At 38.3% G+C, this 72,089-nt stretch overlaps 2 protein-coding genes across 8 annotated transcripts; one reads left to right on the forward strand and one right to left on the reverse strand.

Annotated features, from left to right (window-relative positions):
- Positions 1 to 4,474: 4,474 nt before the first annotated feature.
- Positions 4,475 to 37,871, forward strand: map3k4 (mitogen-activated protein kinase kinase kinase 4). Of its 5 annotated transcripts, none has more exons than XM_088610662.1 (27): positions 4,475 to 4,698; positions 15,433 to 15,617; positions 17,192 to 18,588; positions 19,405 to 19,662; positions 20,807 to 20,959; positions 21,409 to 21,566; positions 22,185 to 22,301; positions 22,951 to 23,050; positions 23,501 to 23,584; positions 24,631 to 24,897; positions 26,752 to 26,901; positions 27,289 to 27,450; positions 27,810 to 27,943; positions 28,040 to 28,118; positions 28,279 to 28,357; positions 28,559 to 28,652; positions 30,050 to 30,166; positions 31,015 to 31,115; positions 31,479 to 31,559; positions 32,198 to 32,389; positions 32,607 to 32,677; positions 33,334 to 33,450; positions 33,701 to 33,860; positions 34,202 to 34,324; positions 34,682 to 34,788; positions 35,472 to 35,651; positions 36,622 to 37,871. In XM_088610662.1, the coding sequence occupies exons 1-27, from the start codon at positions 4,667 to 4,669 to the stop codon at positions 36,640 to 36,642; spliced, it is 4,719 nt and encodes a 1,572-aa protein (XP_088466788.1). In that variant the 5' UTR covers positions 4,475 to 4,666; the 3' UTR covers positions 36,643 to 37,871. The 5 variants fall into 5 exon arrangements, with proteins under 5 accessions (XP_088466788.1, XP_088466787.1, XP_088466790.1 ...); XM_088610661.1 differs by lacking the exon at positions 36,622 to 37,871 and adding an exon at positions 36,151 to 36,518; XM_088610665.1 differs by lacking the exons at positions 4,475 to 4,698; positions 36,622 to 37,871 and adding exons at positions 4,838 to 4,997; positions 36,151 to 36,518.
- Positions 37,872 to 38,189: 318 nt separating this feature from the next.
- Positions 38,190 to 55,409, reverse strand: agpat4 (1-acylglycerol-3-phosphate O-acyltransferase 4 (lysophosphatidic acid acyltransferase, delta)). 3 transcript variants are annotated; one of them, XM_088610667.1, is made up of 10 exons: positions 55,157 to 55,407; positions 54,945 to 55,058; positions 48,656 to 48,867; positions 47,251 to 47,420; positions 46,430 to 46,591; positions 45,511 to 45,664; positions 44,556 to 44,658; positions 43,663 to 43,738; positions 42,936 to 43,134; positions 38,190 to 41,127 (listed from the first exon to the last, which is right to left on the reverse strand). In XM_088610667.1, the coding sequence occupies exons 3-10, from the start codon at positions 48,831 to 48,833 to the stop codon at positions 41,036 to 41,038; spliced, it is 1,134 nt and encodes a 377-aa protein (XP_088466793.1). In that variant the 5' UTR covers positions 48,834 to 48,867; positions 54,945 to 55,058; positions 55,157 to 55,407; the 3' UTR covers positions 38,190 to 41,035. The 3 variants fall into 3 exon arrangements, with proteins under 3 accessions (XP_088466793.1, XP_088466792.1, XP_088466795.1); XM_088610666.1 differs by lacking the exon at positions 54,945 to 55,058 and having other exon boundaries at positions 55,157 to 55,406; XM_088610669.1 differs by lacking the exons at positions 48,656 to 48,867; positions 54,945 to 55,058 and having other exon boundaries at positions 55,157 to 55,409.
- Between the last annotated feature and the right edge of the window lie 16,680 nt (positions 55,410 to 72,089).

Genomic DNA, 72,089 nt, shown 5'->3' on the forward strand with positions numbered 1-72,089 from the left:
CCCAAGTTTCTCTCCCTTTCTGTGTGTCTCATGGAGAGCAAATTGAGAATTGAGAAATTGTATATGGCCAATAAAGTGATCTCATATAATAATTGTCTTGTCCATATTATGTATGTATATACAGCCATCAAGGATGTGCTAATACTAAACACACAGCATATCACTGTCCATTTTTTGTTAGCCATTTCTTTCACAGACACACATTAGAAATTCTTAAGGCAGGAACGATGAAACTGATTAGTGTCCCAGTGGAGTGGTGCAAGCCCTCAGTTCATTACAGAACTTTTAACAATCTTCCCCTTGCAGCTGATAATTGGATTAGGGATCAAGGGAAACCTTTTTTTTTTCCCCTACTCAGTATAAATTAAATGACCTTTGGACTAGAATGTCTAGGGGATGGGGAAAGGAAGAACTCAGAAGGCGAGTGTTTCATGTAGAAGGGTTCCACACCTCTTTAATGTCAGCAGTATATTAAACAAACCTTCACACACTGCTAACACACATTTTGAAGCTTAATTTTGTCTTGGTCATTTTTTTTTTGCTGCAGGAGACAGGATTTCTCTCCATAACTTTCCATTTAAAGGGCAGAGCTGTAAGAACTCTGAGAAGGGGTGTGCGGGTTCACAGGTGATGTTCACTGTCTGACTCTATTTTCTGCCTGTGTCCAAGGGAGTGACTCACTCCACTTTGTTATATCCCTGTAGACTGTGCTGCTGAGGCTGAGCATCAGGCAGGGCTTTGCTGAAAGGTCACCCTGTGGGAGTCCTTGACAGACCTGCTGCTCTCCAGGCTCCATGCTGTCAGAGTTCTGTGTCTCAGCGTGCTGCTTTATCACCCATTAGCAAAAAATAGTCTTTCGTATGGATGGCAGCAATTAAATTTATGTGTAGGGCGTCTCATTTCTGTCAGCTCACAATGTCTCCATGCAATAAATGGCTTGTCAGCTTGCATGAGGCAGAATGAATGTGTGTGCATGGGGGCGTGACTATGCATTGTATATGTATATCTAGGTTGGTGTTTGTGTCTCTGTGTGCATGCTCTGTTCCAAATTTATTCTCCTTACTTTTAAAATCAAAACTCTTAGAAAGAATAACCCAAGGAATTTATTGTATCTTTATGAAATGGCTGCAGGAAATATCTTTATTCTGTCTTTTACAACTTTGATCAGTAAAAACCAGTAAAGACTGCAAATTACTTTACAGTCATTTATATACAGGGTTATATTCAGCATAAGTGCTACAGTGCACAGTGTACTGATGGTCGGGGTCCGGTTTTCACTACAATGTTGCTCCTCTGTAAATAAAAATACAATTACAAATGAAGTCATTTACAAATACAGACCTATGGTCCTCATTTTTATAAACAACAATAAAACAGTAAAATACAGTAACAGAACTACACTAGGACTATTGAGCACAATCCTATACACTTTAAAAATTAATCAGCCTTTTTATGTTGTTCAAGAAAACACATTAAAACACATTCAAAAATTGCATCACCTGCTTCAGTTCATTAGGAACTGTCTATTCTCTCCACTGTCTCACACTGTTGGTCTTGGTTACAGTCCTCATTCACATCACTCCTGTTTCTCAAGAAACAAACTTCCCTTTTTGTAGCGATAAACATTGTAATATGTACAGTATATAATTAAGTTACAAATATCACATTAAATAATGCGAATGACATTTACTATAGCCTGTCAACAACTGTGGTCATATTTTTTCGCATATTCTTCCTCCCACATGAACTGTGCAGAAGTGACACCTTGTGGCTCAGATTGTTATTCTGAAGCAGTATCAAAACAGAGAATATTTAAAAATTTAGCCTAGCCCAACTCCATCCTCTGTATATTTATAACATGTTTTTTTATTTTTTAACAAAATAAAACATATGGGAAAAGCAAAATACCTAAAATGCTAAAGTATCTAAAGAACTGTTTTACTTCAGATGTCTGGCTAAGGTGAGGAGTAGGATATTGCAGTAAGAATTCACAATAGTTCCTATTACACTAATCATTGTGATATTTATTCTTTGATTGGCCCTTTATGCATACTGGATGAATTTTTCTTTGCTTCACAAAGATCTTACCGAAAAAATAGGTTTCGTTTCCTCATAATGTTATTCAAGAATAATATACAATCTCACAGTTAAAATGTATTTTTCTATCAGACTTAATCTCCCAAGAGCAATGATTGAATCTACTGTAGGTGCGAGTCATTGCTATTTACTGTTTCCAACTGGAACAATCTGCAGATTGAGCTGAAACTATCCAACTTTATATCTAAGGGTGTTTTCAGTTTCATGGTTAACTCTTTTCTACCTGGCATTTTCTTCTCTAACACTGATTCAATTCCTGTGCAAAAATGGTGCTGTCCTAAGCTTTTTGTCAGGTTGTCATTGCAAATGAAAATTTATGCTCATCTGATTTTACTTTAATGTGATGACTGAACTGTGTGATAGCAGGGTTACCATTCTCTAGCCCGAACCTGTTAAGTCTCAGAAACAAAGTGAGGTTAGTTCTGGTCGGTAATGCAATGGGTGACCACCAAGGAAGACCAAGTTGCTTCTGTCAGTGTAGTTGGTGGTCCAATAGGAGGCACTTTGCCATCTGGACAAGGATATCTATACCAATGTCTCATTGACATCTTTTGGATGAGATTAAAAATGAGATCCTGTGTGCTTGGTCATTAAAGATCCCACTCATCATAAGGGGATTGGTGCCCATTAGGTAGATGGGTGCTGCAATTACGTGATGGATGAATTGGGCCCCCTCATACATTTAGTTCTGGGATCCTTTAGGGTGGTATGTGGTATATAAAAGTAATTAATTAATGGAATAATTTCCCTTAACAGCAGTAGGGCTACTTAAGCTGTTCTTCTTTTCTTCATGTTATGTTAATGAGGAGAATTTGGGAATAAAACTGGAGAACAGTATATAAACTACATGATCAATGCTTAAATATGTAAGAATTCTGTTCATATAGAAACAATCTGAAACACTGTCATCCCACAAGAACCCTCTCTGTCACATTGCGTATACAAGATATTAGGTTTCCCATGGAAATGAAAAACTGTGGACAGAGCTGTCACCATTCTCAGACTGAATACTCATTTACAGTCTCTTAACATTGAATGAAGCATTTGTTCGGTTATTTTTTATTATTTATTTGTGGAAAATGTGCTATCTTTCCAGCTCCAGTATAATGCTGTAATCTGAGACAGGATGAGATTCGATTCCTTGCACAGCAGGCCAGTCGATTAGCAAACCAAAACACAGAAAGCGCTTGGAGCACAAAAACTGTTACTATGGTAAAACAAAACTGATGGATATCGCTGGTCTGTTTTGTTCTGGAGGTTTCTTTTAAAAAGAATATACGGAATACACTGAAATTCAGTTTGGTAATGAACATGGTCATAACAGAAGGCAGGGCAGTGTAACTTGTAGAAATGCATGCACATATCACTTATCAGCGGTAATGCTTTCAATTTCCTGTCTAATGGCACAGCCCCATTTATTCATTTAGAGGATCACAATGAGGAGGAAATTGTTACTGTGCCATTCTCTCTGAGATTTTTTTTGTGTTCTTGCCAAAGCAAAATGATCCATATTAAGGTCTAGTTGTATCAATATAATACACAACTGGGCAATCTCTTTCAGGTTATTTTATGAAAAAAATTAACTTGAGAGTAAAGCAATGCTATGGTTAGGTTAATTGAACTCATAGTAGATAGGAGTACAAACATCACAGAAGGGATTTACTTTTGTGAGAATGTAGAAGTGTCTTAAGGAGCAATAAATAGATTCTTCAAACTTTTATATTATTAGGGTCTTTAAAAACTACCATCAAAACTTTTTGAACATTCAAATTACATTTAAGTTTAATCAAAATCCTAAAAAATGCAACTTATTACTTAAGCATCTTTTGCATTTGTCTATAGCTGTTCAGCCACTACCATCTAAGCACTTAACACACAGAAGATTACTCAATTCCCAGTTTAAAACATCACAAAATGGGGATATTAACAAAAACAATAATTTAAGAACAAAATATTAAAAGTAGACTGAGTTGGTCTGGCCTTACTGACATGATTCATTTAACAACTGTAATTTCTATTGAAAACTCTAATTCCAGGTCCATTTTCTTTTAAGCCAATATATGCTTTAAAAGAATAATACATAATTTAACCTAATGTTAAAGTTGTTGAAAACGTTTGGTACAATAAATATATGTACCATGTATATATGTATAATGTGTATTAAAAATTACAGTAGAAAAAAACATCGTATTCTCCCATGCGAAGCGTATTTCCTGGCCTTGTGCACCGGCAGCTCGATGAGCTGCTCTCTGCGGTTTATTAGTGCACGGTAGTAATTGCTGGGTCAGGGTATAATTAAAGCCTATCACACTAGCTCAGGAGTCGTCACGGTGGCTCTCTGATGTACTGCACGGGTTGCCGTAGAGATGAACTGCCTAGCTCCTTCAGTGATTGCTAGCAAGATGGCCGCTAAGCACAGAGAGAGGTGCCTGGGCTCTGCAGGGGGATAGAGACATTAGTGGGCTAGCGCCGATTTGGTGACTCTTGCGAAAAGTGCAAAACCCAGAAGTCTTCGCTCAGCCATGGCGGCTGTCATGCACATATAGAAAAATCCCACCCTCGCCCCAATATGGAGCCGGCAGAGTCGGGCGAGCGCAGCAGGTAAGCAAATCGCAGAAACTGGTGTGGTTTGAAAAAAATGAACTACACAGCCGGGACTCGGCCCTTGCCACATTGTGATCTTACAGTGAAAACCAAAGGCATTGTTGGATTTGCGCTTGCGCAGCAGCTTCGAATTGCCTTCCTGTCAAAAAGTGATCAGCTTGCAGCTGCATCCTCAAGTGGTATAGTGTATTGAAGTTGAAAAGTTTTTGAAGAAAAATCTACATATATCTGCACGGGATTCCTGGTTCAGACAGAATATCGAGTAACATCATAAAAATGCTCACCGTCTAGAAAAGGTAATTACTTCATTCTAAGGCAGAATGCACGACAACACCGGAGGGACTTGTGTTGCAACACTTGCTTATTGTCTGCAGGATTTTCGAATGCACATTCCCAGTTGAAAACTTTTAAAATTAGATTGCATTGTAAAATGGGGACAAAATGTAGGTGCACTTTCATCTTCTCTTTGAAGATTTGAATGCATTCTGTAGGTGAGTATCATTACCTTACTGAACAGGGATTTTTAAGATTTTCTTTCCGAGATGGTTCCTGTGAAATGTGCATATAACCAGGATTATCGGCTCAAAATGTACAGTATCATTATTGTAGTAACTCTGAGGGACAACTGATGTGAGACTAACGCAATCTGCTTCACTGGATCTCTGTTCAGCTTTGCTCAAATTCCATTTTGCTATAACCGGAATGCGCTCAGTATGGAGATCTTTTCTTAAGACTTATCTGCAATTGGGAACAGTCTTGGCACAGGTAGCAGATTCTCTACAAATCCTGTTGCAGATTGTGGTGCTCAGTTGTATGAATGCTCTTGTGAAAAAGCAATACCAGTGCATCAAAATAATGCACGTACATCGGACAAGATGTTCAGGATTGTCTGGGGACAGTCGTTCATCCAGTAATGGTGTGTAATTTAGCATATCGAGTGTTTTTAAAGCAGCCTTTAGCTTTCGACAGTCCATGTCCTTTTGGATGCTTAGAAGCGGATTTAGAAAAAAGGCAAGACGGTCGTTACTTTCTTTCAAATGTAAAAAAAAATGCATTTGATGTGATTGTAGAGTTTGGGGTCAGTTTTATGTCCCTGCGTGCATTTAAAAAACGTGCGATTGTTTTCTTTGATTTATGAGGATGCATACCGTCTACGTCATTGTGCAGGTTCCCAATGTGCTTTTTTGCCTGCTTCTCTTGTTTGCAATACAGGGAGATACAGGGCAATACAGGTCTTATTAATGAGTGTTTTTCCTGTTTTGCAAATTGTATGCGCCAGTTTCCTACTTCACTGTAAAAGTCGTAATTCCAGGAAACAAGTGTCAAAGAAAGATGACTACTGTAGGAAAAATGCAGATCCAGTTGCTGGAAGGACTAGCTTACAATTCATGCATGAAAGTTTTATTTTCATTTTTGATTCTTGCTGCTTGGTTGTGGGTGTGATAATGGTCATGTTCTGCTTCTGATTCTTTGTTTCCATATTGACTTTGGTTTTGATATCTTGTAAATTAGTCTTTGAGAGAACTTGCTTGTGTATGTTGATGTAGTGGTTTCTTGTATTCATTTGCTCCTGTTTTACAAATACACCTGTACTTTGCAGTCTGTTTTACCTTTACTTTGCGTCAAGATTCCAGATTTTTCTTTTTTGGATGTTAAATTTATTAATGTACACCAATACGCTGAGTGTGAATCCCACATTTCCCCATAGTTTCTATACAAGGGTTGATCAGAAAGTAACATCACCTTTTTTAATTAAAAATGTATTTGGTGCCTGAATTGTAGAGGGTATGATCATTTGGAATATTTCAGAATTCTGCACCAAGAAACAGGAAATTCAAGTCTTCGAGTACCAAAAGTTTCTTTTTCCATGACACATATTATTATTATTATTATTATTATTATTATTATTATTATTATTATTATTTTTTTTTTAATTGTAGGTCATTACTTTCTGTGCATTTTTCTTATTGTTTAAACTTCAGTAGGAATGAAAAACAAAACAATAATTGTGCTGTAAAGTATTAGAAACAAATGTATTTTCTGTAAAAGAGTTATAATACTCAGCTGCTTGTCACAGGGGGAGCAAATTGTAAGTGGAAAGAGAGTAAAAACAGGGTTGTGTCAGCTTGCAGTCCTTGGTTGGTGATGCAGTGTGGAGGGATGCTGTCTGATTCATTGCATTGTTTTATATCATTCAAGGTCAGGAGGACCAACACCCTGTCGCACTGGGTCGAGGACTGAGGGTGTTAGAGGGGATGGTGGTGGGTAGTGGGTCCTGTTGAATTGTACTCCACATCTGTGGAAAGAAGCCAGAAAATCCATTTTATGGGTAGAACTTGTGGGCTTTGTCTAGATCACCAGCCAGGCTTTACATATGAAAGGCATCAGGGGCAGCTTGTTTGTGTTGTTAATTTCTTGGCATTGTTAATCGTAATCTTTTCTAAACATCACGGCATGCCTTTAGGCGTTACACTAGTGTTTTACTGCACCAACAAGGACCTGCAGTTTTGTGTAGTGATATGACGGTAACCCTTTCTAATGGATGAAAGTGTCTATAGGTTTGAGGAATGCCTTTTGCCACACTTATTTGAACCCTTTGCCTGAGGATGTTTCACCTTTTCTTTTAGATAGATAAGACTTTATTGATCCCAAAGGGAAATTGAGGAAATTGAAGTTTTTCGTTTTTTGCATTTGTAAAAAGAAATTGTTATTGCCTGCAAGGCGCTAGTTGTACTGAGCTTTGAGCTATTGCACTGTTAAGTTTCAGACGTCCCTATAGTCCAGAGCGCTCTGGTCTTGCACTCTAGGCATGGGTGCCCTGCAGTGTCCAAGTGCGGTTCTTAACGGCACCTTTCTTTGCAGATTGTCCAGATAGGCATTTATAAACAACCGGCTTCTGAACTGGTCCATTTAAAACATGAATAAACTGGCTTAGATTATTAAGAGCTGCAAACCTGCAAACACGCTACAGGACTAGGGTTAGAAACCTCTTCCGTAGACCTAGAGACCGAGACCAGAACCAAATTACTTCCACTCCACTTTCTTAATGACTTCCTTGATTTCATTATGACTCAATTGTTTTTTAATTGTGTTGAGTGTACATGAGTTTGACTTTCCTATTAAATATGCAGGACATTGGCTCTCAAAACCACGAGTGAGGATATCACTGTTGTAGATCCAGGACTGGGGTTACTCCCTAATGGCTTATGCTGTGTATTGCTGTGGCTGGTGCCATTTCTTCAACTGCGTTTAATGTGAATGTTACTTTTGCATGTGACCTTCAGCCCACACTTAATTTTCATAGTACTAAGGTATGAAGGATGGGTGGTGTTTAAAGTGCACTTTGTCTTGTATTGTTACGACCCTATTAAAGACTGAAATTAAGCAGTTGGAAAATGGATGAATAGATGTTATGTTGCAGCAGTTAATACTTTAATGACCCTCATCCTTGACTTAAATTTTGGATTTCTATTTTTAAGTCTATTTTCGTTTTTTTCTTAGTTGTGTAAATGTTAGGTAACCATTAATAGAAATGTTTTTAAGCTTTAAAGCCAGGAAATTAATTAATTATTCCAGAATTAAACATACCAAAGCATGCATTATATATTCTAGTGCACAGCAGCTCTGCAACTTACATTTTTGCCAATCTGGCTACAAAGATTACAATTATAAACATCTGCTGATACAGCAGTTACTGATTGTTTTAAGTTCAAGAGATGTTTCCTGCAAAATTTGATTTCTAGCCTCTTTTTGCTGTAAACCTAAACCCAAGAGCTTCTGCTCTATTCCGCTCCTAATTAGCAGTTAGACAGGTGTTTGGTATGGAACAGTACAGTATTTGATTCTGAGTAGCTAGTCATGTTTTTTTGAGAATCACAGTGATTAATTCAACATATTTGTAAGAACTCCACATTCACCTTTCCATTGCTAGAAAACCATAGCTTTGTCATAGCAATTGTTAGTCCTAAAATTGCTTTATAGCTGAATTTCTGACTTTGATAACCTTCAACATAAACCTTGTTTTTCTCTTTTCCCACTCAGGCTTCTGGTTTAAATTGCTTTCCAGTTCCATGTGTCTGAAACCCCCCAACCCGATGCTGCTCTAAGAAATGATGCACTCGGCATCTCTCACTCTCTGAGTAAGCAGGCATATTTCTGAACCCACAGTCAGAAATAGCAGGCATTTTGTTTATACCAGCCAATTGGTTCAGTATGAAATGCATTGTGTCCAAGTGTTACCTTCCTATCTTTTCTGGGCATCTGTTATTAACCAGTTCCATGTGTAATACATTTGCATTTTGTACCTTATCTTTAAGTCAACAACACTGTTTTAATTTACTATAATTGAGCAAAGTGCAAAGTCAAAGCTTGCTATATTAATGAAGATTTCCCCTTTGCTTGTTCTGTGTGTCACATCCTGATAAGAGTGAAGTTGTTGTCAGTGTTCCAATTAGGAATGCTGCTGTTTTTCTTTTTTCTTGCTGTTTTAGTGGAGCATTTTACTTGCACTGCTGTCCCTGTTGCTGCTACAACAGGTTAAGATCAGTTGGCTTTATTGGGGTCATTGTTTTTACTGGCTCAGAGGTGAAGCTGGCCTGGGGTTACTTAGGTTCGAAAGTGGAAGTCCAGAGTTACAAGTAGGACTTACTGAAAGTAACTGCTATTGAAAGAATTGTGTGTGCATTCCAAGAGTACTTTTGGCTTCAAGTCTGTAGCGTCAAGGCTGTGCTGTTTCTTTGCTGGGTGGGGTCATTGTGTGTGTTGTCACTGAATTATTTTCACTGACTCAGGCCCTGGTTTGAGATTGTTGTGCAGTGTGTGTTATTTGGAGGATTCTCTTGGAGTGATTTAATTAGGTAGCTGAAATTTGCTTTGTCACTGGAAGCAAGGTGGTGATTTGATCAGCTTACGCTGGACTAACCATCAGCATCAGAAATGCTAATTATAAAAACTTCTAGTATTACGTAACCTGACCCTTGGCGAGGTCTTAGGTGCTTTTACAAAGAGTGACTTTGCGAAAATACTGAAGCACACAACAGGTATCAACAGAGCGGCCAGAGCTTTAAAGGTTCCTGAAAAAAGTATCTGCAACGCGCCACATTTTGGGATTAGTTTCTACAATACAATTTTTTAAAAAAATCTACGCACTTGAGCTTGATTTGTAGATTTCAGGCCTATCAGATTTGTCTGTTATTTTTAAAATTGGAATATTATTAATTTCCTGTAATACACTGGAAGCTTCATGACATATTCATTTCATGCGTGGTTAGGGATGTATAGCTCCCAGCATGGTTTGATGCAACCATAAGGCATACTGTTTTCTGTAGAAAGTCCCATGAGTGTTGAGAGTTGATACTGACTGCAGGGTCCAGTTCTTGCGCCATTAGTTGTTTATGTGCAGCCTGACTGACTCTAGAGCTTCATCAGATTCTTGTATTTGCGTTGTGTATTCTGAGAGTGTGCTAGAGTGACGCTGAAGTGATTAACTCTTTAAAACCGAAGGACTGCTCACACGAATCTGTTCTGATAAACTGTCACTTTGTGCAAATGAAATGAAAGAAATGGATTTGCTTTGGTGAGAGCGGAAAGGAATTCTTCACACATGTGCTCATGTTTTCAAGTTTTTATTTGTTAGTACTAATCAACTGCCAGACTGTTTTAAATTAAATAAGTAAGTGTGTAACCGGAATAGCCTGGCACCAAAGAAAAGAAAACCAGCACCTCAATCTCAGCTGAGCAAAAGTTTTAACATCTCCTACAGCAAACTGAATTTAGAGAAGTTCATGTTATGCTTTCTGGAAAGGAAAAGGATACAAATATAAGAATGTGTCAGTAACTGTTTAAAATAACTTTATAGGCTTTGTTTTGGGTGTAATGCTTTTGCATTCTGTTATAAAAGCGAAGAGTTATGGAATGATAAATGTTTTGACAAATGTAAAAGTGTTATTACTTTTTCTTGTTATACATAATGGAGACCCTGTGAAGACAATTTGTTAGGCTTATATAACTTTTTAGTTAATGTTAATATAATGTATGCCAAATATCTTTGTTAACATGAATTAGACTTAAATGTATTAGATTATGTACTCCATGGACCCCATATTCAAAACACTTTGGTGCTCACATTCTCATTTCTTCCTATGGGATTCGAATATAGCATGGTGTGCGTTTTGCAGTTATTAATTTTAGTTAAGGTGGGTAGCTGCGTCAGCACGCGCAGGCTACAAAGGAACAAGTAATAGGTTTATTCCGTGCTGAAAAGAGAATGAAAACGCAATGTTTCAGCTGTGGCGCCTTCTTTGGGTGTAAGGCTCCCATCCCTTACATCCGAAGAAAGCTCCACAGCCGAAACATTGGTTTCTTTCTTCTTTTTTCAGCTTAGAATAAACGTATTACTATTACGAAATATTAGTTATTTCTCAGTGAGGCATACAGGAACCACATTACAGTAAGAAGTAAGAGCATTTTTACAGGTCCCCTTTTAACAGTGTCGCTGCGTTTGTGAAGTTTTTTTTTTCTTTTTTTTGACACATCCCTCCCTTCCCTTTTTAACAATTGCTTTTCATTTTTGCCTTTTGGGAGTGCTAGGTCACGAACCAGCTGTGAATTGCTTTCCAAGAGAGAGGTTTGCTCACAAGTAGCCCTATAAACCCACTTGCTACGTCATCACAACTGATGAACTCCAGAGTGAACAGTAAAACAGCAGTGAGGTTCTGGAGCTCAATACTTATGTGCTCGATCACATTTGTGGATGTTTTTCCTCATATGAAGAAAACATCAGTCTTCTGATTCTGAGTTACAACAGTCCCAAATGTCTGTATTTTGATATGTGCTAATATAGAGTGAAAACCAACTTTTTCCCCAAAGATACAGTATCTGTACTATCCTTATTTGACGATTTATCAGGCATAGATAGAACCAGGAGTTTCTCAAGAGCAACAGATAATGTACTTTAAAACCTTTCTTAAATGTATTTTTTAAATTGAAATGCTAAAACAAAGATAGTTTGTTTCCTGTTTATTAGATGTATGATGTCTTTCATTTCACTAAAAGTATTTATACATTTTTGCATGGAGCTGCCTTTTGTTTTTAACAAGTAATTTAGCTCTTATTGACTAACTTCTTTTTGTTCTTTTCTCATCAAAACATTGCACAGAGAGCATAACTGGGTTTTGATCTTCTTATTTTCAAACACACTCCACAGCCTTTTGTCACTTAGCAATTCAGCAAACAGCTGGTGTTGTGATGTCATGTTTTTTTTCATCATTCCAAACTGATGTGGTAACCTGTGTTTCCTCAGTAATCTCCATTTAAATATGCAAAAGCAGATCTCTCATCTCATCAAAATGTAAAAATAAAATCACAAACATATTTGTTTTGTTCTAAGGAAATTGCAGTTATTAATTTTGTGGAATTGTGAATTAAATGTCCAGTGGCAAATCCACACTGTGCACGTAATGACATGTGAACTAGCATTGTGTTTAGGCACGAACACAGTTTGTCCTTGAGATCAACAAGATGTATTATTCTCTTTCAACATTGCAGCTGAACATGCTAGACCATGTAGCTTCCAAAAACGTTGGAGTACTCCTGCAGTGCTCCTTAGGACTGCATTTCTTAGGTGTGGTCTGGTTATTTAATTCTGGGCACTTTTGCTTTTCTGGTTTGGTTTTTCTTTGGAGTGAGGCAGATTGTGTGAAAGCCCTGACGCCTCATGCAGAGATTAGAACATTTCCATCAAAGGCAACGCAGGCTGGGAATTTGTTGCAATCAGTTAATTACTGAGCACAGACCATGCATGGCAAGGCACAGCGCCACATGAAATGGATATCGGAGCCCCACGAGCAGTCATCAGCCTCCATTGTTAGATAGGTCAGGCCCTCAAACTCTAATCCTATTAAAAGGTCTTTAGATGTGCTAGAAGACAAAGATCTGCAAGTGTAATCTTATGCTTTCTTTCCCATTATTTCTTTCTGCTAAGGTGGTTTAAGAAAGCAGACTAAATGAAAGCAGTCTCGAGAGCCTGAGAAAAAACAGCTAAGGTTTAGTTGCAGATTAAACAGTGCAATTGGTGTTAAATCACATTCCAAAAATGTGCTACACTTCAATTTGCAATTGAAGAGGACCTATAGTTTTTTAAAAATAAATTACTTCTTTAAGTTTAGTGGAATATTCAGAAGCACAATGATTTGCTTCACTTTTCCGTTCAGTTTGTCATTTGCACAAGTGCAATGAAATGCTTATTTGCATGTATACTCCAATACAAAGACATTAAGGAAACACCAAAAGCATCAACACAGAACAGCAGCAACAATGAGTTAAATAAGATACAATTAAAAAAGACATCAGTGTGAGCCAGTGGTAGGGGTAGGGGCTTTTATCCAGCATAAAACGGCATAAATATGAAGTGATATAAATTTGGGAGTAAACAATCCTGCAGCTGTCAGTGAAGGTGCATTCTTTGTTATACGAAAGAAGCATTTAATTGCACTTGTGCATATGACAAACTGCACTGATACAACGGCAGTATTGAATGTAATGTGCTCCTCAGTTGTTGACAGACTGTAAAATTGAGAAGTGCTTTGATCTTATACAGTGCTCATTGACACCATTCACTGCTTTTTTGGCATGATACCAGTGCAGCTGCTTTGAATGTCTTCTGACACTAAGATGCCGTCAGGGCATGGTGGAGGTCTGTGCATAAAGCAGTGTCTTAAGATGAATGATGTTCCTCTCGGCAGGCTGTATTGAGGAGATAAGCACTTGTGCCATTGCCCTCTGACCTATGACTTCTGCTTAGATGATCCTTTATAAGGGGCTATCCCCAGGGTGCAGGGACCATAGACCTGTCTTAGAATCTGCATTTTGGCATTTTAAGCACATTTCTTTCACAGTTGAATATTTAATTCCTGGTCTGTCTCCCATTGTGTGTGTCCTTCTTTTGGTTGTGAATTGATAGTTGCAACAGTAAATAATGGATAATTGCTAAAAGACCTGCTGTAGTGTTCTCATCAGGACTTTTAAGTGTTCTCAGCAGTAGTCTATAGCTTACACTTATCCTAGAAGCTATTCTGTTTTTTGCACTACAATGAATTTTTAAAAACAGAATTCAGGAAAGGCCTTTATAAAATAGCCTTTTTGGTTAAACAGTTTTGCATGCTGCCAATCACAGGCTGATTTCCTCTGTGTGGGAGAGAATTGTGAATATTATGAGTTGTAAACTACAGACACCATCATTATGTCTTGCTGTGTTTTAACTAGAAGTTGTCTGAGGAGCCAGTGCTGTTTCTCTGTTTGTTTTGATTGTAGTTGACCAAGTGACCTTGGTTGCCCTTATGGGTTAAGAAGCAACTTATTGTTTGAGCTGGAACTCTCATGTGCTGATGGCCTTGTACAGTTAAGAGTCCATTAGGCTTGTGAATATGTGGGCCTTGAGTGCATTAACGTTTTTGTCTCCTTTTTGACTTACAGACAATCTTCTGGTATGCAGAAAAAATGTGTAAAACGTATTCTATTATCAACATAGAACACAAAAAAATTAAGTGTCCCTGTAGACGCAATGTGAGTAATCCCAACAATTTCTAACAAAGTCTATAAATTCTTATAGTACTATTGACTTTGTGACTGGCTTTATGGAATTCATTGTGATATTTAAAATGCTAATCTTTGGAGAATATGTAATCATTTTACAGGTTCAAGGATGGCTTGTGCTCAATAACTTGTTCTGTTCTAAAGTACTGTGCAATACTAGTGTAGATTATAATACCCAAGTCTCTTTAGGACCTAGCAAAAACACAGTGTGCAATATATGGGTCAAAAGTCTTGTTTTGATATTCAAATATTAGAAGCAGATGACTGACAGTTGTTGGTATACAAGTGAATGTGAAACTGCTGGGTTTTGTTAAAGATCAAAGCTTTAAATGGAGTGAAGACTTAATAGTAAATGGGACATTCCAAAATACTTGCCCTTCTTGTCATTCCGATTAAATTTTGTAAAACAGTTCAGTTTTGGAGAAAATGGTAACTAAAGATTCACCTGAGTGCCATCCCATTCAGAAGGTTAAGAACATTAAAGCTTGGGTTGAATTGAAGTATTTGTCAAACAGATAAAGCAGTCTTAACTTCAGTCATAATTATCATGTGCTTTTGTGCCGTTTTAAAGCTTTCAACTCCAATTTGGGTCAAAATGTTTTAAAAGTGAATTTCAAGCACGTTTTAAAACAAGTGCATTGTATAGTTTTCTAATTTGAAGTAAGGTTCAAAGGTTTAAAGGCTGTATTGTTTCTTACATTCAAGCCACTATTCATGTATCTTGGAAAAAATTCTGTGAAGTCAACCAGGATAAACTTCAAAAATGTAACTCCGTCAATAACTTCTCTTCTGTTTCAGTCATACTCCCTGGTTTGTGATTCATTATTGTGGCCATGATATCAACAGGATTATTTCAGATTGATTTAAAAATAATTCTAAAAATCCAAAATCTTTTGTAGTTTTCTTTTTTAAACCTAGATATTGGGGAAATCTTTTTTTCTCTTATCTTATGCTTTATTTCTCCAGATCGGACATTGAATGATCTGGATTTCCAACTTCTTTGTTTCTTTTGACGATACAATTTTAAAGGAGAATGCCTGAGATCAGGGTTGGCTCAAACATTGGCATCCTGGCTCCACCTTGAGCCGGTTATGTGAGCTGTTCTGAAGGTCCAGTGGACTCTCTCTGTTTGTTCTGCAGTCTGGACAGCCCTCTGGAGGATGCCATCTGTGGGAGCTTGGATGCTGAAGACTTCTTCGACGAGCCCTCTGAGGACGCAGCATACAGCACCTCCCCGCCATGCACTCCGCGGCAGATGAAACGGATGTCTGGCAAACACCAGAGGAACAGCCTGGGCAAGGCCACCACCCGAGCCGCTAACAGAGGTAGGCCTGGTTACCTTGGCGATGCTGCACGATGCACCAGCAGCACAGAACACTGGTGGCGAGTGGTCAATGTGCAGCGCTTCATTTAAAATCGTTTTAACTTTTCAAACATGTGTCTGCAGGACATGTAGTTAAAACAGTCAGCAAGTTTTTCTTTTTAATTTCCTGTCTTTACCTGCACCTAACATTTTCTTGAATTGCGGTTAAGAAAATGGTCAGTTGCAGTCAGCCTTAATGTAGCCCCTTTTCTCCTGCAGAATGTAGATGATACACTGTGCTATCCAGAAAGAAGGCTTATTTACCTTTGAAACACAATATGTAAAACTTGTTTCTGCTGTTTGAGTATCTCTAAATTATCATCAGATTATGTTCACATAGAGAGTAAATGCCTAGGTATTGGTTTTTGTGTGGCGAGAGAGACTACTTTCAGCGAAAGTGTTATGGCCTTGGTGAAAGAAGGCCTAGATGGACAATGGCTCTGTCCCTCTCTGATGCAGTGCTAGAGAAAATGCAAATTCGTTTTACAGTGAAATTTACTGACCTCCATATACCCACTAAAGAAATGGCTTCATAAACCGACCATGCAGTGCAGCAAGTAATATGTGGAGAAAACTCTATTAGTCCTGTAACAGTTTTCTGGTGAGTAAAAAAGAAACCGGGTGAAGGGTTAGAATTTACAATGCTCTTTTGTTAAATATCTCCTCTCAACGGAACCTTGTATACAGTGGTTTATAAGAGGTTCAGTTTGCCAGACTGGAATTATTGTAGAAGACTTGGCTCTTACCTGGCATTTACTTTCAGCTTTTTAAATAAAAATAAAAGGTGAGCAATTGAACAGCATGGTTCCCTAATAGCTGGGTGCATTGTTTCCTGAGTCATGCATGGAGTGCAGTGTTGCACAAGCACAAGCCTGTGTTTTCATACTGCACTCTCAGGGTTTTCTGCTTGTCACAGCAGACCATTCTTCTTTACTGTTTCTTACTGTTCCTTACTGGGGTCAACTATAATTTAGTTGTCAGTATACTATAATTAGGCATAGCTGAAGTCTTTACTCCATTTTTGTAAAAGTTCTAGGTTTTAAATACAACATTCGGTATAGACGGTATAGAATTCAAATAAACGCCTGAGATTTTTTTAAAGTTTGAGAAAATAGAAAGGGAATAGTTTCTATTTTTACTTTTCATCAAAGCTCCAGAAATTAATTTTAAATCTATCTTTTGGGATTGAAAAGGTGTCTGCAACAAAGTCCCTTGTAGAATAACGTTCTTAGTTAATATTCTCAGGAATTAAAATGGAGTGGAGTTTGCAGGAGCTGCTTCATACATGTGCAGTCATAGCTTTACTTCTGTGCTGTCATCTGACACACTGAAAAAAGTACCTATATATGAAAGTATGGATGGCAGTAAAAATATGAAATTCCTAAATGTTTATCTCTTGGCCTTCAGTCCAGTATTTCTTTAGTCCAGTTATGATTTTGTGTTCTACTCACTGATACTTATTTTCAACTCCTGTGATGATGTTACCAATGCTTACATCATACACCTTTTGATTTTGTTGTTCTTTCTTAACTGTAGAGAAGATCATCACATCAACTCAGACCCCGCATAAAGAAAACAGCAAACCTAGTGAAATCCCAGAGGAGCACATTTACAAACAGGGGAAGAAGCACAGAGCCAACCTGCGGTCGACCGAACGAGACAACAAGAAGACCTTTGAAGGCTCTTTCATGTTGGACTCGGTGACTGGGTCTCTGTCCAGAACCCCACTCCCGAATATGGACCCCCGAAAGCCCTACCTCAGCCTGGGCTGCGGCAGTGCAAAGCTGCCCGTCCCCGTGCCTGTGCCCCTGGCCAGGACAGCCCGCCAAACTTCCCGCACTGACTGCCCTGCGGACAGGCTCAAATTCTTTGAGACGTTGCGGCTGCTGCTCAAGCTGACCTCCATCTCCTCCAAGAAAAAGGAGAGGGAGCAGAGGGGTTTGGAGAACACGTCCTTCATGGGCCAGAACAACGAGGTGATCTGGCTGGAGCTGCAGGCCTGGCACGCGCGGAGAAGCATCACCGATCAGGACCTGTTCCTGTATACTGCGCGCCAGGCCATACCGGACATCATCAATGAAGTCTTGCACTTTAAAGTCGACTACAGGAGCCTCTGTAGCCAAGCAACTGCAGGGTGCACAGTGGATGGAACGCTTGAGGAGGAAGGCAATGAGCAGGAGAAGAAGGATGACCTTCAGGCTTTCCACTGTAATAAGATTTCTGGAATGAATGCCATGGGGCACTCAGACTGTCAGGAGCACCTGCAGCAGCAGAGACTGTCTTTCGAACAGGTGAAGAGAGTGATGGAGCTGCTGGAGTCAGTGGAAGCACTTTACCCATCGCTGCAGACCCTTCAGAGGGACTATGAAAAATATGCAGCCAAGGACTTCCAGGGCAGAGTGCAGGCACTCTGTCTGTGGCTTAACATCACCAAGGACCTAAACCAGAAGCTGAGGGTCATGGGTACTGTGTTGGGTATCCGCAACCTATCGGATATGGGCTGGCCTGTGTTCGAGATCCCGTCGCCCCGCAGTTCAAAAGGGAATGAAGATGAGGAGGATGAGGAGAATGACTCAACTGCCACATACACGGCGGACAGCGAGGAGGAGGACATGCTGGATGAGGGCGAGAGTGGGGAGATCAACTTTAACAACCACCATGACCAGGATGAACACCCAGCCAAGTTACCCTGTGTGACACCCATGCTGGACAGACTTCTGTCAGAGGATGAGCTCCTGATCGGAGGATCTCTGGACCCTACGTATGATGGGGGAGGCGGCAGACACTGTCCCACCTCCATCTACAGGCCCTTTGTGGACAAAGCACTGAAGCAGATGGGCCTTAGGAAGCTCATTCTAAGGCTGCATAAGCTGATGGACAGATCTTTGCAGAGGGCTCGTTCGGCACTAATGAGTGATAACCAACCTCAGGAGGTGAGAGGATCTAATTATAATGTATCTAGGAATTTTGAATAGTGAAGGGTATTGATTTTTTGCTTTAAGCTGATTGAACATTCCAAACAGAGTCTTAAGATTTAAACGGTGTGTCCTTGAAAGGATTTTAAAAAATGCTTTGTGGTCAAATATAATCTAGTATTCTTAATTTGTCAGTATCTTCGGATGACAGATTAATACAAAAACTTGACAGCCTTTATTGCTGGGAGTGTCCATTTGACCAAATCATTGTAGAAGGTTTAGCAAGAGACAGAGCACAGTGAAGGCAACCCCCTGACCTAAGGAAAAAAAAAAGCTTAACGCATAATTACAGATGTTTTAAAATAGATGGAAAAAGTAATTTCTGTAGCTTTGTAATTTCTGAGCGTTTCTCTTCCACAAATAGGCATCTCGCCCATGCATTAGAGATAATTACAGCTTTCAGAGCCAGGGACACTGTGTTTTAGTTCGTGACAGGGCTGCACGCTGGTGGGGGGAGATTTTAAAATAGACTCCTCCTGGTCAGTGCCAGTGAGTGCTGTAGCCTAAATTGTCTTTTATTGCTTGTAACCTTGCTGTATTTGATTTACAAAAAAAAGCACATTCTTTGAGGTTGGTTGTTAGTATAAATGAATCCTTACATGATAAAAATATTCTCTTAAAATATTTCTCAGTTTAATGCAAAGTGGATAAAACCTTCGAGAACTGGGTTATTTGCAAGACCCGGAGTTTCAGAATTGCCGAATATATAAAAATCTGTACACATGAGGAACATTCTTTGGATGCGTGCAGTACAGTTGAATTTCCACCCCGCAGTTCTCGGAGTTTCCGGACCCGATGCTCTACAGTGACTACCTGCCTGAGCTCTCTCGACACCTGAACCCTGGCTCGCCCAGCTGTGAGGAGAGCGACTGCCGTGTGTCGTGGGAGGAGCTGGTGGCCATGAACCTGCCCTCCTTCCAGCCTGCCTTCCTGGTCTTATGTCGAGTGCTGCTGAACGTCATCCACGAGTGCCTGAAGCTGCGCCTGGAGCAGAGACCAGCTGGAGAGCCCTCACTGCTCAGCATCAAACAGGTGGCTTCTGTCTTCCTGCCTGTACTGCTCTCTGCCAGGCCGGATTCCTACATTTCAGAAGGGAGGCCTTTTGTTTTTGCAGATTTGTCCTTTTTTCAACCATGCTTCAAACTAAATAAAAACTATTGCAGTCTAAAACAAGTATTTGGTAAAGACAAAGGTTTCCATGCTGAAAGGAAAAGCGCAAAATATTCCAGCTGTGGAGCCTTCTTTAGATGTCGCCTGTAGCCTGAAGCAGGCTCCACAGCCGAAAGGCTGTGTTTCTTTTCTTTTCGGCATGGAATAAACCTTTATGCGTTCCCTTGCAGCCTACGCATGCTGGCGCAGCTACCCACTCAAACTTCTGGACCAAGTATTGTACGCTTTCCGCATATCTTATACATAGAACACTTTAGATAATAGATTTATTTCACTGCTTGGGTCAAACACGGTTCCCTGTCGCAAGAACTTTTTGCAGTGCTGAGCCAGCTCTGCCGTGACAGATTTTCAGATGCGTGCTGCTGTTGTTGCTCTTTCAAAACAGCCTTTGTATATTTCCTCTTTTCTTTTATTGAGATGTCTTACTTTTCAGTGTTGTGGTAAACCACCAAGGGAATGCTCTTTGCTGGAACATCTTGAGATGGGGTCAGAGTCATAAAGAGAATGTATTGTAGTGGCACAAACAATGTTGTGCAACAGGGAAAGGAAATGGGTCTACAATAAAAAAAATGATACGTGAATAAGTTATAGCAAGCTGTATTTAAAAAGGCATTTTAGTAAGGCATCAGATTTTATTGGATGTGTGCATACAGTGCCCTGATATAATGAGAGTCTTTGACATATAGTACACTGCAACAGCATAACAAACAGAAAATAGAGACACAAGGGCTTACTTGTCTGGAACTTTTGCATTAGGAATGATCCGAGATAGAATCTCAAGCTGATATTTGTACCAATCAATGTACAGAGACACAGAAGTGTTACGAAGCAATGTACAGAGACACAGAAATTTTTCAAGAAGACTGCACAGTCTCAGGTTTTGTTAGTTGGACTATTGGGCAGCTTGTGTTTATAATATTCAGTAATGGAGTCCCTGTTGAGACCCTGCTGAAATGTGGTTTGTTTTAGCAGTGTCTGACTCGGTTTTGTCTTTTCTGTGTTTCAGCTGGTGCGCGAGTGTAAGGAGGTTTTGAAAGGGGGCTTGCTGATGAAGCAGTACTATCAGTTCATGCTGCGTGGCCTGGTCCAGGACCTCCAGGAATTGCAGAAGAATGCCAACATAGATGAATTTGAGGAGGATCTACATAAAATGTTAATGGTATGTGTTGGGTTTGGTACACCTTGGAGAAACGGATGTCAGTGAAGGTACTGGCCCTCTGTCTCTATTTGAGTTAACTTTAGCTTCAGTCAATGTAGTATCTACCATTTCTGTTCTCACAAAGAGTCAGATGTCATTACTTTAGTAGCTGCTAGGAATCACATTTAGATTTTACTTTTTCTCAACTGCTTCCTAAAGATTTCCTACTGTACAGTAGAGAATCTCTTCTTTTTCTCCTTTCATTCTGTGATGCCTAGCAACCCTGTATCAAGAAAATATATTTGAATACTTGTACTGTTGTATAGTCATTCATAAAAATCAAGTGAATTGTTGTAATTTTGCACCCTGTAGCCTACATTCTTTGGCTGCAAGAAAAGCCTTTAAAGTCTCTTGAAGTGAAACCCATCTTTAAAGTCACTCAGTTTGTCTCTCTTTCATGTTGTGCTCAGGTGTATTTTGATTACATGCGTAGCTGGATCCAAATGTTACAGCAGTTGCCACAAGCCTCTCACAGCCTGAAGAACCTGCTGGAGGAAGAGTGGGACTTCACCAAGGTTATCACGCCATACATCCGAGGAGGAGAGGCCCAGTCTGGCAAGCTCTTCTGGTCTGAGATTTCAATCTTAATCTTATGTTTTTCTTTAGTAAGGTAGCATGACGACAGCTTTAGTTTCTTCCTTTCTTCTTGGCTTATATTTAATGACAGACTTGTTTTTAGTACAATTAAAATTTGTATATTTTTTTTGTGAAGTATCTTCAAATAGGAGTCAGTCCTCAGGGTATTTCAGACATGAGTGTTGTGTGTGACGTATACATAGCTCTCACTTATACAGTCATCTTTAACTGGCATGGTCTAGATATTCAGAAATACCAGATAGTTGCATCAAAGTGTTTTTAATACACTTGTTTTTAGAGTTCTGAATGCGTTTACCGCATAAAATATATTATAAATAAATCATGGAATGCTTAAAAACAAACAGACTATATGCACATCTTTGAGCTACAGTAATGCAGAAACACTGCTGTACAGTACACATTAGTGCAGCTTTTGTTTAATGCAAAGTGTAATAAAGTTCAGCACAGAATCTTTTTAAAGGAGAAATATTTACAAACAATATTTTATGAATGACTTTCACTGAATTGGTCTGTGACTGTGGGGAAACTGTTGGAAGCCAGTTACTGAATTATTGATGTACTGTAGTGAAATTCCCTCTTTGTCTTACAGTGACATTGCTGGCATGCTGCTGAAGTCCACTGGTGACTTTTTGGATGCAGGCCTTCAGAAGAGCAGGGATGAATTCTGGGAAAGTGCAGATGACAGCACTGCTTCTGATGAGATTAGGTATGCCTAGTGTGTGTGTCTCTGTTACTGTTGGGACAGATGTGGTAGATTGATCAGGACAAGGACAAAGAAGGACAACTGGCTTATCTTTCCTGCTACACAATTCCATTTGAACTCAAGAGGGAAAAGGGAAAACAGATCTATTACTAGGGGAAGAAATTTCTGTGAATCTACAGTTAAATGGATCAGCCTTCCTGAAGGCAGACTAGATTTTTACGGGGCAGATGCACAATCTTTGAGGAAAAAGATCTTTATTAATATGCTGTATGCATTTACCCTCTCCCTGTGATTTCCCATTTTGTTGAATTCCATGTGATAAACATATACACTTTTAACAAGACTATTTGTAATCATAACCCCAAAGCTCATACAGAACAACTTTGAGTGAATGTGGTTAAATATCAACAAAAACAAAAAAGAAAGAAATCAAGCACTAATAAAAGTTCATTGCATAAATATTCAGCACCCTTAATCAAATACTTTTGTGGAACCATATTTGACAGCAGTTGACGCGACCAGGGTTTCATCATATTAATCAACTTACATAAACAATTCAGAAACTGTGCTGCATATTCCCTGTGTGTAGGTGACAGGAGTTCTGTTTTATAGTTTAGTGAACATTCCTGTGGTTCCATCATTTTCCCAACAGGCGCTCTGTCATTGAGACCAGCCGATCACTGAAGGAGCTGTTTCACGAAGCCAGGGAGAGGGCCTCAAAAGCTCTTGGATTTGCCAAAATGCTTCGCAAGGTGAAAACAAATGCCTCCTAACATTTGTATTTTATCTTCGTTATAATGTGGGTTTCCTTTATCTCCGCAGTTGAACTTTATTACCTGCGTTTTATAGTACTGTCTTAACTACCCAAAGCTGATTTTACCAAAAGAAATACTGCAAGATTCATGTGGATTTGTTTTTATTTTCCTGTGCTGTGCTTTGAAGTTTCATGAAATTGGATCTTTGGGATTTTTGCTGAACTGATCTAATGTTTTTTTTCCCCCCATTATCATCTTCAGTGACGTGTTTGCCATGCGACAGGACTGTGTCTTTTGACTTTAACCTGTAGAGAATTTAGCAGCTCGATTCTTTCAGTGAACACTGGGAGCTGGGTAAAGGATTGAGCTTTTTTTTTTGTCTTTTACATCCACAGAGCTTTTCCATCTTAATGGGGTTTTCCCTTTTTGTGTTTTTACATGCTCCAGGACTTAGAGATTGCAGCTGCTTTTGTCATCTCTGCTGGTGTGCCAGGTCTCCTTTGTAATCTTAAGGAAAAACAGTATGTCAAAGTAAGTGTTGTACTATGGTAAAATGAAATAATAACAAGAAATTAATACTTTTTGATATATTTAATAACGCCATTGATGCATAGGTGGCCAACAAGGTATTTGTATTAGGTTAAAGACATTGTTTCAGTATCAGTTCAGAACTGCTGTGTGTTCTGACTTCTAAGTTCTTAATCACCAGCAAATTTAATTTCTATTTTAGGTGTGTTTTTGTTTCAGTTCTTAAAAACCTGTATGGGGTTTTGAAAATTGATATTTATCCTGTGCCCTTTTACTCTTGAATTCCTGAGGTCCAGAACTCCCCTTATGCAGGTGTGTGAGCTGAAACTTAACTAGTTGGACTTAAGAAAAAAGAAAGAAAAACACTCATTGTGAGAATGTTGCGTACATTGTCATTCTCACCGGTGTCCTAAGTTCATCACCTATAAGTTAATAATAATAATAATTGCTTACACTTATATAGCGCTTTTCTGGACACTCCACTCAAAGCGCTTTACAGGTAATGGGGACTCCCCTCCACCACCACCAATGTGCAGCATCCACCTGGATGATGCGACGGCAGCCATAGTGCGCCAGAACGCTCACCACACACCAGCTCTCAGTGGGGAGGAGAGCAGAATAATGTAGTCAATTCATAGAAGGGGATTATTAGGAGGCCATGATTAGTTGATCACCTAAGAGCATTTTGTTCAGTAATGTGGGAGCAGTTTCTAACTGATTGGGGAAAAGTGAAGAGAACTGGCATAAGCATCTTCATGCTGAGTTGTTTGGAAATAATATACCTTAGCTTGGTACTTTTGAAACCAAGGGCTCGGTGCAGAAAAAGGTCCAAACAAACATGCGTGTCAGTTATGTGCATCACTCGGCACTAGTGATAGAACCCAGGTGGAATGAAAACCCAGCAGACACAGTGGTCTATCAGGTTGAGACAGTGGTCTTGGATCTTACTGGACTGGTCTGTTTACCGTGAATTAGCAGTCAGCACAGTAGGGCAGTTTGTGTGTTGCTGCAGTGTCTCAGCAGGTGTCCCCATGTCTCCTTGTGCGCAGGTTGAGATCCCGGGCTTGGAGGACCTCCAGGTGTTCGTCCCAGCCAGCCTAAGTGCTCAGAGAGCCATCATCCTGCAGTTGCTTAATGCTGCTGCTGGCAAGGATTGCTCTAAGGAATCTGATGACATTTTGGATGAGTCCTACCTGCTGATGACTAAGCAGAAGGTTGGCGATGTGGAGAATGAGGCTGGTCGGAGCCTGTGGGAGGGCACTGTGCTGAAGCTGGTTCCTCAGGTGGAGACAGTGGACACCTTGAGATCCATGCAGGTATGGCCCACTTTGAGAGGAGTGTCTGCAGATGTGGAGCTATGGAGGAGAGGTCTGTGTGTACTGTTGTCGAGCAGATCCCACTCTGAGAGGACCTGGAATCATGTAGTGAGGGGAAGGGGGCCCTGGGTTTCAATTCTAATCCTGGGGTGCTATTTGTCTAGAGTATGCATACTCTTCCCTTCTTTGTGTGGGTTTCCTCTACGTGCTCCTGTTTCCTCCCACAGTTTAAAAAAACATACTAATGGGTTAACTGGCTTCTATGAAAACTGGCCTCAGGCATCACATCCAGGGTCTACCCTGCCTTGCGCCTATTGCTTTCCTCAGATATACTCTGGCTTTAGACATTTAGACAAAATGTCTAAAGGCTTACATTACTAGTCCTGACCTTTAGGATTCTCTCCGGTATTTAATATAATTGTCCCATGAAACAGATTTTAAAAAGAAGCTGCTTTTTAGAGCTGTGGCGATTAATTTGACTGTATTTATTTGGGTTTTAAGATGTGATGATTATTGCTGCTGTTAGGTAAGATTTAGATCTTCAGTGTCTTTTATTTTTAGTCTGAATTACTTTTGATATGCAGTACCTTATTAAAAGAAACTTCAGGTTTAAAAAACAAGAGGAGGCCATTCTGCCTGTCTAGCTCATTTGCACATTACACAATACTGCCCTCAAAGCCTATTGATCTGAGATTCTAATCCAGCTGTTTCTTAAAATAACTTGGCCAGGTAGTGTTTCACAACCTTCTGTGCAAAAAAAGAGTAGTTTTTTGATTAAATGCACTTTCATGAGGTTTCCACTTGTGGCCTCTGGTTCATGTTTAACTTGTTTTTGAAAAAGTCCACTGTAATAACTTTGTCGGTGCCTTTGGGAGTTTTGAACACTTGAATCAGGTGAAAAATCACTTTGTTCAGCACTAAAAAGCTTTTTTTTTGGCTTCTCAGTGTGAATATTCCTTTAAACACAGGGATGTATTTAGTCAGTTTTCTCTGGACTGATTTAAGAGTAGCAGTATCTTTGAAAAAAGTCCAACATTGTGCACAGTACGATAAATCAGATCTTGCTAGTGCATTGAACAAATTTAAGATATCAACCCTTGATTGAAGTTCAGTGCTTTGAACTGCAAGGAAAAAAAGCCTTTTCTATTGCTTTCCTGAACTGTTTATGCAACTTAACATAAGCCCCTAAGTCTTCTTTGTGACTAGCTTCATCAAGATCAGTGTTTTTCAATTTATATATGTAGTTTACATTTTTTTTACCAGCATTTAACACTTTACATTTGAAAGTAATCTTGTCCAGTCTTGGATATACTTTGCTGCTTTTTTATGGTGTATCATCTTACTTTATCATCTGCAAACCTGTCTAATTTACTAACCATACCACAATTTAGGTCACTTATATACTGTAAATTAGAGAGAGCAGTGGTCCAAATAGAGATCCCTGTTGTACTCTGTTCAGTACAAAATACTAATTTGAGCATTTACTCCTTACTCTACACTGTCTTCTATTCATTAACCAGTTCCCAGTTCAAACAGACATTATGTTGAATGCTTAATACTGTAATTTGTTTTGCTTTATGATGAACTGTATCAAAAGTCTTTTCAAAAGCTAAATAAAGATTACCATAGCACCATACCTCTATATGTGTTCATTACTGTAGTTGCTTGTTTAAAGAAATCAGAAAATTTTATAAAAACGTGCCTTTTCTAAGTACATGTTGACAGTTCCTTAGGATCCTAAGGATTTCTTCCTTGCGATGCACCTGGTTGAAGGGTAAAATAGTAATGTACATAGCCCTTGCTGTGTAGAGGTACTACAATGACTTGTCTTGCTTTCTGAATGTGTTTTTCCAGGTGGGCAACCTGCTACTGATTGTTATGCACTCAGCCCACCTGGTTGCCCAGAGGAAGGCTTTCCAGCATTCCATGGAGGACTTGATCTCCCTGAGCAGAGAGCAGACCTCCAGCCAGCCTGTCATTGCCAAAGCTCTGGAACAGCTGAAGGTAATGAGTTTTATGTGAAATGGCAAGATAAGTACGCCATAATCAAGGACGGTGATTGAAATCAGCTAGATCAGGTAGATCACCTTCACAATTGAAAAAAGTGCAATGCAGCACTACAACACGTTGCAGCTTGCATGACTACATCTGAAGGCATGCATTTCTATCTGAAAATGCACCACTATTAGGCATTGTTTTCATGTACTGCATGTTCTTTTTTATTTTAATTGATTTTACTTGCAGGATTCTATGTACCTCTCAGCAAAATTATGTATTTAATTACCAAACCAGAATTTTCAAGGCTGCCCAGAATGCTTTAATCAGCAGTACATAGCTCTTTTGGTCATCATTTGATGTAGTTAGGACTGATGTGTGCACTTTCCCTTGAAGAACGAGGCTCTGCAGCTGTGCATCAAGATAAACAATGCCATAGACCGGGTAGAGCACATGTTCACATCGGAGTTTGAGGCGGAGGTTGAGGAATCGGAGTCAGCCACATTGCAGCAGTACTACAGAGAGGCGATGATTCAGAGCTACAACTTCGCCTTTGAGGTAAGTGCCCCTCCAAACACTCTAGCTGGGACCAGGGAGCCAGTACACTGTGCTCGTGATCATTAGCTGTAGATCAGATGTCATTTGAGAACTGCAGGCAGAGGGTTAAAATATTTACATGAGTATTAAAATTAAAACTCTACTTGAATGGGAGCTTTTACAATGCACCTTAGTTGTATGGCAATTTCTTACTGTCCTTAACTAATTACTCAGAAGGTTCATGAAGTCTCTGTAATAGGTTAGAGAAATCTACAGAGTAAAAAAAATGTTGGGATTTTTTTTTCTTGGCGCTCTTAACATTTTACTGTAGTCTGAACCCGTGTTTACCTGGTTATTCTGCTTTGCACACTCTATCCCAGTACCATAAGGAAGTGGTGCGACTAATGTCTGGGGAATTCCGGCAGAGGATTGGGGAGAAATACATCACCTTTGCAAGGAAATGGATGAACTATGTTTTAACAAAATGTGAAAGTGGAAGGGGCACGCGACCAAGGTAATGCAAGTTTATGGCAGTAGCTGAGTAATGAGAGAAACCTTCAGCATCATTTTCTGGTACTTTTTACAAGAGCATGTCATAATCTCATTTTAGATGGGCGACGCAAGGCTTTGATTTCCTTCAAGCTATTGAGCCTGGTTTTATTTCTGCACTGCCTGAAGATGACTTTCTGGTAAGTATGTGTGTTTTAATGTTTTAATGTGAAGAAGTGTAAAAACATAAAGAAGGTAAAAAAATGTTTGCTTATATAAAACTTGAATCTTACCTGTCTAGGCTTGTGATACTACTGTATATCAGAGCAATTGTGTTTTTTTCTCTTTTCTGGAAATAAGAGTTTACAGGCGCTGATGAACGAGTGCATTGGTCATGTGATTGGCAAACCACACAGTCCTGTCACCGGCCTGTATTTTGGTAAGAAGCTCTCAGCACACTATTCAGATTTCGAGACCTATAATTCACCGGATTTTAGCACAGTTTAGATGGGAATATTTCTGTGTTCATGGTATGCTGTATATTTTTCCACAAATTAAGTTAACAGAATTCAGTGCAGCAGTTAGCATTTAAGGATTGTTAATTTTTCCAAAATGGAGAGTTTCGTGTTTTCTTTTGCAGGCACTCGGAACAACCCTCGTCCTGTGAAGGTGCCCCGTTGCCATAGTGATCCCCCAAACCCCAACCTGTTTATCCCCAATCCAGAGGCCTTCAGGTAGGCCTCTAGTTCATATTAAAAACGTATTGTTTGTGTCCTGTTTTAACATCATGTATCTTTCAAAGTGCAACTGCATAAGGAAATATTTTTTATTATCGTTTTATGTTTATTCCTGGTAGCTGACAGACTGCTATCCTGGCATGAGTATGGCAAATTAAATCATTGCACACAGGACACTGATTTTAAGGTTGTAAGGTTTTTTTAAAAAAATTTCCAGCTCCCTTAAACTACAGTTTATACCTGAAGGAGTTGTAAGTAGGATTAAAAAAAACTTCATTCATGTTACAGTATATACATGAAGAGAAGGATTTGGTTATTCGTTTTATTCATAGTTAAATACTATGAATAGTTTGGATCTGACGTTTAAAAGTATATGGTTTAACTAATATTCTTGTTTTCATAATCTTTATTAAATAATAAAATCCAGTAAGCAAATTAGGAGGATAAAAAAAACATTAGCAGTAAACATTAGTCTGAGAACACACTTGCATGTCTGACTGCTGTTAAACTGTAGTTTTCAAAGGATAAGTGCTTAATGCAAACCATTTTTGAAATGACAGACCAGCCAAAAAGGTATTTAAGTGTAAATTTCTTCTCTTGAAAGTACATTCCTACACCCGATCCAAAGCTTTCTCATATTTAGAGACAATGCAGAGTGAAAAAGACTACTACACCATAATGTGGCTATCTTTTAAGTACTGTCTTTGTTTCTTTGCACTCCACAAGCGTCTTATTAAGATGAACTTGATGTGCCAGATGACCTTGGTTGTGAATTGATAAACGTGTTGCCTCCAGGGGTTTTATGTAATCGCCAAGACCCCTTGAATTTCTTGTTTTTTTTCTTTCTTTTTTGCATGGTGTTGTAACTCCTCTAACTTACCATCCAAAGATGACAAGCTAGATTGAAGAAATAGAGGTTAACTGTGTGTGTGCTTTGTATGCATGAGCACCTTTCTGAAGTGCCTATGGTAGCGTTTCTCATAACCTTGAGCAAGATGTTACTGTGAACAGCTGCTAAATACAATTCAATGCTGTAAGAAATGAACATTGAGTAAGTGGCATTAAACAACAGTTTGAAGTTCTTAAACAGGAGGCTTTTGTAATGGAAAGTTTTAGGTACGTTTAAGAAAGTGATGTTCTAAGGAAACTATTTGAAGAATGTTTAGTCCAAAAGAGTATTTTGAAATATTACCTCAATAGCAAAAAACAGATGTGTGAAATGAAGAAAAAAAAAAATTAAAGAGCTTTCAGCTGACATGTTTTTAGTTAAGCAGAAGACCTTCATGGATTCTCTTCAGAACAGTTTCCTTGTTCCCCAGTTCTCCATGTTGTGGTACCGTGAGTCCCTGGTCCCAGAGAGAGGCAGTTTTCCTCAGTGTGCTTTTTCGTCACAGCTCTCGGAGTCTCCCCTGTGACCTGCGGAGCCAGCTGTGCCCTACACCCCCCCGCCCTGCCCCAGGCCCCGGGGAGCCCTGCCACCCCAAACCTGGCAGCAGCTCTAATGAAATCAGGTAGTCTGGACTCTGCCTTTCCTCAGAGACTGGCGCAGTCTGCCGATCCACTCCATTTCCCACTGGCTGCTTGCCAATATTTTTTTGTTTTCTTGTGTATTTGTATTATTACAGCTTTGACATGGCATGCCACCATATTCTAAAGCACGTTTAAAACATGCAGACATATCGGGGGGGGAAGCAGCTTAAAGTCTATCCCCTCATCCACCTGTTGTCCTTTCACCCTAGTGTTGTCTGTGAAAATGTTTGATTTTTTTTTGAGTACCATCCAAATGAAGTTGGCTTTTGGGATTTGTGAGATTCTGGGCCTGTCTTGGCCCACAGTAGTAGTTGATCCCTACTCGGACATCAGAATTAGAGGCTGCCTCTCTTCTTCAGACCACTGTTGTAGGTGTTTTTGAATCTCTGGTAGGAGGGAGGGACAACAGCAGCGGTCTCGAAGGTTTCCTGAGTATTTTGTGGTTTTTACTGATCAGTGGGGAGGTGTGAATGTGATGCTTTGCCAGTTTTGGTTGACCTTTTCTAAATGGGAAGGTGGAAGGGAATATTTGTATATCTGTAGAAAGAGAATTGCTAGTGTCTTGCGCAGATTATGATACTGTTGTGCATTTTGCAAAAGGCGCACAAAAATGCTACCATAGTTAATTGGTGTGAATGATAGTTTTTTGTCCTTATTTTTTGCGTAGAATAATTAATGCAAAATTTCTTTCCCCAACAGAAACCTGTTTGACCAATTTACCAGATCCAGTGTCTTAAGCTGTTTTATGTTTTATGTGATGCACAGACTGGCCCATCAGCGTGTGTGACTTCGATTAGTGCTGAGGTGTGTTTGACTTTATCATCTACAGAGGTTCTAATCTCCACGAGAACGACCGCCTGTCTTCAGTTGCAGCTGAGATGCAGTTCAGGTCTCTCAGCAGACACTCAAGCCCCACAGAAGACCGTGAAGGTGAGAGCATGGTGATTCTGAACTCAAATTTCGTTTGCTTTGAGTCCAGTGTCCGTTGGCTTTATTTTGCCTTTTCTCTTTCTTCTGGAGTGCTTCTGCATGTCTGTGCGGGGAGCAGGGGTATTTTCCCATTTAAGTGTTTTAGGTTACAGATTAACTTGATCTTTTTAAACTCAAGCATTATTATTATACTGTTCTTTCTGTTATAAATTTTAAAATCCCATGTAGTCTTGTAGGAGAATTAAGCAGTGCTTTGTCCATCTATTTAAAAAAAATAAATTGACCTGCCAGGTAGCAGATATAACTGCCCTTCTCTGTGGAATTTCAATAATGGAAGCGTTACTGCCTGTCTGTTGCCCTTAGAACCATCCTATCCTAAGGGAGACCCAAACACCACAGCAAGGAGGAGCTGGGAGCTCCGAACCTTCATCAGCCAGTCCAAAGGTGAGTCAGGACATTTTGGGAATGAGCAGCAGTGCACTGCTTATTGTTAACAGTAGTTGTTAACTTGTTCCCTTTCAAATATTATGTCAGTATAATTTGAAACTTTGTCCTTTTAAGATGTTGGACATTCACAGGTGTCACTGAAAACAGACACAAAGTTATCAAAATATGTTAATTACCAGATGAAAATAAATGCCAGTATACAATCACTCTAAAAAATAAGACCACTTGACATCTTAAATAATCTGTACAGTTGCACAATAGAATCTGTGATTGTTTCCCATTAATTTTAGCAAATGTCACACAGTATGCAATATAAACACTTTCTAGGCAAAGTGATCACCGAACAATTCGATTGTTTGGTGATGTAGCCAATTCAGATCACTTTGACAGTTTAACACTTTAACAAAGTGTGTTTGAAGTATAGCAGCAGAACGTACCTTGCAGTTCATACGTTTTTCATAAGGTTGTGTTCATTTTAAGTGATACCTGAAAGTGGCAGACATTTTAAAGGAGAACTTTGGAAATGGCAAGATTGAGGAATTGTTTAAAGGGAAAAGGCAGGTGTCACCCGCCACATATCGAGCCCTGCTTGTGTGACCAGATCCCTCTCCTGCTCTGTCTCCACCTCTGGTTAGACACCGCAGCTCGACAGAGCCCCATGGAGGCAGTGCGCAAGTCCATCAGACTGCTAGAGGACAAACGGTACGCAATGATGAAACAGAAGAACATCATCGGTCAGGTGTGCAACATCCCCAAATCCTACGACAACGTCATGCATGTGGGTCTCAGGAAAGTCACCTTCAAATGGCAGAGAGGCAATAAAATAGGTAAGTTCACACAGTGTGCCGCAGAGGGGAACCTGCGTGTTTTTCTCAAGTTGCATGGAAAAGTAAAATCTGTTACTTCAACTGTTGCTTTAATACACACTTTTGTTTTGCCAGCTTTAGGTTTGAAAACTATTGAAAGTCTTTGTGTAAGAGAAACCACACTGTGGGCAGTAAACACTCCGGTTCAGTGTTTTATAACTCTTGTGTGTCTTTATAGGTGAGGGACAATATGGAAAAGTATACACCTGCATTAATGTGGACACTGGGGAGCTGATGGCTATGAAGGAGGTAAGAGTTAAGTTTCAATCTGTTTTTCGTCTTGCCTTGTTGAACCCTCCACCAGCAAGTGATCTTTAAAACAAAATGTGAGCAAGTAGCTTCAGTTGAAAACCTTGGTGTTATTTTAAGTGCATGTTGGAAACACCAGGACATCTTTCTCCCACTTTTAACAGTGCTCTGTTAAGATGTTTGCTTTACCTATGTGATGGTGAAATATTGATACATGCCTTATTTATAGATTACTGTAATGCTTTACTTATTGGCTTGAATTCCAAGATAGATAGGTAAGACTTTATTGATCCCAAAGGTAAATTGATGATTGATGAAATTGATGTTAGATACTAAATAGATTTCATAATGTCTAATATTCTACAGTTCATATGCCAACTGAAGGTACTCTACATCAGTACATAACTCCCATTCTCCAAGTGGAATTTAGTGTACACTTGCAAGGATCATCTGTCTAGCTTCACCGATTGCAGGAGTGTAGTCTAGTTTTTAATCTGAAATCTGATGATTCAAATAGGTGCTCAAACCTGCGTCCAGTATCGCATCTGTAGAAGTCATGGCCCATGTACATTAGAGACTCTGTGACTGTCTGCCTCACATATAGGCCTGTATAATCAGTCATTGATTTTATCATCAGCCTTTTTTTTTGTTTCTAGATCCGATTCCAGCCTAATGACCACAAAACAATAAAAGAGACAGCAGATGAACTGAAAATCTTTGAAGGCATCAAACATCCAAACTTGGTTCGGTACTTTGGCGTAGAGCTACATCGGGTAAGGAGCCATTAGCCTGTTACAAGTCGGAAAGAGCACAAAGTGACTCATGGGAGCTATAAGGGTTTTCGGACAAATGTGTTTCCGGCCTAAAGAAGATTTTGACCTCCAGCTGACATTTTAGATAGATATTTCGATAGATGTAAAACTGCTTGGTGCTTCCTAGCTACAAATAATGTGTCCTGGGTGAGACCAGCTACCTTCAACAGCAATACATGATCCAGTGGTCAGTGTATGTGCCCTTATGCAGGAGGAGATGTATATCTTCATGGAGTTCTGTGACGAGGGTACGCTGGAAGAGGTGTCACGGCTGGGTCTACAGGAGCATGTCATCCGGCTATACAGCAAACAGATCACCATTGCTATCAACGTGCTGCACGAACATGGCATCGTACACAGAGATATCAAAGGTCAGGCACCTTTCCTGCCCATTCAGTTTGCTTAAGAGAAAACCTGCCCCGTGTTTCTTAGAGACTTCAGTTAGGCATTTAAAATATTTAACACTTAGAATTGCTGTTTGACCCTGTTTAGTTTTTAGAATACATTTTGTTATTGCCTTTTCAGTGCATGTAAAACTGAACAAATGGGAGTCTTGTGTTAGCACTTGCTAACTAGCCAGGAATAATATCCCTCTGAAGATAATATTACTTAACACCTAGACAACCTGGTGTAAGCAACTAACATTTCCTAAGTATTAAAACATCTCCCTTATCAGAGTTATGAAGCAAAATGTTTTTTTTTCATTTATCAGGTGCCAACATCTTCTTGACATCCTCTGGACTAATTAAACTTGGAGATTTTGGTTGTTCAGTAAAGCTGAAGAATAATGCCCACACAATGCCAGGGGAGGTTAACAGCACTTTGGGCACGGCAGGTGAGACCATTTCTGATGCAGAAAGTACATTCTATCATTTGACTGTTAAGTCAAATCTTATTTGGTTCTAAACACGAAGTTCTCTTTCCATGTATTATGACTTTATTGCACCATATCCAGTCCATTACATATCAGTCATTTAAAGTTAGTTATATCCTGGCAATTATACTGTGGTATATAGTAATGCTACATCTCTTATGTGAGTTAGGAATTTGAGGTGCCAATGTGCTGCATGTTCATTGTTACAGTGCTACCTGTTTATGCTGAAGTGCGAGAAACCGGTTCTCGTGTGATGACACAGGGTGTTTCCTGCAGTTTTCATCAGTGCTGTAGTAACAATGCCTTGTTGCTCTGCAGCTTACATGGCACCTGAGGTCATCACTAGAGCAAAGGGTGAAGGTCATGGGCGAGCTGCTGACATCTGGAGCCTGGGCTGTGTCCTCATCGAAATGGTTACAGGCAAGGTGAGACAGACCTCTTACATAGCTTCATTCTGCATCCCACCTGTCTGTCTTCTCTGTTCACTCCTCCTCTACAGCTCTGTCTACGCTCTGTACAGGAGACCATGCACATCTTTTCTTGTTCTTCATCGTCAGTCTGTGTAGTCAGCTCCCACACAAATCAGTCATGCCCTCCTTTATCTGAAACTGGGGTCTTGAGTAAGAACTAAATAGGACCGTAGGATCTTTTCTTTATTTGCATAACTCTGTTTTGGCTAGAGGACATGTTTAGCATTTTCAGTCTTGCCTAAACGAGTGCGGACAAAGTCATTTAAGCAGTGAGGCATTGTTAGTGTTGTATTGTATCCAGCAGGTGGCACAGCTGTGCGGTTTTCTAAACGGCTGCTGACCTTTTGTTTAAATGCTTTGTAAAGGCCAGCTTTTACAATAGAAAGGTCAGAGCTCCGTAAGATGAAATTGATCTTTTTTTTAAGCACTTTAAAAGCAGACCATTCAAAGGTTTGTGAACATTTTTTATCAAAAATCAATGTCTGAATATGCCAGAAGAAGGTATAGTGAACTGCAGCTATTAAAGAATATCAATAAGAAGAATATGTCTTCGGTTATGGATTTAAGGTAAATGGAAACTGCTGTCTTGAAGAAGCAGCAGGTTTGCTGATGGTGTTGTGTTGTTTGTTTGAAAACAGCGCCCCTGGCATGAGTATGAGCACAACTTCCAGATCATGTACAAGGTGGGCATGGGGCACAAGCCACCTATCCCTGAGAAGCTGAGCACTGAAGGCAAGGACTTCTTAAGCCATTGCTTGGAGAGCGAGCCCAAGCAGAGGTGGACTGCCAGTGCACTGCTTGACCACCCTTTTGTGAAGGTCAGTCATAACTTTCTTGTACACCGACACCCTGTCATCACTGTACCCCTGACACACCTTTCTCCGCAGCTGCAGCTGTGTGAACCCTGAAGTGTATGGGGCAGAATTACACAAGCTGCAGTTTTGTTTCATCCTCCCTTAGGTCTGTCATTCATTTAAATAGAATTATGCAGGAATTCTGATATTTCTTTTAAGTGGTCTTAAAAAAAACAAAAAACACTAAAACTTCTCCATCGCTGCAAAGGCCAGGAAACAGATAACCTTCTGTGGTACACAGCCAAAGACATGGACATCAGATATGAAATTCCAGTACAGTTTTAACCCCCCCCAACACATAGTTAGACAAAAAGGGGTTATTTAGATGAGTAAGTGGAGGATGTTATACCAGTAACATTTTGCTGGCCTGTTTTTCTTTCATTAGAACATTAGTGCTATTTTCTTCTCTGCTGTAATCTATAAACCATTAAGGATTTTTTTTGCTTTAAAATTATTGTTGCAGGCAATCTATAAGGTACAAGCCAACAGCTAAGGAAAATAATTCCTCAGTCAAATGAGTAGGCTCACAGGGGGCAATGAGTTCATGGTTGGCACAAGAAGCTTGAGACATTGATTTTTGCTGGCCAGAACAGTCCTCTTGAGGACTGTTGAAAAGTGCGGTTCAGTCATGTACCACATTACCTTCATTACAGCCTCAGCTGAAGGCTATTGTGTTTGAAGAATGGGATGGGATTGGTCTGAAAATTATTAATTATTATTAAAGACCCTTATGGAACATATCCCACACCTTTGTTTCAGCTGTTATTTTTGCTTGCAGCGACCTCATTGTTATCCATATTTCTATAAAATAGTTCTACCTATTTTAGCTGATGAGTGTTTAACTTTGATGTTCATGTTTCTTTGTGCATTATTTTAATGCATGAAAGTGCATATGTAGATATCTTTTTTTCCAAAAATATCATTTTAATTCCAGGTTTGTACAGATGAAGAATGAAGCTTGAAGTGACTCAACGGTTGTTCTGACACATACAAACAAATCACTACTGTATGTAATATTTACAATAAATTGTGTTCAGACAAACAACAATGCATTTTAGCTATTGAGGTTCACAGCTGGATTCAATCACTCATCCAGTAACACTGACAAGTCCAGCAGAAAAGCAAGTCTTAAGTGTATAGTAAGGGGCATTTTTGTACATAGAATTGGATTGGTAATCCATGTATATAGAATTGTAAAGCTTAGTAGCCACTTCCAGACTTGCTGTTCTGCTGACCTTTATTAGAAAATAAGAACAAAGCTTGGGTTCTTTTTGCAGCTATTGCTTTTTTGCCCAAGAAGTGCAACTCTGTTCCAACAGAGGGGAGAGTGGCTGCGACTTCAATTACCAACAGGGAACGGTGCCGATTAATTCGGCCTTGTTGAAGGGCAGATGTTACGAACCTGCAGGGTATGAGCTCAGAAGTGTGTGTTGTACTGGTTCTTGTGTTCCATTAAAACTGGAGAAATGAGTAAGATCCACAAAAGGGTTCTCATTATAACTATTGTTTAGGGCAAGCTTAGAAAGGTTTTTATTTATTCGATTTTGGGGTTAATTATTTTCACTATCTTGCCTTGAAACACATTTTTACTGGTTGTATTTAAATAGTGTTGACACAAAATCATCCACACTCCCCAAGAGGATACCTATACCTGCAGCAGTTCCTGGCCTGCTGCTCATGACTTGTATCCCTGTGATATAAGGCTCTGGAACTCCTCTGGCCCATGGAGTGAAGTCTGTGTCCCTTTCTGACTGACAAGCTCAGCAATCAAGGAGGTCACTCCAAACTACTGCTGCTGCTGCATTCAATTCTGGCACATGCTGCTCCTGTGATGTTTGCAATGGAAAAACAAAATGGCAAATAATAAGTGCATGTTTAGGTAAAAGTGCCATTACTACTGTACAAGGACCACTTGTGGTTTCTGCCATCAACTTGCAAAAGAACGGCAGGGGAACGGCCGGGAGTTCTGACCCTGAAATTCTGGACTTCTACTGTCGGATAGTCTCTAGACTGTGTAAAGATGATTTTTGTTTTCGCTTTTTCCTGTTTGTTGTGCTGTGCAACTATTTTTAATTTGTACAAATGCACTGACTTCTGTAAAACTCGTTTTGCCAGCTTCTGTAAGTTTGTCTTCTGCAAAGACTGATCAATTTTTTTTTCCAATAAATTGTTTATTTTAGGAAATATGTTCTGTGAAACAGAATTCTTCAAAAGGACAGAATCTGTGTTTTTATTGTTACCTGTAGTTATAGAGGAGGAACTGTACTTGTGCAAAACAAAATTCTAGACAGCCATCCTTTCTCTTAGGTAAGTGGTTTGTGAATATTGTAGGCTTTTATGAATATTTAAAGACTTTCTAGGTATAATCACATGTAATAATGGGAAGTGCATGACAATAGGAGCATACTTCTAAAAATACATTAATGTAATGAAAAATACAAGTTTGTTTTGCGGGTTGCAACAGATAGCTCAAGCAGGCTGTTGTCAGGAAATAAGTAAAAATAGACAGGAAGTGCTGAGCATTTATTTCCTTCCATGGCAGAAGTACATTTATAAATTCATAGCCTTTTTTCAAGGAACTTGTCAATAAGACACCAAGCAAGTAGTAACAATTAAAAAAACATCAGACTTTACAATTTACAAAAAAAAATATTTATTCATGTTAAGTTTGAAATTTTCTTTAAAGGAGTAGCACGAAGTCACTAAAGGAGTGTTAAAATCCAGTTACTGCCTGTAAATTTTTTGAAAAGCACAGATAAATCGCATTTGTGATCAAAAGAGGTTCAATAAAGAAGAGCATTGGGAGCTTTGATCTCTCCAAAATCTTAACGGCAAGTCTTCTATATGCCAATCCTCATTAGGGTACACGCCTTATACCAGATATTAACACTAAACAGAGCTGCCAGTCTTGACAAATTAATAATTTATTAAAACAAAGAAGAATCCACAATGCTCATGTTTTTGCTGCATTATATACATATGATATATTTGTGTGCCTCAGAAATAAACATCAAAGCTTCTCATGCTCTATTTATATGGTTTGTACTTTTCATATTAACAGTCACTTGCATTTCATTCCAATGATTTACAGAGCAATTAGCAAAGCTTATAAGTTGAAGAGACTAGTAGCACAGATCATAGTAGACAGTCTTTTCTGTTGGTACAAAATAAACACAATTGTGTAAAGAGGACAAAGATATGGGCTTGCATAAAATGAACTATTTCACCTGATTTTGTGTTCTCATTTACTGCATAAGCATTAATTTCTGCTTTATGAATTGTCAGACATCAGAGCTAGATTCAGCAATACCCCAGTACGCAGGTACTGATAAAAACAAATTCTGAAGTGCGCTGCAATGTCGGCAAATTTGCAATCAACAAAATGGAACCACTTAATTCCCTCTTGATCAGGTTATTTTCCAGCGGTGGAATTACGGAAGGGTCGTTGATATTTCTGGTGTCGGGCAAGCTCCTTAAGAGGTGGCTTGGAGGTCACTGTGACTTAAAAACAACTTTTGACAAATCGGCTTTTTTTGGTGGGCCCCCTCGGGGTTTGGCTTTTTAGGAGGCCTTTACAACAGGTCCTGCATGCCTAGCGACTCCTGTATTTCACTTCATCCTCAGTTGTAAAACCTTTAACCCTACTGCGCTCTTTAAAGTTGTGTCCAGCTCTGAAACTAGGACAGATTTAAGGTCACCTGCAGATATCCATAACAACACACACACGAGAAATACAATTATTCAGTTAAGATATTAAGGGCTCAGCTGGAATGAAAATAAAATCCTGATATCAGGCTCTTGGAAACCCTGCTTTACAAGAATGGTTTTACTTTATCTCTGTCTCATGGTCTCATTTTTATTAGGCCCCTCTCTAAAAGTACATATTTCAAAGTGCAGTGCAAAATTAAAATACTATTCCCTTGACTATATTTGATCCATTATACCCTTTATAAATATTAAAAGCAGTTGAAAACTGCCTCTGTCAATCACTCCACTTTCACATTAAATACTGAAAGTTGTTTTAATACGGAATCTCTGTCCAATCAAACACTGAAATGTCCTATTATCGTAATACTAGTAATCACTGTTTGACACAAGAAAACAAGCTTCCTGCAACTGACTGACAAAAACACTGACAAAACCTCTGCTACTGTACTTTCCTTAGCAGCCAAGGCAACCAAAATGACATTGTAATTTGACCATGTTCCTGTTGGTCAGCCATCTGTTTCCATTTAGCTGTAGTATGACATGTAGTTTGGGCATGCGGTTGCCCTAACTATGCAACTCCAGTGTTGTTTCCTCTTACACCTGTCCTATCTGGCATAGCACAAAGGCTTTGGGAAATGTGTAGATGTGAAAGTCAGTTTCACAGATGGGATGGGAAGTTCAGCTTATGGATATATGGAAATTAAGTAATTAATACCTTGAATAACTGTTCTTGATAGCTACATTACAGACTGGCCATTATGTCCAAAAAGTTATTTTTATTGATGTAAGTCTGTAACTAATCTAACCAAAATTGCACATAAGCAAAACAATCTTTATATTCTAAACCTGAATGTTGTTGTGCTATCTTATCAATAGAATACCAGCAATTAGATTTTTCCAAATTACATGGAAAAACGGCTACACCAAGAGACAAATTATTTAGGCAAGAAACCATATTGTACACCATGGTTAGTTCTATTAAAATAATTAAAGTTTACCCTTGGATTAAATGCCATGGATTTAGAGCCAATGTAAAAGCAATGTGACGTGGTATTTTAATGAAATGGCTCACAAGTACTGGCACTAATGAGAATTGCTACTGTTACACAGTTAACTTGTGCTTTGCTGTGGAAGGAACTGGACTTTTACAAGGGTTTTTCAGTGCAACTTGTTTATAAAGAGATTCTTGGCCGTTAAATTTTAATCTGTTTTTAGGGCAGATATCATAATCTGAACCACAGCAGCTTATAAGGGTCTAGGCAGTACAAGGTGAACTGGAATAAAAATTCATAATGGTCTTATTAGCACCGCATCTGAACACTTGTAGCTACATCACGTGTAATTGTAAGGCATCTATATGTATCCATAAAAATGAATGCATGTGCTATCAAGGCACATATACAATAAGTGACTTAAGCTGTCCTTCAGTCTGTGATAATGAATTGAGCTGCACCACTAGTTTTTCCTAACTTTTGAAAGCTCATGAACTCTTCTGTACAGCAGGTAGTGTGCCCTGTAGGCGTCTTCCATATTTTTATAGTACCAGTGTTAATAGTGTTCATTGCATATATCAGCATTTTATCCTGTTATAATACAAAGCTATGTGTGTCGCCTTTGGTTTGTCATGGCTTCTGAATATTTCAGTTGGTTTTTCGTTGCAAATCTTTATTCCCATAGCTGGATCCCTTGTCTATCTCTGTGACTCCAATCATCCACCGAACTCCAACAGAAGCTTGAAACAAAAAAAAAGGGAGAGCAAGTTGTTCTGTAAAGTACCATTACACACAGCAACAATATTAATAACATGAATCTTGGAGGATTGGGTGGGTGCTTAGTTCATGGATAAAATGTTTAGTACATAGTCAATGTCCACAAAGGCATAATACTGCCCATACCTGGTAAATAATTAATGCATTGCTAGGTGTACAAAGCACTATATCATGCATTTACTGTCAAATCAGTGCATCACTGTAATCAGTGTCAACACTGAAACAAAAGAGACCATGGCTGTAGGCCTGTACAGGGGTATTTACAGTGTAATACTACAACATTTTCCCCTTCTATTTCATCATCTGCTAATTCCAAAGTACAAAATACGCTTGTTTCATAAACTATAATTTGGATAAAGAAGCAATAAATCCTAAGGACAGGAAAGACAGATGCTCCTGCGGATATCAAAATCCTCAGCGCAGCTGGTTCACAAGCTTGTCAACACATTAGGAATCAAAAGCCATGTAATGTCATGTGAACCTTTTCTAAAAGCTTTCAGTCTCTGGCTGTGCTAACCAGCAGCCTCTGCTGAGACAGTCTGTATGTTTGACGAGAGAGTGGATGGCTTGAGACAGCAGATGATCTCAAATCATTTAATAGTTTTGTTTTGAATCAGTAACTTATTTATGGGTTGCCTTAGGTTTTCAGTCAAATCCTCCACATCATCTCAGAAGACTCTTAACTCCACAGCATAGAAAACATTCTTTTTATATTATGTTGTGAAAGGACTGTTAAGATTGTAGGGAAGATTGAATGCTTTAAAACATGCAGATTATTCTCTTTAAAGTTTTCAATAACACTGCAATATCATTCATCACTTACTTAAATTCTTATCACTAAACATACAAAGTAAGTTAAGCAAGTACATTTTTTTCAGCCTGGGTCATTTTCAAAATTACCACCAGCACTATTATGATAGTGACTCTTGGTACGTTTGCCCTGTCTTTTATTTTTAAAGCTTTCTTGAGCTTATTTCTTGAAAACTTGCAACCATTATTTAATCCATTAAATGAGCACATACCATTACAGAAGAACATTACTGTAACAGATAAAACTCGTTCTGTAATTTGAAGGTACTTGGCCCATCAAGTTCCTCAATTTTGTAAGACTTTACATAAACCAGGATTGAAAAAATGAGTGTCATGCAATTCAACTGCAAGGCAGCATGCTTTAAAATTCCATACTTCCAGTGATGTAAAGCTATACTTACGAGTACCTGACTGACAGTTTGCTAATAAAATATTTGGACATAGGAAAAAAAAAGAATTAATCACGCTTGATATGATATGATATAAATCCCAAATATTCTACAAGCATTCATTCGAGTGAGGACCCCAAGGCTTAAAGCTGCTCATTCCAATTCTATACGTGAGATAATAACCCAGAAATTAACAACAAACTTTTAAATTGGTATTAGCATAAAGAAAGTCTACCTCAATAAGGGAGACACAGAAAATAAGGGACTGGTTCAGGATCCCATTGGTTTTCTTGTGGATCAATATGTACTTTATATAAAATGTTACCATTTTTTTTAGTAGGTCTAATAGTGTCCTTCAGGGATACCCTTCTTTCTTCAGCATGGATTTCCTATCGTACCGACCCCCCTTCCCATTTTTACATCTTGCCCTTCCCTCCCCTAGCCACTGTCCTCAGAGCAGCTGGGACCCCACCAGTGTCGTCCTGGCATGCCTGAGGCACAGAATTCTGTGCTGGTTCAGCGATGTACTGCGGACGCTTTAGTTTCAAAGGTGCCTTTGCAAGCACACTGACCTGCCACACAGAGGGCGATGAAGCTGAAGAGCGTCATGGAGGAGCCGGTGCTGATCACGCTGACCAACAGATGGCCGAGGGGGTACAGCAGGAGAGCTGCCCAGAAGAGAAAGTTAAGGAGAGCCCAGGGACGCCGTGGCGGGCTGACTGCCTGGCCTGGGAAGCGCCCAGTTTTATAGTACTCCTCCTGAAAAGCATCCTAGTGGAGAAAAGGAGTGGATAAGCAGCATCAGCACTGGGTTGGTTCCGATGAAAAAGCAAGGCTTTCATTTTAAACTTTGAAAAAGATATTTACATAATATGAAAAGTGTATTTAACTTACAGTTGGGCTGAACTGTTTCTAACAGTTCTTGTGTTGGGTGTGCAGTACTGTATTGATAAAAATCTTTGAGTACCTAAGGATACACTCCAGAGATTAAATAATGGTTACCTCAAACACTAAAAGTACACTTTCATGCATGCATGCTCATTTAGAGAGAAATTATTTAGCAAGAGAGTCTTTCAGCCAGACTATGAATTAGTCCTTCCTTTCAAATGGTACAGTGCTTCTGGAGGTATGAACACAGAAACTTAAAAGGCACAGGCAATTAAAAAACACCAGGTATTCAAATCCTTTCCCGTTTAATGGGTTTGGTACACTTTTTAATTAAAAAAAAGATCACTTAATCAAAACATTAAATAAGCTGTCTCAGCCATATTCTACAGTGGAAATCAGGGTAGTTCTCACCTTTTCCTGGTACAGTTTGTGGAGCCAGTTAGAACACTCTACCTCATCTTCAGGAATGTTTTCTAAAGGAATCCGCCTAGGAACAAGAAGAAATAAATAAAGTCCAAGATTTAACACCATCCACATTTCTCTCCTTTAGTGTTTAGATTTTGACATGTGCCCTTTTACTTTTTTATATGAATTGTAAGAATTCTATGTACAGCAGGCATGTTATACATAGGGTATGTACAGTAGTATCCCAAATGACTACTCACAAAGATACCGATTAAAACTCTCCAGGAGTTTCTTGTTGTGCATGATACAAGAGATTAGTGTTATAGGAAGTATTTTAAATAGTTATGTACGTAGTACTTGCAGTGTGCGTAAAACAGAATGCATGTTAACACAAGAAAATTAGGGCAATGCTCCTTTTTGTCATTTTAAAATGTTCAGTTATATTCCTGGACTACAGGGTCTACTGGTTTTCCATTACCCCCAGGCATTTAACCTTCCTCTACCACCTACGGGTCTGACAGTTTTCAAAACCAGGAGGCTTTGTTTTAAAAATTCAGTTTGGTATTTGCATGGCATTGGAAAGCCTGATAGACTGGCATATCCCATCCAGGGAGTTTTTCTTTTCTTCTCTTTTCAGCATGGAATAAACCTACACATGCTGATGCAGCTATCTGTTTGAACTGTATCAAATAGTGATGTAACCTTTTAGAAATTAATCCAACACACTATCCATAAAAATAAAAAGGACCGCTACCAAGTAAATGTTTTCAAAATATTATTTGAAATACTAGAGCAAACTTTCCACAATTATTTGCACATTGTGCCCAGAAGTATCAAAGTTGTGTGATTGTGCAGAGTGCAATTGCAACTACAAGTTCCTGTGATGACATGCCTCTTACCTCACATATAAATCTGCATGATACTTTTTCCCATTGAGAAGTCCCAGTAGAGTTGGGTTTTCATTGTTTCTGAAATTAAGTGTAGAATCGTACACGGCAGCAACTACAGAGCAAACAGAGAGTAAAACCACACAATGAGTCAGCACATCTGTCCTTGCATTTCACCTGATGACTTGGGTTAAAAGTTTCATGGGCATTATTCACACCTGCTTTTTTTACTCTGAGCTTGCAAACTGAAAAAAGCCAAAAGGTGAAGAAGAAAAAGATAAGCAAAATCACTTAAACTGTAACTGAAACAAAGTCAGTTATTAAATGAAAAAGACCTCCTTTTGTGTAACATGTTCACTGAAATTTTACTGAACAAGCATGAGATAAGTAAATTCATTATGCCGATTAACACAGTTGGAAGCAATAAACTGTGCATCAGCACCACATGGATTGCACCAGGGTGCAGATGATTTGGGATTCCCATTCTTCCCAATAATTTCAGTGACCCCAATTGTGGTAACAGTATCTTATACCATCCCTTGTAGATTTATAGTAACTAGTGTCTCAAGGTCCTTTCTGCAGAGGGAATATTTGTATCTGTGTCCCTAAACTGTAGGCAATCAAGCCCTGCTTTCACTTTGCCCAGATGCATGTCAAAATGAAGTTTGTTCCTTTTCTGTTGCAACTCTAGACAATAAAAAAAAATGGTGGACTCATAAAGCTCTGACTCACAGCTCTGCTACCATGGAGAAAATCAAAGTACATCAACACATTATTTACTTAGGCACAGGCTCTTAAAGTCAGAATTGACCAGATCCCATACTCAGCTATTACAGGACACGAGTTAACATTACTCCAGTGTTTCTGCATGGCAGGTACAATGAGTTCTCTCTTTACTTCTCAAATGTCTCAGTACAACAAACATACGATAATAAAATATTGCGATGAACTCCTTTCTGCTCCTTACCAGAATTGCGCAGGTTCTGCACAGTGACACAAAAGCCTTTTGTTCTGGGCAGGAGATGGTATTTGAGCTTGGGCAGCCCCTTAGCTTCTGCCACCTGCATGCTGATCTGATGCTTCTTCTCTGTGAAACGTGTCCCTTCACAGTGTAATAGAAACTGCAAAAACACAGAAATGACATCAAGGTGATGTTAAAGATGCATCAATGGCTATAGTTCTTTTTTTTTGAAAGCTGTAGAATGTTACCTACTACGTGTATTATGGCTCTCAGGGTCATATTATATGATATATTAATCATGGCCTTTCCCTCAGCCTTCATTTACTTTTTTAATGAATAATACAGATCTAAAAAGGATGTATTTAGCCTGCCAAATGAACTCACAAAACTAGTATGCTGGAATGCCTTATACTCGAAAGCATCACTGATATCCTGATACAGTAAGTGCAAATGTAGTGCAAGAATCACTCGTTTGTAACGTTCTAGTCAAAAATAATAAAATGAGTTGGGCCAAATGATCCCAATTCTGCCCCTAGCAATCCCGAGCCAAATGTTCATCACAGCTTGGGAAATTCCAGTCACAATCAGTTAGTGACATGACCCAGACTCAAACTCTCAATGTCAAGATCACAGAGCTCAAGCTGTGCTTGAAGTAAGCTCTCTTTACTTGCTGAGCCACTCATGAGCCCCTTGTAACAAATTTGTCAGCCAACAAACAATTTGATTTGTCTTTGGGGAGAATCAAAACTGTCCTACCCTGAAACAAACCCACTGCTGGTTTTAAAGCTGCCACAAATCAGGTACACAATTTTTCAGATCAGTAAAAGAGAAGGTTCATGTCCCATAAGGAGAACACTGCAGAAAGCACTTATGTTGGGATGTTCAGCTGGACTGTACTTGCGGAGCATTTTTCAGTTGGTCATACCCAGTAGTTCACGGGATAGTCTCGGAGGTTTTGTAAACTCTTCGCCACCATCGTTCGATCCTCCTCCCACTTCCGCTTGCAGAAGACAATCTCAAGGAAGTACCACATCCAGCCAATGAGAGGTACATAAGACAGCTCTTTTTTAGCCAGGACCTTGGAGCTCTGAAAGAAAAGGATTCTCTTAGAGCCATCAGAACAAGGCGTAACTAAGACTGCTGCTGGTCTGAGGCCTATACTGTATAATATCTTTGGTACTGTACGTATGCCCGTTTTTAAAGAAGCAGTTGCCAAAGGAATTTTCTGCTGTAGAGTAAGTCGTGTGTGCCTTGTGAGAAGAGGGTTTTGAAAATGGACAGGAAACAGTCAGATCCTATGGCTACTCCACATAAACAAAGGCTATGAACCTTGTTGTAAAGGGCGTAAACACTAGCATAAAATAAATACTAGATTTACGTGTAATGCCAGTATATATTTAAATTGAGTACTTGAGGCTACGTTTTGCATTTAAAACATTGTCAGTCTATGAAATTTCAGGTCTCGTCTATCATTTTATTTGATTCATAAAAATTCTATGTATTTCAATTATTGCACAAAATATTTTAATGATTGTATATGGACAGGCTTACTACTGTTCAATAGTAAAAAATATAAATTAAGGGTACAGTTTCACAATCAAACATTTAGAGAATCTCTTTTCAGTAAGTATTTCAGTAAGCTTGCACTCCTAAACAAAATTAGGTTCTCCAGTTATTAAGAAGTTAGCTCGAAAACAAAACAAACAGAAAAACAAACAATATTTATAACTTAATGCCATCTCTTACCCCTAGGACTCCAAATCTTTCACAAAAGGTCCAACCGCAGAGGAAGTCAATCTCAAAGTTGTGATTAAGGATGACAATGGCGTTTTCTTTGCCATAGAGTTTATAGCTTTCCAGATCAGTGTAGAGCCTGCACTCAGTACCCGACCACCACTCAAGCAGGGCCACCATCTCTACAGGGAAGCACAAGAAGCCGAGAAATGTCACAGCCACACAGGTTTTTAAAGACCCTAATGTCAAATTGCAGAATTCAAAACTACACTTCATGAGAACCTCACAACTGTCACCTCATGGGGTCACCGTCAGCACAGGAACCACTAAATACATTCCATAAATAAACAGATACAAATTCCTATTTGCCCTCTGTATTAACTTCTCCCTTATGAGCTGGCAATATTACTATTAAAAAAATGGTAATTTTTTTCATAGATTTTTAAAGTATCCTAACCCAAACCCCAATCCTAACAAAACTCTAATCGCACATGAATACTTAATGCTGACTATAGACCCGTACCAACAATCCTGAATGAATGAAACACTAGGAGACTAGAGATGAACTTCATGAGCAAGTTCACAAGGGTTTTCATTTGGTTAATGTACAGTACAGTAACATGTGCCTTTCATGGACACAGTGACAATGTTTTTTCATTCTTATATAGTCAGTATTAGATAAAGATACATTGCATATAATATTAAGTTTAGGTCCCTTAAGAAATCACAGCAGTTTGGCACTGCAATGAGAATGACCATCATAGGTCAATACACCTGTTAAGTCACCAAGTTAAAATTAACTTACTTTTAGCAAAGACATTCATAGAACTTTCAGAATAATAGCACACTGGAACTTTCACTGCTAAACAATGACATTACAGTGTTTTTATTTTCCTCCACAGCTTCACATTCACGATCTAAATTATATTGGAAGTGCCATATTGGTGACTCATGGGTACAGGATAAAATCAGGTAGATGTGAAAGTTACATTGGTTACAACAGTTACAGTTCAATACTAGAATTATCCAACAGTTTTGCTTCAGGGGTATTTTCCTGTTTATTTAGTGGGTCTTAATTTAGCTTGTATCATAGATTAAACCTTATAGACGAAAAAAGCACTAGAAAAGGCTTTAAGGAGATAAACCTCTTAAATGTCCTTGCATCTCCTCTTAAGTGTCCTTGCATCTTAGAGCTTCCCTTTATACATGTCAAATTGTTGCTGTGCTGTGGATAGAAGCTATACCTGTACTGAAGTTCTTCCAGTTGAATGCAATAAAAACCCTATGTGTACATGTTCTAAAGATCAATTCAGATTTGCCCTAGTGTAATTTCCCTTTCAGCAAAATTCACTAGAATTATAAAGCAACAGCTGTGAGAGTAGCATGAATGTGGTAGTGATGGGCACAGGGCACTCACGGCTCGCTATGCAGTATCCCAGCCTGCAGTTCAGCCTCCTGTAGAACTGCTTGTTGAATGGCCAGATTAACAGGGTTAATAGCTGAATGAAGTTGATGATGAGGCCACTGACAAGGAACACATAGCAGATAAGGAGATGACAGAGGAACTGCGATTTCACAAACTCCAGCACTCCCATTCTTCAGAAGTAAACAGACCTCAGCTGGAATAGCCTGTAAAAAATGATGATTAGTGCACTCTAAAAAGGGGGAAAAATTAATTAATACTTATATCTTTATTATAGTGGTTATTCTTATGAAAAACTTCACAAATTTACAACATTTGGAGCTTGTGCAACAAATGGTCAAAGAAAAACAATGTGCATTGTTAAATACAACAAGCTGAAGATAAAGAATTGCTGGAAAGGAACAAAGTCACTAACAGTACTTTTCTAATACACAGACATGTGCTTTATTTGGTAAAGTGCCTCGCACAACTCTACTGATCATTGTTAATAAGCTATGGCCTGGCCAGACAGCAGATCTGAACCCCTCTGAGAACATGTTCCTAGTTTCATAGGATCTCTTTATTAGGGTCCTCACTAACCTACTGGCAAAAGCGGAGAACCAACTAAAACCCTAAAGACAAAACAGGATCATCAGTACAGTGAAGGCTGGGAAATTACATCTTCTCTAAGCCCATGTTACTGTTAGTGCAGTGATGTGCACACAGCTAAAAGCTTCTCTGTTGTGCAGACTGCACTGCACTTACTCTTTTGGTTTTGTGCAAGAGCTGCTTTTCTTTACAGGCTCAACAAATACAGGAAGTTTCATCAGAGAAACACCCATGCACTCCTGGTTAAGCAGAAGTTAAAATGTAAGCACCTGGTATTTACTAATCCCAACTGAAAGGGAACATTACCCTAACACAGTGTGTAGCAAGACCACTTCACTTTTTACAATGCATCTTACTCAGTATACAGTACGTCACAGTGTTATGTAAGGAGGTTAATCTTTCTAAAACAATTACAACCTATTTCTCTAAAACATGTTTTCACATATATTAGACTGCAGCTATTCACCTCCTCACACTGCTGGGGACTTTGTGCTGTCTTTTCAGGTTGAAGGACCACAATACACATTACAGTCCTGCAGCTCACAGCAACAGACTAGAAGTCTCACCAGTCTATAAAGTCTACCTCCTACAAATCTACCTAGAAAGAAATCGTAGAGATTAAAGTATTCATATTTCTCCTACAAGATTCTTAATGCACTTCATATACAGTACTGTACACTGAAGTACATTCCTACGGTAAGATTGTATGTACCTAGTTTAGGTACACTACTGAAGCTCAACTTTAATGAGTATGTTTCTGAGTTCAGTTATAACTGAAACAAATCATGTATCAAAAACATATTTTAGTTGTTGTAAAGCCACTGTATACCTTAGTATTGTAGCTTTACAAAATAATGATACAAAGTAGTTTTCATTATCTCTTTACAAAGTTATAATATTATCAGTTCCGCCATATTGTTAAGCTTTTTTAAAAATGAAAAAGTTGGGAGAAGTACTCTATCAGTGGCTGTTTAGTTAATAACTCAGGGTACTTTGCTCTTCAACTTAAGAGGAAAACAATGGTTGCCAACCCTTGTGAAATAGTTTGTGGTTTCATCTGGTTACAGGAAGAATGGTTTGTACAAAACAGCATTGCACTGGTCTGAGGGAAACCAGCTGCGATATTTGTTAAAGATACCATGCCTTCTTGTGAAAAATCGACATGGCTGTAGATCAATAATTTCCACATACAGTAGATCACCTTTTCTACAAAGATGAAATTTCATATCTTTTTAAATAATGTTTTGAGTTAATATTAATATTTACATGGTACACTGTCTAACCTTTATCACACTACACTGGCGTCACACCTGTTTGTACAAAAACCATTTTAAAATAGTAACTGGACTAATATCATTTATTTCACTTTCACATGGTTGTATTACAATAACAATTACTTTACTATGCTTTCTTCTAATGTTCTAGGTAAAGTAAACAGTAAATTACCTAAATCTATCATCACTTATGTTGCAAAATGAAGATGGATAGCTCTGTGATTGAGACACCCACAGAACATATGTCTGATTTCTCTATACTGCCTTTTATGAAACAAAAAATAATCTGCTTCAGCAGGAATTTAGGGTAGACATTTTTAATTTAAATAGAATTTCAATTCCATACTGACTCTCTATGGGCAAATATTTGATAAGTTTATAACTGATGATTTGATTACAGTGTTTTTCACTAGTCAGGTGCAATTATAACTGTGCTCTTAAATATTTTTTTTTCTAAGCACAATCAATGACAAAAAAGAATTGGAAAAGCAAAAATCTATAATTGTAGATATATAGGGTGGTTTTGGTATGTATGCTGGCATTGTTAGTTTCACAGTTACAGAACCTGCAAACTCGTGTTCAAAGTCATCCAGTTTGTGATGAAACCAAATGTGTCTGAGTCTTCATTTGTAGAGGAAATTCAGCAATATGAGTGGAAAATACACAGTTCACTGAACATGTAATCTCAACTCAATCAGGTCTCAGATTCCTTGCTATTGATCAACTTTACAAAAGGATGTCTCAAATGTGATAAAAGACAGAAGATGTTTAACATAAACAAATCTGTGAAAACAGATTTTAAATCAGTAAAGTTATGCTTCCTTAAATTACTAGAGCACAATGCACTTTTAAATATTGCCTATTGAAACAATGCACAGTATTATGAACGCCAGGCAGTTAGGTTTGATTGCCATGGTTTTAAAGTTCTCCTACTGAGTCTCACCACAGAATCATGTCTCATTAAGTAATTTGCTATAAAGCTTTGCTTGGCTTGATTTGGGCTTGACAACTCAGTACAACCTCACTGTGCAGATGCCTATACAAGTAATGATTATTGGGCTTCCTTTGGTCAAGTCATTCAATGTTACAGAAAAGCAGGTGAAGCAGAAACAAACCCAACTGGTCTTGTTTCAAATGTGAGATGACATCACTAACACAAGTTCTACAACATTTTGGGAACTAACTGGGGAACGTTTCTTCCAGTTGGTAAGAAGTTAAAACTCATGCACTCTTAACTAGAAAAATCATTGTTTCTTTTGCTCAAGGTGACAGCAGAAAAGAACTTACATTATATTGATCTTAGGGCTGTTAGTAAACCTCCCAGCTAATGGAAGTAAGCTTGTTTAATTTATTGCAGTATTTTGCATACAGAACATGACTCTGGAACCCAGTTCTACATATCTGTTACTTTTCAATGCCTTTTCTTTAGAAGTTGATAAAGTGCAGAATAGTTAGTATAAGAAGATTACAAAATATAGAACATGTTATAGTGTATTAAATAAGATGGAGACAGAAATCTTCTAGTTGGCTTTGCACTGATAAAAACTGCAAATAGCAGAAAAAAAGGCTTTCTTGCCCTACATTCCTTCAAAACTAAAAGCAGAACATCACATAGTACGACATTTAAAAGAACAGTTAAATAGTTTAAAAGAATAACTCAAGCTGTGGATATAACACTTGGACATATTTAAAGTTGCGGGCCCTAAAATGCAGCAAGTGCAGCGGTCTCTGGAACAGGTAGGTACAGTTTGTAGAGCTGTGGTTTTGAAGTTATGCTGTGTGCTCAGGTGTGTTTGCCCCTCCCTGGGCAGGAGCACTATCTCTCTTTACATCACCACTGATTGTGCAATGACATCCTGCTCACTCAACTGGTCATGGCAATTTGACAGTTAAGCTGAAAAGTTAATATTTATCAACTGTGGTTTATTGCTTTAATTTCCAATTCATGTGCTTGCTTTCTTTATAAAATGTCATAAAAAGCAAACTACAAAAAAATCAATACTTATTCACTAGTGCTAGCACTCATACATAAAAATATTTTGGTGTGCCGAACCAAAGAGTGTCAAACATTGTAAATATTTTTGTTTTAGTTTCTGAACTAAAATAAGTAATTCCCAACAAACATTTTGTTCACAGCGCAGCTGAAAACATCGATACATTTTTAAAGGATGAGGTAATTACATATCTGTAAAAAAACCCAAATTTAAAACATGTTATCACTTGCCTCTGTTTTTTTAATATTCCTGAGTCTGCTGCATTTTTAATTTTAAAATTATTTTCAACACCATTCCTATGACTGAAAATAAAGTATTCAGATTCTAAACACATCCTAATTCCAACTTTATCCTCAGTGCTAACACAACCATAACCACACATACTGAATAGCATGTACAGGAGATAGCTGTGTCAGCATGCGTAGGCTGCAAAGGCACAAGTAAAGGTTTCTTCTATGCTGAAAAGAGAAGAAAAGAAACAACGTTTCGACTGTGGAGCCTTCTTCGGATGTCTTGGGGGAGCCTTTTTTTGACCCAAAGAAGATTCCAAAGCCAAAACGTTGTTTCTTTTCTTCTCTTTTCAGAGAAGAAACCTTTACTTGTTCCTTGCATACTGTATATGCACCTGGAAACATGGAAACATACAGTACTAAAAAGTCTTCGGAATTATAGCATGACCCTATAATGGATTATGCAATACTTACTGATTAACCAATTCAATACAACATTTTGACATTCACAAAGTTCTATTTCCTGTTGGTAATAGTTTAAATATGGAGGGACAATAATGCTAACTTCAAGAGTCTGCTTTTTGTGTTAACAGTGGCAATAAACTGCCTATTATTGTATGTTGTCCACATTTTGAGACCAATGTTCCACTAAGTGTTATGGCAAAAGACATAAATGTAATGCCTTAATAGTTCCAAAGTTTCAGGCAATCTAAATAAAATATTTCAAAGACTTTGCATGAATCTGAGATTAATGTCATGTTCTTGTCCACAGTAATGCTGGATCTTAAACCAACAGCACACCTGTGAGGATGATTCAGACTGAAATGCATATCCATTTCAACCAAATATAACTGCTGATCTAGTAGATGTTTTGCAGAGTGAGCATAGAAATATGCCTGTGATAATGTCTCTGCCAGTCTACATCAAGCTGTAAGTATTCATATTACTGATGGACCCACCAGATTTCAATAATTAACTCAATCCATCTCTGCCAGACTATTGTTTAAAAATGATTAAATGGTGTAATCAAGGTTGAGCCCAATTTTTAAAAGATTTGTCTTTACATTTTATATTACTCTTTAGTATAGCCCCTGTCCTAATAGCACAAAACACATTTATGTAAACAAAAATGTTCCATGACAAAATTACATTTAGATATAAGCCCAACTCCAAGACAAAACACTAACTGTATCTCTGAATCACCTGGATACTTCAAAATAAGCTGTCAATTGTAAAAACATTCTAATATTTTGTGTCAATATACATGTCAAAAGTAAAACATCCACGAAGGCAGATGATGTGAAAAAATAAAAAAGTGCACATTATTACACTACTCAGTCTCAGTGAGAAATTATGCAGAAAATGAATTTGATTTGAGACCTAAAGTTCTACTTTGGGCTTTTATCAGGTTATTGTTTAAATTATGTTTCTCCTGCAACTTAACAAAACTAACCCTGACAGGAAGTTTTTCTTTGCTTTCAGACACTCCAGGTCTGGTTGGTGAGCACAGCTTCAGGATACTGCAACTTGCAGGGTAGATGGAGAGGAGCTCCAGCTGACTAACTGGGAAATTGACTAGCATTTAAGACTATAAGGTAGAGCACAATGGAAAACAAAAGTGCAAAGAGAGGGAAACTTTGGACTGAACAGGAAGTGTGCAATGTATCTTGAAATAAGATATTTAGCCCTCAGGACAAACGACTGACAGAACAGGCTTTTACAGTTCCTTTCGTACAGAAGGGAAAAAACAAATGTACCACATGTTGATAATCAAAACTGATGCAGTATGGTACTTGTTTGATGTGGAAAAAACAACTAAAAAAAAGGTCTTGGAAAAACAGACATATCACAAACCCCCATCACCAGGGAAATTAAAATACCCATGTGACAAGAGTTTAAAAAAATAACCTAGCAATAAAAGAAGGACTTATACAAGCATGAGTCTAATCCACATTTACAGTAAAGCACACCTTCTATCTTCTGTCTTACTATCTATATGAATGTGTTGTACATGCATGAATGGTGGGCCTGTGTCTGCCTTTCTGAGCAATTACTCTGCAGTTACCATGGAAACTGAAAAGAGACATGCCACCAACCAGTCCCACATGACACAGTTGATAACTAGAACATTCCCTCAGCCTCTGCTTTGATACACACACTGGAGCCCAGCAGCCTGCTTACAACACAGATCACTCACTTTTAGTTTTGGTTTCTTGCCTGGGTGCGCTCCACACGCAGAAACCTCAAAGCCAAGATAGTTCATTTTTTTCCACCCTATTGGTATACTTTCTTTGCTCAGGCAGCCATGGCCCTTCAAACATAAGAAACCCATGAAGCACAAAAGGATGTGAAACAAATGAAGGGAACAAAAAATAACCCATACAGAATATTAAGGAGCATGTACTGTACCTCGTGCCTGGTATTCCTGACCACATGGACTGCAGAACGTCACTGAGGGGGAAGTAGGAGCGAGGAGGAGACAAGCAGAGATGGAGTGAGGGGAGTGCAACAATTTCTTGCACAGCAGATCAGCACAAAGCCAGCCACAGCCCTCTGCATAGACCCCACCCAGTGCAGGCAAACTCCACCCCAGGGGTGGTATCCTTGTTGGAGGGAAGCCTGCGCCTCCCGTCAGATCACTTCCTGCCACAGCTCACAGCTCACAGCTCAGTCAGCAGCCGGGGTCTCAAAACACAGTCCTCTGGGGCCTCTGGGGAGAGGGAGGGAACTAGGAAACTAGCTGTTTCATTTACAGCTGTAGAGACAAGGAGGTGGGCACCGAGGTCTGCTAACACATGACTGATACAACAGCACCCCCTGCAGGCTGCACAGCCAAAGGCAAAGATTATCTCCAAAAAGGGAAATCACTTCTAAATGTACAAAAAAACATAGCAATATCAGTAGTCTCAATCCAAGAATACAGCTATGCAGTATACTGTATATTACATGCTGATATGTTGCAGAAGCAACAGCCTTGTGGCTGGAGTGAAAGAACATAGTCTAAATACTCAACTGTACATATTCCCCTACATGCTAATAATCATAGATTACAGATGAGCTACTACAGCAAAAGAGAAATGTGTTCCTACTTTCTATGCATTTGGGAGATTGTTAGGAGAATGTACAGACGTTGAACAATGGAAAAATGTGGTAATATGTATCACAGTTGGAGAAACATGGACAGTCAATTGAGTGCTTTAGCTGTGTCCTGCAGCCCATCAACAATAATATATGAATATGTAGTTCAATATTAATACGTAGTTCAATTCAGAGTTTTCAGAGATATTTTCTTATAGACATTGATTCTTTTTAAGTTGGTTGACCTGTCATGACGTAATTCAGAGAAACTACTGAATTATTTATCATTTTAAAAGAGTAAAGTTTTACTGTTATTTTTAAATACCGTTCTGTCCAACATATACTTTTAATAATATGGTGTTTTCTAAGAAATTCTAATATAAAATTAGTCTAATTTCAGTTGCACATCACCTTCAAGGATTTAGTTCTGATGGTAAACTTATGGTAAACTGGGGTACTACCAGTATTTGCAATTTTTGAATTGCAGCTTTACAATAAATTGTTTTAAAACTAAGGCATTTCTGATAAACATTTAGGATTTTAGTCGCAGCTCTCACTGTGCAGACCGAGCATGGGTGAATTGAGTCATTTTTTATTAAAACTAATTTTTGCATACATTCCTGAAACCGGACAATTCTTGTTAGGTTTTTATGTGTATATCTTTCAGATGCAAATAAGTATTGACAAGAATCCAAATTACATTTGTTGCTACTTCCATGTAAACAAAGAATCTTTGGAATGAAAATCAAATAAAATGTCAACACAATGAAAATCCACTAGAGGGACATATTTCCATACATATCTCTATATAGAACAATTTATATTTTCTCAAAAAGGAGAGAAGCTCTTTATAGAAACAGTTCTTCGTGCTTGCAGGGATCCTAAAAATTCACTATGGACAAACAGAATTTGTAATTTTCTACAGAAAAACATATTTCACCACTTTAAGGAAACTTCTTTATTAATTATGAAAAGTAGGCAGTTGCTTACTATTGTCTCCTTGGCATTATGCATTTGTCATTTTCAAGACAAAAATCAAGTATTTAGCTGGCAGTTCCCTAAAATGATAGACTGGCACACAGTTTTGCTACTGCTGACATGCTGGCTAATTTGCAGGAGAGGTTGTTTGTACTACTCCATCCATGATAAAAATGGCAACAAAATGAAATCAACACACTAAGTGGGGATGAACGCATTCTGTAGTTCTAGAATATGCATCTTAAAAATGTTCTTGATTGCAACAAAGCTCAAACAACTGCTACAGCACTAGAGATGACTGAAATACTTGACTAACAGTGCAATCCCTTACATAAACTAAAGTGTTTTAGCAACATAGTAAGCAGAACAAATGAAACCATGTGCCCAGTAGCTTGCTCTTCCATAAAGCCAGAGTTAGATGGCACTAGTGTGGCTTGATTGCCATGTGAGAGACAAGACAGTCCTGCCTGCCCTCCTGCGCTCTCTTTTGTCAGTGAAGAGATCAAACTGATTGGTGATGGACTACAAGCATGAGAACTTTGCACAGGGCTATGCAGGGCATATACAGTACATCATGTCAGCCTTAGGCATCCAATTAATTAGATTTATTTATTTAAATTCCATCGATTGGTTCACTTATTCCGAGAACCAGGGAATGAAGCAAACGTAGTACCCCATTACGCCCAGAAACATATGTCTCTTGGATCCTGCTTTTCTTCAGGTTCTAGAGAAGCTTATTCTCCTTAAGGCTGTCAAGAACCTCTTATCAGTGAAGTACACTAGCATCTCATGTCTCACTAAAAATTGTCAGCTCGGATTAATTGCTACTGACCTTTCATAGTGTTTCACACCACCGGAGTTGTCTTGGTCCATATTTACCTACTCAAACTCAAAGCTGCCACAGTACATGGTTGGAGGATTAAGGCTGAGGCTTTAGTATAAGATGTTTTGGCACCTCATTCACTTAACTTAAGGGCAAATCCAGTTTGCTCCAAAACTGGATCTTGCATCCAACAAGGGAAACATTAAATTGTACCTGGTTGTTGTTTGTCCTTTCCAGCTGGGTGAATGGTACTGGCAGCATCAAATGTGGACTTTTATGAGGACACGAACAAGGCTTCTCAGGCCATTGGAGATGTATAGTTTTCACGCAGTTGAAAAAGGTGCTAGGTTCACCTTTCATTAAAGTCTACTGCAAATTCGCCTCCAGTGCAAATAATGCTTTGTTTAATTTTTAATTAAACTGTCAGCCAGCTCAATGTGTGTTCTCAGTTTATGGAGATGGAGTGCTCAGAAACACTGAGACATAGGCCGGTGCACTTACTGTACCTTCTGAATGCAGTGAACAGACTGCTTAAGAATCAGCTAGCAATCGAGAGCTATTTTTAGAGCAAGGAACAAAAACAGGTGCTCAGGGTGGCCACAAAAATGAAGTGGCCAGTGACAAATGCCTCACGCTGCTCCAAATTGTAAGCCTATATGTTATTTGCCCATAATGTCATGAGTCAATTTAATATGCCGAACCATGCTCAGCAGGTGTACAGTATGCATGTGAATTACCTGGAGAACTGGTTTGACTTTTAAGACGGATCACTCTCCCTTCTCAACCTTGGACACAGCTCTGAAGCTGGATGAGCTTTTGAACTTTATGGCTCATCTTGGAATGGAGGTCGATACAGATACATTTTTCTCTGAGGTGCTGAAATTAAACAAGGCCTTACCTTCACTGAGAACCATGGATAATGCAGCATCAGTACTCCCCCAGCAACAAGAGCCCTCACAACCCCACAATGCCTCAGATATGTGGGCACTTGTTTTTGAGCATACTAAAGCAAAACGCCTCATCTAGCGATCTCCTAAGCATACATCCAGTCTCCGATGGATTGTGCAGCATGTGTTTGCTGAATCCTCTGGCAATGCCCATGTAAAATGCATGTTCTGCACGATGAAGAACATCTGGATGAACTAGAGGAATAGTCATGAAGCGGATATTGTAAATGTTGACCTCCTCTTTCACTGTAACTACCAGATGAAATCTCCGGCAGCTAAAGAGCACGTGGCAAAAGCCTGAACAAATTCCAGATACAGGCTTAAGTAATTAAATAACAGATAGGCTAATGTTCCTACAGGTTTTTCTTTTCAGAGAATATTGTTACATAAACTAAACTACTATCTCACATTAAACATTTTGCATTTGTATAAGGAATAGGCAAAAAACAGCATATCACTATTCACTGTTGATCTGATCATGTGTGCATTTTATAAAAACTTCTCAAGACACCAGACCCTGCTCTAAACTACAGCCTGACAGTTTTCATTATTATTTTGTAGATGCTGCTCTGCAACGCATCAAAAAACCAACAGTAAGCCCGGCCCAGTGAATACTTGGCATATGAGTGTACCTAGATTTGTGGGAAAGTGGAACACTTTTTGGCAAATTGCTACAATGATCTAACTTCCCTTCTCACATGATTGTTTGTTTGATTTAATTTAGATGTTTGGTGAAATATATTTATTTAGATGCTACGTCCTCTCAAAGGCATCGAGGGCACCTCTTTCACACCACCTCCTCACAATTAAAAACGCATGAGACCGCGGTATTATATTAACTGCTCATTGACAAGGACTGAATACATCACCTTTACTTACAGGCATCCCCCCGGTTGTGCTTCTAATTTAAGTTGTAGGTATTTTTACAGCAATCTTCGTGTTAAGCGTACGTGGGAGCTACTTTAGTGGCGAACGTTTTTAGGAAAGACTCAATATTTCCCATTCCCGGACACCTCCACATTTACTGCAGAGCATGCGCCACTAAAGCGTCATTGTCCGGTTATGCGAAATTAGAAATCTGGCCCCCATAACGATGGCTGGGACAAGTCTATCCATTCACCCAGTTTCTAACCGCTTTACCCATTGTAACACAGGGTCGCCGGTGACCTGTGAGCCTAACCTAGCCAGCGGCACGACAACTTGTTTGATAAAACTGAGAAAATATACAGTTGGGTTCACAGGGATACTGTCGTCTTCTGTCAAAACTAACCATATAACTAAAACAAGACACAGCTCGTGTAAGAAAAAAAGTATTTGCATTAATAGTATACATACACTTGCATTATTAGACAAACTCAATGATAAAACTACTTATATGCTTAGCAGTACGAGCATGAAACATGCCTTGCCAATTGAGCAGGAAACGATAGTTCTGCTTTTTTTTCTAATCTTGCGCACTATTAATACTGCAAACTTTTTTAAAAATCCCAAATCCATATGGCACATATGCACTTCAAGGCTGTCACGGAAACCAGCGTTAAATTTTATAAGAACATTTATGGTTACGAGTTGTGTGCATTTCAAATGGTTTAAATAAACAACATTAATAAACCACCAGTGAAACTTGTCCGCGAATCTCTAACCATGGGAGTGACGCAATATAAAACGAAAAGCAAAAATAAAATAAATTGTACTTATTTTCTGTTTTACATACCAAAAGGGAGGATAGAAAACAAAATCGATGCCCAAAATTCAACTGAATTTTCCCCGCCACCTCTTGCAATGCAGTCTGAAACTGTGAAGTGGTGGGCCATGGGATTTGTAGTATCCGAATGGAAAAAAAGCAAAATCGGAATTTTCTGCTAACACATACATACATTTTCTGCTAACAATGGGATTTACACGTGTAAATCCCATTGGGTCAATCGTAACGACCTTGCGGATCTAGTACGGAACTGCGAACTAAATTAAAATTTTAGCAAGATCGCAGGATCACCCCCAATAAATACACTGCCTTCAGCTCGCTGCAACGAAACTGATATAAACTGCCTTGGTCATTCTAAGGCTGGATGCAAGATCGACATTCATCCATAATTGTTTTTCACACCTCGCTCTTGCAAATTTAAAGCCTTAATCACTTGTAAAGATTTACAGGTGATCTTCTTTGTCTGTTTCTTAATGTCTTTTTCTTGAAGATTATCTTTTTATTACCGTTTATCTGGTTCTTCTCCAATTTCGTGTCTCCACTCTTACAAAGATGTCACATTGCTCCTATTAGTGTGAAAACTATTAAACTTCTTATTGTTATTGTTCCTTATCACTCTGTGCTCCTTTGGGTAGTGTGGAATTTGTTTGTTTTTTTCATTTTTTATTAGGAGAGACAACAAACATTGTCTGAAAAGTTTGCACAAAGGCAGTTTCTCTTAAATAATACTATATCTTCAAAAAGCACTCCTGCCTTCACTCCTCTTTATTTTGGAAATCTTTTTTCAGGTGGTGGTATTAATGAACACAAATATATGTCATAATTTCTAGACTCTTCTAGACTGATATTATTTATGACAATCATTGCTGGAAGATCATTTATTAAAATGATATATATTAATGATTAATAAATATGCTACACTTTCTTTTCTTTTGAAGTATAAAGGTTCTACTGTCAGCCTTTCCTTTAAACAATCAATAGGACCAGAGAACTTTGACCTAGGCAAGACCTAGGTCACTTTCTGCGCAGCACATTTTTTTATACGAAGATATATTTCTGCATTTATTAAAACTAGAGAACTACATCTCTGGGTGACATTTCAATTGTAATAACCCTGAAAAAGAATACAAGACCAAGGCCACCGATGCTATCAATGTAGAAGGGCAGGATTAGAATATTGGTGATCACAGTGCAATATTGACCACAAAACCCCTTATGCAGTGAAACAGATGTTGTAAATGTAATGCTAGATGTATTTTTCAAAACTGCAATGCCAAAAAATCACATTGTGTAATACCAAAAGAACTTTGTTTTTATACTAGTCATAGTATAAAATCATTTAATCAATGATGTCTATACAAGAAGGAAATTAATAACAGATGGGCACTTTTCAAACGGTAGGGAAAAGGAACTCTTCCTCAATTCTATGTGGGTTTTTTTACATCTTTTTCTCTTTGCCCTACTGACCTGATCATAGGTACGTCATCAGTTACCATTGGTAATGAAGATCAATGGTGCTGTGCATTTCCAATAACAAATCTTTACTCACAGTACAAATAATTTATCAGTGTTATGCTTTTTATCTAAATGCTCCTTTTAATTAAGTGACATACACACTTGAAAAACATGCCAGATGTTCTGTTTATTGTATAGAATGTCATGAATGCTAAAAACAAATTAATCATCCACCCTGTTTTTGAGCTTTAATATGTGCTGTTCATTAGGGATCACTTCTAAGCCAATTTGCAGAATATGATTGTACTATATGTCTCACAAAGGGGGTGAATTATCCCTAACCAAAAGCAAATAAAAAGAAACTGAAAAAAAGCAAAAATGATTCCATAATCCTAAAGAAAAACTGATATTTCCTTTAAATAAAACAAAAACGTTTCATTTTGAATTATTACAAAAAATGAGAGAAATAATGCAAACATGGACATAAATTGAATGAATGGTTTAACCTGATAGAATGAATATCACCGTATATTGTTGCTTATGCTTTATTGTTGTTATTTTTCATTGGGGCCTTAGTAGGTGTTTAAATCTCAGCACTTTTTATCTTCATCCTTTTAGAGCCTTGAGACTCTAAAACATATTAAGAAGCACAAGCAGCACTCCCTAGTGGTTCAATTAGAGGGACTCTTGCTTTGTGTGCAGATTGGATTCTACGGCTCAGACATCATAGATCTGTAGGTGCTGGTGAGGTCGCTAGCTGATCAAGCCACGAATCCCCAAGAGGTTGCGTAGAATTGGCTCAGCAACACTGGCAAAGGGCAAGGATTAGCAAGACAGGGCTCACCTGGCTGGTTGCCAACCAGCCACTACTCCTGGTGTGCGCCTGCAGTGACATCAGTGAAAGAGAGAGAGCTCGCAGCAGGTCAAATGATAAATGGCAAAATAATGCAGGTAATTATAAATGATGAATAGCTTGGATTGAGAGTGATGGGGGAACATCTTATTCTCTCCCAGGTGGCCACAGGAGCTGTTGCCTGCTTGCAAAACAATTGGCAATTCCAAACTGGGAGAGTGCATACAGTAAATCATAACTGACAGTTCCACATTTAAAAATATATGTATTTACTAAAAAGAAGCACAGTGAGAAGGAAAGAGTGTAACAGTGTGTCAGTAAAGCATAGACTACTATACAGTAGTTCAAACAAGTATTTTACAAGTATTGTAGCATGTTTATTCTTTGACATTTCTCTAAACTGAATGAATACATACAGTAAGTAGTATATAGAGCGGAATGCAGTCTTTTTGCTGTTCTGCATCAGTAGGATTATTACATTGGGGGTGGAGTTTTCCTCATTCTTACTTATTTGAGCTTTTTAACAGTTCTTGGCATTCTTCAACACAGCATTTACTGTATCTACCTTACTGGCATTGTAACCTTGTAGGTTGTTTTTTTAGAAATAACTAGTTTGTTGTTTTTATTTTCCCCAGCTTAATTTCTAAAGATCAGCTTGTTTTATGCCAAGAAGGATTCTCATTTAGAGATGCTGCATTGGAAAGATTTTGCAGAAGGCTGAGTCAAAAGGGACTGCTGGTATTTCTGTAAATACAGGTCTTATTGCTGAGTGACTTGTGAAGTTGCCACATGTAGCCCTGGAGTCAATGGCCTGGTATGGCTGCCATTTGTACATCCACTTATACAGCTATATACACAGGCATGATGCACCCATCTTCCACACCAGCAAAGCAAGTTTATATTCTGCTATATACCATTGTGGCTTTATTTAATGATTTATGTTTTGCAGCACTGTGGCACAGTTGTTAGTATGTTAGTATTGCTATCTTGCAGCTTTTAGGACCTAGGTTTAAATCTGGACCTGTGGTGCTATCTGTGTGGAGTTTGCACTGCTCTGGTGCTCTGGATTTGTCCCGCAGTCCAAAGACATACTGGTAGGTTAATTGGCTGCTGGGAAAAACTGGCCTTAGGTGTCAGTATGTGGGTGTTTATGTCTGTTTGCCCTATGATGGACTGTCCTGTCTAGGGTGGACCCTGCCTCGTGCCAATTGCTTGCTGAGATAGGCTCCGGCTCCGCTGCGACCCTGAATTAGATGAACCAGTTAGATAATGAATAGATGGGTAATCTACTGTATGTTTCATGCTTTAAACTAGCTTAACTCTTTTTAGCCATAACAATACTATATTTACTAGGGCAAATACTGTACATTGTGATTACAACCTTGTCGAAGTTAAGTGACAGGTGTTTTGCCAGGTAATCTTTCATTTAGATTTGTTTAATTTTTTAGGTGAATCCATGCTTCTGAAAAAAAGAACAAATATATAGACTGGCTTATTGAGATATTGCTGCATGCTTGTGCTAACTGATGCTAGATACTGTAATCAAATGAACCTGAGGTTTTCATAAAATTGTAGACTCTGTGTCAATGCTCAGACATGTCCAGGGCAAATGTAGATAACATCTGCACCTAGCTGTGCATGTGATACCCCCATAGGTGGCACACAACTGGTTGAACGATGCTGGGGTTGGGTGGGTTTGAATCCACAGAGGTATTATCAGCTTGCTGTGCAACATTGAACCCTTGGATTTCCCAGGTGTCTGCGAGTCTGCAGGCTTTTTAAGTTACATAAGAATGCTGCAAATGAGAGAAGGCCATTGAGCCCATCCTGCTTGTTGGTAGTAAAGTAGCTATATGAATCTAAGGTTCTCTCCAAATTATTCTGCAAGGTGCCTAAATTTAGGACTTCAAACTCTTGACTGGGAGGGTTACTCTAGATAGTGTTTCTTATTCATTCTGCTCTAAATTATTTTCTTTTTCATTTCAATGTTGCTGTTTTGTTGGAGTTTCTGAGGAACACACCGGTGTTGAAACTAATGGTTGTATACCATTAATATAATGCTTGGATTGAATCTCCTCTGAACCTTTTATTAATTTAGGCTGAAGAAATTTAGCTTCTTTAATATGTCTGTATGTGACTATCAACTAAGACCAAACATCACTCTAGTTGCTCTTCTTTAAACTCTTTCTAAGCCTATAATATCCTATTTTTGTGGTATGATATCCAAACCTCAGCACAATGTTCTAAATGATGATTTACTAATGCATTTTGCAAAGCTTGAACATAACTTCCCTTGATTAAAATTCCCCATCTTTTGTAATATTCAAAAACATTGTCTGCCTCTTTATTGCTACCCACATTGTTTACATGACAACATAGGAAAAGCTACATTAACACCAGATTCTTTTAAGAAATGTCTTTGTGCACTTCACAATCACCTACAGTATGTGATACAGTGTGTATTCATACTTTGCAGATCTCTTTACACTTAACTAGTGTTACAGTGGATTTATTTTGCAATGTGATTCGTGTTTTTCTCAATTTATTTCTGTGGTATCAACTGTCATTGCTTATTTAGAAGAATTTGAGTAAGCTGGTTAATCAAGGCCTTCCCTTTTCATCCATGTTGACTACATCTTAAAACTACAGTTTTTAACCATTTTTCTTGTTTGTCTAGTTTAGATTTGTTTGTGTTTGTCTAGTTTAGATTAACAATCTGTGTAAACAATTTGTTTACACAAATTGTTAACAGAAGCAAGACTGATCGGACTTCAGGTTTAGATTTTCTCCACTTTTTATGAATTGGCTCTACATTTTCAATTCCTCTGTCAGTGGGTAGAGTTACCATCATTAGTAAGCAATGCAATATCCTAGTTATGTGGCAGTTAAAGCTTCATCAGACCTTCAGTGAAAAATACTCTGTGTGTCCTTGTGCCATTGATAAGTTTGTATAATGCTACCTATTGTCCTCATACTGTATGTCTATGCACAAAATGCAATTCAGAATTAGTTGTCTCCACTGTGTGGTCTGCATTCTGTGAATGAGGTAGATAGCTTTAACAGTGCATGCCTTTCATCCCTCCTGTCCTGGTATAAAGTTGGAGCAGGAAAGCTGAATTGATTAGCAGTCTTGGTGGAGATACAAACCCCAAAATATCACAGTATAAAAAAGTAAAAATCTCCACAGATGTTTCAACAATTAAGAGAAATAATATATAATGACTGAAATGAAACAAAGACTATTAGAAAAATGCAAACTGAAGCTATGACCGAAATAAAAATGTATCAGCTGTAATGTTGGGTAATGTAGTGTAGTGTCAAGTGTAGCGATGTGGATGGTTTTATAATTAATATAGAGAAAAACACACCGCTTCAATTAATCAGCTACTGAATTGACAGCCAAGCAAGAAACATTTGCAATCTTTCTTACAATCTTATGTTCTAATATGACAGATTTGCAGATGCTGTTAATTATCACCAGCGTTCCATACTACACTTATACAGTATCTGAGGAATATAAAATGAGAGGTAATTATACTATATTCCTTAGGATGTGTTCAAAAAGAATGGCAATACACTTAAATCTCATTAACACGTTTTGAGTTGTTACTATCCATAGTGTAATAAATGCTGTGTTTGACAGCATTCATTTTATTTATGAAAATGTGAAGCAATTACTAAGGGCTTGCGTACAGAAAACAGCAGATGATGGTCCACATAAGGACTTCACAGTTGAAAAACTTCATAAACAATTAATATTTTCCTCTAAATTATATATTAAAATAATTTCTACACAACAGTTTTTCAATGCTGTTTGGAATTGACGTCCTACTGACCCAGTTTCATTAAAAATACGAATCCAATTTTTAAACTGCATGCTAGGTACGTCATTGTTGTTAATATCATGTTAATATAATTAATGTTTTAAATCTTTTTGATGTTTTATCTGTTAAGTCCGTTTCCCACTATAGTCTCAGGAGAAATTGAATCTTAATATTGTTTTTAATACTTCCTTAACAATTGTTGACGAAACATACAGTAACATATTCCTCACATGCTGAAGTTTCAACAAGCTGCAGTTTCAACTCTATTGAAGTTCTTGTTTATATTATTTGCTCTAAAACTCAAACACACCTTTTATGTTCAATGGTTTCTTATGAAACAGATTGGGAGAGAAAACCATAGAAAAATTAACTTCTTTAAATTGACGTAGCTTTATAATAAGATATACTGTAATACATTGACAAAGGCAAATAGAGCTGGGAGTGTGGTTAAATGGATGGGCAAAAGGACTGTTTTTTCTGCTTTCATATCTATTTGCATCCCTTTGCAGTCTCTATCGTGTCATGTCTAATATTATTTTACACCTACATCTGAAGAAACTTAGGGATAATCATCCACAGACCTTGTGCATTAATGGTATAGTTCCTTATGCACATGAAGCATTTGTTGGTTAAATATGATTCATGACATGTGCCTTAAAAAGTGTAATGTTGCAAGGGATTCCATCTGATTTCCTGCCAAATGGCATGCAAAAGTGACACAGTGTTTCAGATTTGCAGTGATTTCATGCAGTCATGTTGGCATCTCATTAATTGATTTTACAGTGCTTCCCCCACACCAAGGTTTTTTTGTAGATCATTTTTCACTTTAAAAAATACATCCAAATTAAATGATTTTTGAAGGGTCTCAATTTACAACATAAGTAGAAGTCTGATGGACCTCTGAGTATGCAAGGATCCTGAAATATTTCCTTTTATTGGATCCAGTCACTCAGTTCTCTTTGTTGTTACACAATTATCTACAAGAATCGTAGATACTACCTGTGTTGTACCAATGCTATTACATATACACCAGTGTATTCTATGCTTCGTAGTTGTGTTATATTAACTAGATGTACTGCACATACGATTAAGTGAGTTTGAGGTGATTCCGGTGATAGAAAGTTCATGCCTAGTAAATTCAGTTTCCTGAAAGTCTATGTAAAAAAATAAGAAAAACTAACCAACTCTTAAAACATATTAATTTTTTTGGAAAAAATTTCTTTACTCTTGCGAATTAAGACAATTAATACAAGCATATTGACACAGTGGTTTAGTTTTGAGTAAGCACTCATTAGGGAGCAAAGGAGCAAGTAATAGGTTTATTCCATGCTGAAAAAAGAAGAAAGAAAACACAATGTTTCGTCCGTGGAGCCTTCTTCAAGTGTCATCAGACTTTACAGATGAGCCAAAGAAAGCAGGGTTATACCATCAGGTTCTTAATTGGACCTATTAAAAACTATCCAGGCCTACCTGTGTGCTTTTGCCTTTACTACTCATACATAGTTTCCCGCACATACAATGCAAGTGAATAGTATTACTGTGTACACCAGAACCACATTAGCTTCTCTTCTTTCCATTCATATGGCAAAAAAATAACAACAGAAATGAAAACTGTCTACCAAATAGGAAAGTACACAAGAAAATCTGAAGATGAAGTTGCTTCCAGAGAGCTTTTAACGGGATGGATCAGCAGCCCGAGTAACCAGAAGACTCTCGGCTGAAGTGTGAAGAGACCCCTGGCTTCCAGCACAAGTCTGGTCTCAGGAGTTTGGTCCAGCTCAGCTTGTCTAGTGTTTTCCTTGGCCCATTGGCCTGAGCTGCTCTGCTAAATCAGGAGTCAAGGAGACAGGGGAGGTGGTGCCAGACACAGGATGTGATCAGTCAGAGGGAGAGCTGGCAGGTCTGCTTGGCTTCCACAGCTCCCAGCTCCTCACACAGCTGACAGGACGGAGAAAATGCTGACCACTGCAAAAACCGCTGGCTTTAAATGAGATACTCTTCATTAACCCTACAGTGTAGAGATCATATTTAAGGGAAATATCTTGTAACGTTCAGTTACTGCACCCTATCGAAAAGAGCTGTATTTAAAAACGTATGTTAGACAAAAAATTACTGCCAGAGGTAACATTTCTTTCATTTCTCCAACTGCAGCTCAGCTGAATAATTGCATTCAAATCTGATAATCACTATGTTTGTCTTACCAAGGATTTTTGTAAATCCCTTCACAAAAGCAGAAGGTAATTTCTCCACAAAATATGACCACCATCATTCCCCACCAGTTCCTACATTAAATTGTAAAAGCTCCAGCTTTTTGCACTGTTAACCCTGCAAAGGTCATTATGAACATTTGTTTCTTTTTCTTCTGTAGTTTCTAAGTAAATAAGTCGTTTATCAGCATGCAGCATTCATCTTATTGAAGCGCCAGACACTTCTGAAGTTGAAAAGTCATCGTTCTGCTTTTGGTTCACACCAGGTCCCAGTTTAAACTCTCTATAGCCTAAGTGGAAATGCCTTCTGTATCTACACACATTTTTGCCACTGGATTGCCATTTCTAAAACTAGCCCAGTCTTGGCGTGAGATCATAGATAATTCCTAAAGCACAGTCTCACACGTGTCAGTAAAAAGTCACAACAGTCTGATTACTGCTCAGAGAGTTAGCCGAACATTGCATTTCACCTCCCTCATAATAAGTGCAGTTCCCACAGATTCTTTCACATTTCCTAGTGCTTTAGAATGGAGTCTTGCTCTGGAATGTTGGCTCATTCTTTCATTGTTAGGGTTGCTGTTTAGTTTACTGTCTGAGAATAAAAGAGACTTTTCTCATATAAGAAAGAGAGCGACAGTGGCTGGGAATATTTTATTAACCATTTTATGTCACTGTGCAGGGCTATTGCTCATATGAACTACACATGAAATTTTCTATTTTGTCACTTTTTTGAGAATTTCTCAGTTTTTCTAATTTAAGCATTAAATGATAACACTAATCAAAATAATACAAAGCGATATATAGCATTTAGATCCATACTGTATTTTGCAAGGCAAAACAGTAGCAATGCTGAATGTACAGTATGTACATTATTCAAGCGACCATGTGATTATATGTGATTAAGCCTTTATTTAATAAGGAAGATAAGTCAAGAGGAAATTGTAATTTATAATGATGATCTGATAAAGGAACTTACATGCCTAATCAGAGAATACAACATGGACAATTCAAACAGCAAAAACTACATGACAGTTCAAAATATTAAAATGAATCTTAACCAGAGGCCATAGCCGTTCTCCACTTTTGATAGTGTTGATAGGCATTATTGCTTTTGATTCTGAGAATCCCTGCCAGTGGTTGATTAAAAGAAGGCAAAGGACTTAGTTTATCAGGCTATGGAATTCCTTTCATCAATGAAATTGACTAAATCACAGTGCTGATAGAATGACAAAGGACTCAAATATCCTTTGAAGAGAAGTGCCTCAGTGGATTCCATGCTTTAATATATTTAATTTCAAAGACCATAAACATGAACATTGACAATGCAATCACTATTGGCAATAATAACTCAAAAATATACTGGCTATTGAGAAAATGTTCGGGTTAAACAGAACCTCCCTCAGCAGTTAAGTGCATTTAAAACAAAATTAGCCTTTTATGACATACATTATTTTAACAGGATCAAATTCAATGAAAACTAACCTAAGCAATCTTTTGTTCAAAATATTGTACAGTAGGTTTCAGTAGGTAAAGTTAGTCCAGACTGCATGCAAACATAAGTAACTTATTGCATCATCATTGCATAAACAGGATGAGAAAAAATCCAAGATCGTTTGAAATTATGAGCTGACTTAGTCAGTAGAATCTTATTGCCTGTAAGCAGACGTTGCTGGTCAGTTTGTCAAAATCTAAACACTATTATGAGAAAATAGTACAAAACAGAGATTTAATTTAGAATTTCAAAGATATTACTTGATTTTACTCCATTGTTCTTCATGGCTATTGCTTTCAATTTGCTTTATGAGTATAAAAATATCTGTTGGAGAGACTCAATATGAAGACTAGAATGACATAGATTTTCATGCAAATTAAATGGTTTATCTAGAAGGTACTTTAGTAAATACGAAAATAATTCCCATCACAAAACAAGTGAGAATCCTTCAGATTTCCTCCCTTAGTTAATTACAAAACAACAACACTTTTCATCGGAAGACAGTAAAGTTCACATTAATAAGGAGATCAGACACTCACATCATTGCCTTAGATATCTGTCCTTAGTTACCAGTTCAACCTAACCTGTCATTGTTTAACTATTCCGAGTCTGTTTGGAATTTGTTTTGTGGTTTTTGCACAAATCTGGGAAGAGTCCTTCTTCCTTTTGAAGTATAGATGAGGTGAATATAGATTTCCAGATGAGTTTTTTCTGAGATAATATGGATTTTTTGCCTAGCTGAGCCCAGATTTCTCCTTGAGAATTTTGTAGGTGCAACATGTCTCTCTCCATTGCACTTCTGTCTGTTGAGTAATATCAAAGAAGCACAAAATCAACAACAGAGCTCAGCATTGAGCCTATATCCAGTCAAAAAGATGAAACTCATAAAATTTCACAGCTAGATGTAAAGGATAAGATTCATTAATCATTGAGGCACCGACTTTATATATAATTTATTCCCCCAAAGAGAGTTTCTTTTTCCAGATCATTTGTTTCTGACTCACCGTTCCAGTGGAATTATGACCCAAGGCAGTGTGTTAATTAACATACTCAAACAGTCATAAAATAATTACAATGTAAGTGGTATTTTAGCAGCATAGTGGAAAACTATGTTAAGATTTTTATTTGGTGCCTGGACGTCAGCTAGCACTTCAAAGGTCATAGAACCCTCTCCAAATGAAAAGTTCCAGCCCTTACGTGAGGCTTAAGCAGTTGGAATATGTTTGCCACATCACAGATCTGAATTCTTAGTGAAGACATCCCATTGTTTTCATGTGCAGTGAGGCTTAGCTCAGTCTGATAAGGCACCTGGATAACAATGTGACCATTTACACAATGCTCATGTCTGTGAGGATCAAGAGTAGTAACAAATTGGTTTCTGATTATTCATAGAACTGATTGATCTCACTGGCCTGGTGTTCCTTTCATAGGAACTATACAACATGATCCATATTCATAACAATATCCAAGGTTAGGAATATGGAGCTGTCAATATACTGTACATATATCAATGGTATATATGACCTTTTCAAAACTTCTAAACTTCAAATAATACATGGTAATATCTACCTAATATTGTTTTGCCTGGATTGTTATAATTTTGAGACCTTATTAGGTCTATTAGTAGGTCTATTAGTACAATAGTAGAGACCTTCAGTGGAAAAATTGAGTCATGAGTTATTAAAAAAGAGTAGCCCACGCACTATAGCAGAAGGACAAATGTAACGTGTAAAATGAAATCTTTTATGCTAATATACTGTAAACAGCACTATACAGAGCTACCATGGAGGAGATATTGTAGTGAAAACCCTTTTTTCCCAAACACCAATCTAATGATCTAATTTTGGCTCCCATCAGAAACCATTTGGCTTTGAGAGACACTCATGTGCATACTGTCCTGCTCAGCTGGACAGGTTTGGTCAGGGTTTTTCAGTGTGAATTAAAGCTAATAAATTGCTGACTTAGAGATTTCCATTGTTC

The sequence above is a fragment of the Lepisosteus platostomus genome, chromosome 17, assembly GCF_059453375.1.
Source record: "Lepisosteus platostomus isolate fLepPlt1 chromosome 17, fLepPlt1.hap1, whole genome shotgun sequence".
Classification (NCBI taxonomy): Eukaryota; Metazoa; Chordata; class Actinopteri; order Semionotiformes; family Lepisosteidae; genus Lepisosteus; species Lepisosteus platostomus.

What these genes read in the sequence shown, in the direction of transcription:
- map3k4 (XM_088610661.1), top strand. Translation starts at nt 4,667, where the DNA reads ATGGAGCCGGCAGAGTCGGGCGAGCGCAGCAG. An exon ending in GAGTCGGGCGAGCGCAGCAG is followed by an intron (nt 4,699 to 15,432) that starts GTAAGCAAATCG and finishes TTTGTTCTGCAG; the next exon opens with TCTGGACAGCCCTCTGGAGG. An exon ending in GCAGAGAGGCAATAAAATAG is followed by an intron (nt 32,390 to 32,606) that starts GTAAGTTCACAC and finishes GTGTCTTTATAG; the next exon opens with GTGAGGGACAATATGGAAAA.
- agpat4 (XM_088610667.1), bottom strand. Translation starts at nt 48,833, where the DNA reads ATGGGAGTGCTGGAGTTTGTGAAATCGCAGTTCCTCTGTCATCTCCTT. An exon ending in AAAGATTTGGAGTCCTAGGG is followed by an intron (nt 46,592 to 47,250) that starts GTAAGAGATGGC and finishes CTTTTCTTTCAG; the next exon opens with AGCTCCAAGGTCCTGGCTAA. An exon ending in ACTATCCCGTGAACTACTGG is followed by an intron (nt 45,665 to 46,429) that starts GTATGACCAACT and finishes GTGTTTTTGCAG; the next exon opens with TTTCTATTACACTGTGAAGG.